This window comes from Biomphalaria glabrata, chromosome 9 (assembly GCF_947242115.1).
Source record: "Biomphalaria glabrata chromosome 9, xgBioGlab47.1, whole genome shotgun sequence".
NCBI lineage: Eukaryota > Metazoa > Mollusca > Gastropoda > Planorbidae > Biomphalaria > Biomphalaria glabrata.
The window spans coordinates 2,640,407-2,693,892 of NC_074719.1; the positions used below are offsets into that span (position 1 = coordinate 2,640,407).

The following is a 53,486-nucleotide window of genomic DNA, read 5'->3' on the forward strand; positions in this document are numbered from 1 at the left end:
ACTGTCATGATAATAATCTAGTTAAACCTTCAGTGTTCCATATAACTGTCATGATAATAATCTAGTTAAACCTTCAGTGTTCCATATAACTCATGATAATAATCTAACTCAACCTTCAGTGTTCCATATAATTATCATGGCAGTATGTAGTTCAGCCTTCAGTGTTCCATAGAACTATCATGATAATAATCTAGCTCAATATTCAGTGTTCCATGTAATTATCATAATAATCTAGGTCAACCTTCAGTGTTCCAATAATATGTCTTTTTGATATTAAAAAAAAAATGAAAATAGTTTTATGTTATAAAATATTTTATTTGATCAGTACAAAATTTATTTAGCAACTAAAAAAAATATTAAGAAAATCTGATGAAATGTCACATCATTAATACAATGTAATGTACAAAAAGCTTGTGCTTGTTACCAAATATCATAAAAGTTAAAACAAAAAACACAAATGTACCATATATTGTGTATACAACTTATAGAGCGAATTGTTTTTCTTTAAACAACTAATGAGTAAAAAATGTTTAAAAAAGAAACATTTATTTACCCCGCCTCGTCCCGTTACCATTATTTGCTGGTCCATATATTATAGGAGTATATGTAGTGACTTAATTCCTAATCACATTTAGCATTTCAATGATCTTTTATCCAAATAAATAGTCTCCTAATTAATATGTAAAAAAAAAATATGAACAGAAAAATTATTTCATTCCACTTGCACCTGAAGCTATTGTTAATGTTTGTATACAGACTAATTGAACATTTCAATGGACTTTTATCAAAATGATTAATCTCCTAGTTGATATGTTGAAAAAATATAAACAGAATAAATTAATTTTATTCCACCAGCATTTTAAGAGATATAAAGGTATTTGTACAGACAATGGAACATTAGAATGGCTTCAGACCAGAGAGAATCAACTTTGAATGAGTGAGTGAATTCTTTTTCTATATATGTAGCATTAAAATCATCTCATGTAAATCGATGGCTTGAGTACATTCTTATTGACATTTAACTTTTAAATATTGTTTTTTTACCACAATGAATCATCACATGCTTTTTTAAATCTGAGGATCGAGTGAATCTTTTTTGACATATTTTACATTCAAATGACTTCATACCAGAATGAATCATCTTATGCTTTCTTAAAGTTGAGGATTGAGTGAATCTTTTTTGACAAATTTGACATTTAAATAGCTTTTTACCAGAATGAATAAACTCATGCTGTTTTAAATCTGATGATCGAGCGAATTCTTTTTGACATATTTTACACTTAAATGGCTTTTCACCAGAATGAATCCTCTCATGCTTTTTTAAATTTGACAAATAATTGAATTCTTTTTGACAAATTTGACATTGAAATAGCTTTTTACTGCAATGAATCCTCTCATGCTGTCTTAAATTTGTGGAATAAGTGAATTCTTTTTGACAAATTTGACATTTAAATAGCTTTTTACCAGAATGAATAAGCTCATGCTGTTTTAAATCTGAGGATCGAGCGAATTCTTTTTGACATATTTTACATTGAAATGGCTTTTTACCAGAATGAACTATCGCATGGTGTTTTAAATTTGAGGGGTAAGCAAATTTTTTATGACAAATTTGGCATTGAAACGGCTTTTTACCAGAATGAATCTTTACATGCTTTTTTAAAGCTGAGGGACAAGTGAATTTTTTTTGACAAATTGTACACTGAAATGGTTTTTTATCAGAATGAGTCATCTCATGCTTTCTTAAATTTGAGGACTGATTGAATTCTTTTTGACAAATTTGACATTTAAATGGTTTTTCACCTGAATGAATCATCTCATGCTGTTTTAAATGTGAGGATCTAGTGAACTCTTTTTGACAAATTTGACATTTAATTGGATTTTTACCAGAATGTATTACTTCATGCTCTTTTAAGCCTCTTGAGCTTAAGAATTCTTTCTGACAAATGGGACATTTGAATGGTTCTCTTCCCCAGTGAAGTGTAAGATGAACTTTTAAAGAATTTTTACTCAACAATTGTTTTTGACACAAATCACACTTAAATGTTTTTCTAAAGGAATGATTAAATTCATGGTCCTTAAAAGTTGATGAACTAGTATGAATCATTTCATGCATTTTTAACGTTGAGGATCTATTGAATTCTTTATGACAAACGTGACATTGAAATGGTTTTTTGTCCAAATGAAGGACCTCGTGCTGTTTTAAATATGAGAACTGACTGAATTTTTTTTGACAAATTTCACATTTAAATGGCTTTTTATCAGAATGAGTTATCTCATGCCTTTTTAAATTTGAAGACATAAAGAATTTTTTTCGACAAATTTGACACTGAAATGTCTTTTTATTAGAATGAATCATCTCATGCTGTTTTAAAAAACAGGCATGGGTGAATCCTTTGTGACAAATTTTACAATTAAATGGCATTTTACCAGAATGAATAATCTCATGGTGTTTTAAATTTGAGGAATAAGCAAATTCTTTGTGACAAATTTGACATTGGAATTGCTTTTTGTCAGAGTGAACAATTTCATGTTGTTTTAAAGTTGAGGATTTGGTGAATTCTTTTTGACAAATTTGACACTGAAAAGGCTTTTTTTTAAAATGAATCATCTCATGGTTCTTTAAACTAGCGGCAGAACTAAATCCTTTGTGACAAATATGACATTCGAATAATTTTATTCCACAATGAAGTGCCAGGTGAACTTTCAAATTACATTTATAAAACATTTGTTTTTGACATAAGTCACACTTAAATGTTTTTCTAAAGCAATGCATTAATTCATGGTTCTTAGAGATTGATGAAGTAGAGAATGATTTTTCAGCAGTAACCGGCTGGAGCATTCTATTTACATTTGAACTATTTTGTTCTTCATCTTCCAGGTTTCCAGCATGCACATCTTTGTTAGGAGAGTTTCTAGGTTTATCTTGGTTTGAAGCCATATCTTGATTTGGATTTATTTTTTGCTGTAGAATGAAACAAATAACAAGAACATTTTAAAAATACTATTAAAAAATTTTTATACAAAGTGTAATTGTATCAATTAGTTTGGATCAGTCATGTTATTAAATTTGAAAAATATCTAGACCAACAACAATCTGTGGGACTCGAAATATTTATACTGTTTGTTGTTGCTTATTGCTATTTAATGTTTTTATTTTTTTTTTCCCGTACGCTAAGATCCCGTCACTTATCTGGACCAGTTGGGGAAAAAAAAAAGGGGAGGAATAAATAAATTTAAAAATGGGGGAACAACCTAAACTCATGGCTCAATCTTCCTCAGGCCAACATTCTAACTACTCTGCCAGTGAGCTCATTATGAAAATAGAAGATTGTATTGTTTGTTTCAAACTTACTCTAAAGCAGCTACCCATAAAGAGGACTAATTCAGCCTAAGACCACCACTTCTTTCAAGTACAATTTCTTTCCTTTTTTTAAGACATCTACTAAAATATTTAATTCCCAATAGTTAATAAACTAATTGGTTAATTTTATTTAATTGATTCCTGTGTTGTCAGGTAAATGAAATAATTGTACAAAACCTCATCTTGATTCAAGATTGCGTGTGGGACAAATAGAAGGTACAAACTTTTACTAGACAGACAGAGTGAGTTGATATAAGCTTTATAAAAAGTTGACTAAAACAATAAGTTAAATTTCTTTTATTCCTTTAAGAGAACAAAATATTTTTTCTAATTTTAAAGTACTGATACTGCTAGAAAAATATCATTGTTTAAACGTTCAATAAAAAAAAAAAGAATTTTAATAAAAAAAGATCAAGATACAAAGGGAACTCAAGTTAAAAGAAGTAAACGACTCAGGCTGTATGGTTTTCTGTGGTCATGTTTCACTCTTTTCAGTCTGTTTCTACTTCTAGAAGTTTTGCTATTAGTCCATTCTATGCTTGCATAATGTGGTCTATACAAACTCACAATTCTAGTGTCTTAATATCTAATCCTATGCTGGATATTTTTTAATTGATAGTGATTAACGCGAATCAAAGAATATTAAGCATTTGAACATCACAAGCTTAAATCCTATAAGAACACACATATTAAATCCATCCCATGGAGGGGTTTGGCCAGATCTTTCGTGAGCTTTTCATCCAAGCTTTCTTCTTCTTCTTCTAGCCAGCTTTAGTGCTGCTGAGCTGACTGTGCCAAGGAAAAAAAGTGTGCTGTTTTCTTCAGTTGTTCAGCACTGCCGTACAGGGTGTTGGTTATATTGGGCTGTAGTGGAAGTAGGGTCTGCCTAAGGTGGATTAGGGAGGGGCATTCAAAGAGGATATGGTTTACGGTTTCAAAAGGGGTGGGTGCAGTGTCTGCAAAGGGGGAGTTAAGTGGAGTTTATTTTGTTCAGGTGGTAATTTAATAGTGGTGTGTGTCCTGTTCTTAGTTGGAAAATTGTAGATTTTTCTTTGCGGGGGAGGAAGTTAATACTGTCATCCAAGCTTTAAATTGTTATAGATTTGTCTCTAAGTCATGGATCCACTGTTTAAATGCTCTGTCTTTGGTTTGTTTAACTTTTGTTTTTGCCAGTATACTGATTTTGTTCCTCTGTTCATTGACATCCTTTCAAGGTGACCACCCTAATAAAGTTTTTTATTGCAAATGCTATAAATCTTCATATCATTGGTATATCTCCTAGATAGTGCATGTCCTCAAACCAGCTTCATTCGGTATAGCACCATAGGTTTTTCTAAGAATTTTCTGTTTACAAGCGTTTAGATGATTTTACTGTTGTTGTTTTTTGTCAGTGTCCAGGTGTCATGTACATACATGGTTACTGGTTCTAATTGTGGTTTTCTAAATTTCTTTAATGTCCTTGTTTGTTTTTATTTTGCTTTTTAGAAAGTAGTAGGTGCTATAAAATGCTTAGTTGCCTCCTGCTATTCATTCTTTTATTTCTGTCAGTAGGTCAATTTATTGTACTTCCTAGATATCTGAAGATCTTTTTACTTGCAGTCAGTCAATTTAATATATTGTTCCTATTAACATATTACGCGTCATGTTTATTCATAGTTTGTTTCAATACTAAAAAGCTTAATTACTACTACTCTGAAACTATCTAAATGTTGTGCATTAAAGTTGTCCTGTTGTATTGTTAGAGAGAGATGCAATTTAAAATTAATGTCTTTTTCCTTGTAAGTAGCCTTTGACTCCAATAAAGTGTTGACCCTAAATAAAAAATTGTTAGTGGGGACTATTATGTATAGGAATGTGGGCAGGCTCTGAGTGGGAATGTGTAATCATGTGACCCTGGGTGGTGATGCTGGACAAAATAACTACTCGTTTGAACTCTTTTTTTTTTTTTTGAATCCTCATCTGGGCCTGCTCATGTTTCACCATATTTTCTTTACCTTCTTCTCTTAAGAACCTTGGTACCTTAGAGCTTCTATTATCATGTTACATGTCATATTTTTTCATAACTTGATGAGTTTTGGTTTCGAATTGAGACAGGGCAGAATCTGGTGTGGCTAATCAAGCCAATTCTGTAGCAGCAGATTTTGCCACAGTTCATGGATATGTATGCACTGTTTAAGGGCAGCTTTCTTTTTCTTTCTCTTGACCAACGCCGTTTAATTTCTTTTGCTCTGGAACATCGTAGGAGCATGCACAGTCTGTCTCAAGGCACTTCAGTCTTGACCTATTTCCTCCCATATACTTTTGTTGATGCCTGTGGTTCTCATGTCTCGCTTTCAGACATCTCTATAGGTTAGTCTTGGGCGGACATTGGGTCTGACAGCAAAAACACCTGCCCTCTTACCCTCAAAGAAAACAGCCTAACTCCTTTCACTCAAAAAAAAATCCCTGTCGTACAACATACTCGAAACATTACATTAATGTGCATACTGAAAATATTCATGCATAACATGGGAATATATAAACAAATGTATATACTCCTTCATTCCACATAAGCTACTAACAAGTGCCTAGCCTTTTTGGTTTGATTTTGGCTGACCCCCTGACTATTTTATTCCCCCTGTACTCCCACCATATCTGGAGAGCAATCCCTTATTTACCTCCAGTAAAGACGCTGATGGGAGATCAGCAACTCCATGCAAGACACATAATACACACCTATTATAAATCCATTTAAAAAATAAATTGACATAGGTCATGTTGAGATGAAGCACAATAAATGAATGACTTTTAATTTTGTTTGGTCTCTTTATATACGATCTCAAAATGCTTCTAAAATTATCTGGAAGCTTGTTATTGCGATGTTTAGTTGTTGTTTTTGTTTTTTATCTCTCTTTGAAATTTTCTCTCTTATAAGCTACAAATGTGTTGGGCATTAAATAAAGAACATTTATAGTCCACCTTGATATTTAGTTCCACTATTATTTTATCAAATAGAACTAATAGTTTATGATGACCTTTAAATTTCTTATTTACAAGCTGCAGACTTCCATTCAATTAAATAATTTAGTTCTGCAATATTGTCATAGGCAAAAGTGGTCATGAAAATAAGCACTCCACTACCAACAAAAGACTTACAATGGCATGTGTCTCAAAAAGTCAAACTCCTGGCCTTTAGGTGTGGCTCACATATTAGGTCCGAAACAAATATTATCACTAACAGGAGAAGGGAAAGGCACAGTCGCTGAGCAATAAAACGTTAGACTTCCAAACCAGGGGTCCCAGGTTCGAATCCTGGTGAAGAGACAGGGATTTCCAATTTCAAGATCTTTTAGGGAAGGAAAACCTCTACAACATTGTAGCTATACCCAAACACCTTTGGGAGTCAACCCCAATGTAAAAATCAGGAGGCAGTAAACCAAAGTCAGCTTGCAGCACACAGTGCTACACCAAGGCAGAGCCTGAAATCACAAGCTGCATCAACACTGCCATATTTTTCGATAGAGGTAGGGAGAGGAAGACAGCTATGTAGGCAACATTGTTCTGACCATAGTTAATGCCCAGGCATTCATCTCATTGCTTCTGAAATGCTCTGTAGTTACTTTGTGACTGACGGAAGCTACAATATTCAATAGTTTATTAGATCTTAACGTATACTTACTGTTAGATTTATAAAAAAAAAAGTCTCCCAGGACTTAAAACACAGTAGCATCAAGGTGTAACTTAAATAAAAGGGCTGACAAACACTCTAATAGATAGTTTACTGTTTACTCTAATGAGTGCATGAAATTAGTTGGGAAAAAGTAAAGGCGGTTGGTCGTTGTGTTGGCCACATGACACTCTCATTAACTGTAAGCCTAAGTTACAGATGACCTTTACATCAGCTGTCCTATAGACCACAAGTTCTGAAAGGGGAACTTGACTTTTTTTTGTGAGTGTTAAGTAAACAGCCCAGAAGCTACAGAAACTATTTGAGGAAGGTCCAGATTACATTTTACTCAACACCCAACCCAATACTGAGCACAGCTGCTCTTCAACCAACACTTTAAGAAACAGTCTAGTTCTACCATACCATCATGTATGTGTGGAGACTTCAATACCATTAGAAATAAGATAGTGACATGAGCTAATGTTTGTCCACCTTGTGACAAGTCAAAAACTCGCTGTCAGAGTCACTCAAATTTATCACAGCATTAATTATTATTTTTCATTATCTATTTATTTTATTTTAATTATTTCCCCATCCTACCCCCAAATTCTTCACCCGCGCCACCTTTTCCGCTCCAGGCTAGACTTAGTTGACCACATTGGAGATAGCTAGGCCACGTCTTTCGATTTATCTTCCCTTGACCGGGGCAAAGATACGCACAGACTCTTTGATCTTATCGGCAGGATGTCTGACAGCCGCAGTGGACACCGCCTTGTGTGGAATGCAAGTCACTCCTCCCCCCCCCCTTTCTCCTAAGTCTCTCTTTGATCTAAGAGATTACTCGGGTCAACACACCGCGTGATACTCCAAGGTGCGACTCTTGTCGGACTTCACCCACGTGTAAGATAATTCTATGCCTAGGACATTTCCTGCTTCCGCCCGCATTTTCCAGGCCTATATAAAGTAGATCCAAATCAAAGCCAGACTCTCTTTCATTTCTCATTCTATCGCTGAGCAATCGAGTCTGGACTACTTCATTTATTCTCCCTCCTAGAGGAATACCTGGTGGTAAGCCGAACTTAATCACAAGTTCCATTTTAATTACTTTTGTGCTATTTCCACTGGATATTATCATGTGTAGTTTATTATTTCATTTATATTTAATTAGTGCATTGTGTATTTCTCACTGTCGTAAGTAGAAATCATGAACATGGCTATGTATGTATTTATGAATTGCATTAATCTATTAATGCTACGTTGCTCAATTGATCGTTGATGCAACTATGTATATATTTGTACATCTTATTTTATTTCCTTTATCTCGGTTGGCCACCTTGATAATTTTACTAGCGCACTGATACTGCGTCTATAAGAGATATGAATTATCCCCCCCCCCCTGTAATGAATTATCTCCCCTGTAGTAATTTCACTCTAACGAGAGTTGCGCCGCTTGAACGGACACCCTCTCCATTCAAGCGCGCTCCATTGTTCTCGACCCACGGTCATATGTAAACAAACCGTCTTGGTCCCTGACCACCGCCCAATTCACCCCCCCCCTCTCTTTCTCTATCCACCTGTGTTATTTATTTGAGATTATTATTTCCCCTTTTATGTACATTTTTATATTATTACTTTCCCTTTTATGTACCTTTTTATATTGCTACTATCAGCCATCTATTTTCCGAATCCCATTTGTCATCATCTCCCCATTGTGCTCTAAAGCAATTTTACCAATCTGACGAATGCACCTCAGTCGAGGGCATCGATAAGATGCATGAGAGACATGTCCTAACTTGTCTTTATTTATCCGCAGCCTCCCTCAGGTGTCTGCCTATTTATTTATTGGATCAACGATCTATTTATCAGATTATTTACCTGCCTATTTATTTATTGGATCAACGATCTATTTACCTGCCTATTTGTTTGATATCCAGAATCACCTACTATCTTTGTGCTTAGTGCTATTCAGCACTGCACTAGCTCACTGACCTGCCTATTTATTTATTGGATCAACGATCTATTTACCTGCATCTGTGCTTAGTGCTATTCAGCACTGCACTTGCCTACTGAGATCTACTCAACTCTACCACTTGGCGCTATCGGCATTGCCCGCCTATTCGACAGCCCACCTGTCAAGATATTAGGTGCGACGTCCCTATAGATTCAGATCTGTGTGAGACGTCATAGCTACGCCAACCCTCTGCAACTCACTGGACATATCCTGTCAACTACGCTGCCCACGGCAGATCAGCTCTGCCCGCAGTAACCTTGTGCCCACGGTAGCCGGCCACCCGCCCTACTGTGCCCACTACAGATATCAGAACTTTGGACTGAAACTCCACAAGAACTGAATCACCGGCGTCCCTCTATCCGCTAGAGCGCCACCTCCAGCTGCAGATCCCCAAGCCGGAACACAGCCAGCTGTGACATCAACAGGACAACCAGCTAAGTCAGAGGACAAAGTGACATACTCTCTTATTAAATGCACGAGTGATGATTAAATCTAGTATTCACTAGAGATAGATGCAAACTCCCCCCCCCCCTTTTTCATTCTTATATGTATATTTATGTAAATAAATATTCTTTTATTTTTAACTTTTGTATCTATCTTTCATTGCTTGTCTCGTTGCGTGTCTGCTCCCGATACATATGCTGATAGGTTGGTGTGTGATAGCTTTAAAAATAATCATCCCCTAGACAATAAACGAGCCAAACACACATCACATTTCCCCACCTGTCACACACCTTAACACTGGCAGAAGACTACTTAAGCAAAGTCTTCTAAGATAAGATAAGTCACAAAGACTATTGTTAATAGCTGAAAGTTTTTGTTTACATAATTCTATTTGTAATCTAGTTTAAATGGGGATGTGTGACTGAAAGGCCAAAACTGCTTGGCCACCTAACAAGGAGGATTGAGCTTGAATCCCAGCTTGAGCAATGTTGTGTTTTCTGAGCTTCTTAAGGCAGCACAGAAACCTTCTCCCATATTTCCCTTCCCTTCCCCCACTGGACCACAAATGAGATTGGGCCATGGTGCTATGAGCATGCTACAAGCATGAGAGATGCACTTTATAAAAGCACGCTACAAGCATGAGAGATGCACTTTATAAAAGCAAAGTCTAAACGGTTTCTTTAGAGTTTTTAGACTGATTCTTCTTTCTATTCTCTACTCTACAATATTAAGCCTTGAATAGATATTTTAATTAAAGATAGTTCACTAAAAACTATTAAGTATTTTTAAAAGAGTATAAGATTTTGCAGACCTGAAACAAAGTTTATAATAGTTTGTTTCTGGCTTTTAAATAACCTGATATGAAGTTTTTAGTGAATTAATTCTAGCAAATTTGTCTTACCTCAGTCTCTTCTGATAAAATTGATTCCAAGGTTTGACCAATGAAGCTATATTCTAATGTCTCTGGATGGAAAGAAAATTCTGTCTTCTCATTTTTCATAACATTGCAGAGATTGTCGGTAAAGTCTTGTTTCAAGTCATCCATCATTGAGATTGAATGCATTTGTTCTTCAGAAGTCTTTGAGCATAGGAATTGAAGTTTTATATCAAAATCTCATAATAATGATAATGAGGGGTTATAGCTTTCAAATATGACTTATTTATTAAGATGAGATCTTGTATTATAAGATACAAAATATTAGTTCTTTTGTTATTTTTTTTTTAAAGTTTGACTCATTTAAACAAGGGTAAAATGTTTATCCATATTTTTTAAATTAAAACTAAAAAAAAAACTACAATTTTTTTAGTCTTTAGGCATTCAATAAAATTTGCCTTACCTGTGTATTTTCAGAAGTTTGATACTTGCAATTGTAGTCTCTCAACTCTGAGTGTAATAACCAATCTATCTTCTCAATTTTCACAATAGGTTTAAGCTCATTAGTAAAGTCATGTTTCATGCCCTCCATGGTAGGACCAGTTTCTCAGAGTTTTTTCTAAGAAAGATGCTTTTTCACTTTTTTTTTTTTTTTACTTTTTTAAAGACATTAGTCACATCAGTCCAGTTTTCGTCATCACATTTTCATTATTAAATGTGGTTATGCAATTATACTTATTCTGTAAAAGAAAAAAAAATCAAAGAAAATAGTTAACTTCAATAAAAATATAGAATTTATATACTAAAGTACAATGGAGGGTCTTTCTTTTCAAACCAGATACCTGGAGAATTATCTGTGAGTCTGTTGATCATGAGCTAAGCATTGATTGCTTCCCTCCACAATAATTAAATTAATAAAAAACATATAAAATGACCACACAATTATAGCAAAACTAGACAATAATAGAGACAGAAAAAAATAAAAAACACATTGAAAACAACAACAACAACATGCTAACAAACTCTAGAGATATTAGTAGTCAGTAGAAGACTGTGGACATGCTAATAAACTCTAGAGATAGTAGTAGTCAGTAGAAGACTGTGGACATGCTAACAAACTTAGAGATATTAGTAGTCAGTAGAAGACTGTGGACATGCTAATAAACTCTAGAGATATTAGTAGTCAGTAGAAGACTGTGGACATGCTAATAAACTATAGAGATAGTAGTAGTCAGTAGAAGACTGTGGACATGCTAATAAACTCTAGAGATAGTAGTAGTCAGTAGAAGACTGTGGACATGCTAATAAACTCTAGAGATATTAGTAGTCAGTAGAAGACTGTGGACATGCTAATAAACTTTAGAGATATTAGTAGTCAGTAGAAGACTGTGGACATGCTAATAAACTCTAGAGATAGTAGTAGTCAGTAGAAGACTGTGGACATGCTAATAACTCTAGAGATAGTAGTAGTCAGTAGAAGACTGTGGACATGCTAATAAACTCTAGAGATATTAGTAGTCAGTAGAAGACTGTGGACATGCTAATAAACTTTAGAGATATTAGTAGTCAGTAGAAGACTGTGGACATGCTAATAAACTCTAGAGATAGTAGTAGTCAGTAGAAGACTGTGGACATGCTAACAAACTTAGAGATATTAGTAGTCAGTAGAAGACTGTGGACATGCTAATAAACTCTAGAGATATTAGTAGTCAGTAGAAGACTGTGGACATGCTAATAAACTCTAGAGATAGTAGTAGTCAGTAGAAGACTGTGGACATGCTAACAAACTTAGAGATATTAGTAGTCAGTAGAAGACTGTGGACATGCTAATAAACTCTAGAGATATTAGTAGTCAGTAGAAGACTATGGACATGCTAATAAACTCTAGAGATAGTAGTAGTCAGTAGAAGACTGTGGACATGCTAATAAACTCTAGAGATAGTAGTAGTCAGTAGAAGACTGTGGACATGCTAATAAACTTTAGAGATATTAGTAGTCAGTAGAAGACTGTGGACATGCTAATAAACTCTAGAGATAGTAGTAGTCAGTAGAAGACTGTGGACATGCTAATAACTCTAGAGATAGTAGTAGTCAGTAGAAGACTGTGGACATGCTAATAAACTCTAGAGATATTAGTAGTTAGTAGAAGACTGTGGACATGCTAATAAACTTTAGAGATATTAGTAGTCAGTAGAAGACTGTGGACATGCTAACAAACTCTAGAGATATTAGTAGTCAGTAGAAGACTGTGGACATGCTAATAAACTCTAGAGATATTAGTAGCCAGTAGAAGACTGTGGACATGCTAACAAACTTTAGAGATATTAGTAGTCAGTAGAAGACTGTGGACATGCTAACAAACTCTAGAGATATTAGTAGCCAGTAGAAGACTGTGGACATGCTAACAAACTCTAGAGATAGTAGTAGTCAGTAGAAGACTGTGGACATGCTAACAAACTCTAGAGATATTAGTAGCCAGTAGAAGACTGTGGACATGCTAACAAACTCTAGGGATATTAGTAGTCAGTAGAAGACTGTGGACATGCTAACAAACTCTAGAGATAGTAGTAGTCAGTAGAAGACTGTGGACATGCTAACAAACTCTAGAGATAGTAGTGGTCAGTAGAAGACTGTGGACATGCTAACAAACTCTAGAGATATTAGTAGTCAGTAGAAGACTGTGGTCATGCTAATAAACTTTAGAGATATTAGTAGCCAGTAGTGAGTAGAAGACTGTGGACATGCTAACAAACTTTAGAGATATTAGTAGTCAGTAGAAGACTGTGGTCATGCTAACAAACTTTAGAGATATTAGTAGCCAGTAGAAGACTGTGGACATGCTAACAAACTCTAGAGATATTAGTAGTCAGTAGAAGACTGTGGACATGCTAACAAACTCTAGAGATAGTAGTAGTCAGTAGAAGACTGTGGACATGCTAACAAACTCTAGAGATAGTAGTGGTCAGTAGAAGACTGTGGACATGCTAACAAACTCTAGAGATATTAGTAGTCAGTAGAAGACTGTGGTCATGCTAACAAACTCTAGAGATATTAGTAGCCAGTAGAAGACTGTGGACATGCTAACAAACTCTAGAGATATTAGTAGTCAGTAGAAGACTGTGGACATGCTAACAAACTCTAGAGATATTAGTAGCCAGTAGAAGACTGTGGTCATGCTAACAAACTCTAGAGATATTAGTAGTCAGTAGAAGACTGTGGACATGCTAACAAACTCTAGAGATAGTAGTGGTCAGTAGAAGACTGGACATGCTAACAAACTCTAGAGATATTAGTAGCCAGTAGAAGACTGTGGACATGCTAACAAACTCTAGAGATATTAGTAGTCAGTAGAAGACTGTGGACATGCTAACAAACTCTAGAGATAGTAGTAGCCAGTAGAAGACTGTGGTCATGCTAACAAACTCTAGAGATATTAGTAGTCAGTAGAAGACCTAATAATGTACTACCAATGGGTTAGCTAGCAATGTGCGGGTGGTGTGGGCCACATGGGGCATCAAGTGGGGTGCATCAATCTGAGGACAAACTTTCTCAGTAAAACTACACATTGTTATAACATAAATAAAAACAATTGGAAATTTGTTATGTCCTATATTCATTCTTAAATTAAATTAAATGTCAGCTGAAGACCGGCTAGAAACAAATTTCACCAGATTTATTTAAATCTCTGAAGGTATCGCACTTTTACATTTTTTTAAAAGCCTTGCATGATGTTACTTCATTGTTCAAAGCACAGGTTATGAACAAGTTTATAATGGTGTTTTTTTCCTTAATTATTAATTAGTAATGGTGTAATCTCTTTTGTCGACAAGTGGGAGAGGTGGTGTCTGGGAGAAGGTTTTTCAACCGCTCAGCAAACACAACCCTGCTCAAGTCGGGATTCAAACTCAAGCCCCTTTGTAAGGTGTCCAAGCCAAAACTATGCGGTTGTAGCCTCTCAGCCACACATGACTTGCTGGGAGGGAACTTGAAGTTTGTCTGTGACTAGGCAACAATAATGACAGCAAGACTCTAGATTTAATAAGCAAGAGGGAAAAATGTAGAGAATCTTGGACATCATGCGTTTTCTCTTAAAGCAGAATCTGGCATTCCCTGGGCATCTCGAACGAGTTGAAGAAGAATTGGCAATACAAAATTCAAAAAATATCCTGGAGTGAAATTACTATCCAAGAACGATCTATTCCTGTGAGATTGAATACGTTACATGTCCCAACAAATGCAAAATGAATTTATTGTAATACCAGTGCTCAATAAAACAAGAAATAAAAATCATTCAGAAAGTATAAGAAGCAGATATTTCTCGATTTTTTTTCTCAGTACACCTAACATCTAAAATCTGGATAAAAATTTTATGGTACGTTGTCATGCAGAGCCTCAAAGACGTATTGGCCACAAGAAAAAAAAAGATTTTCTATCAACACACAAGAAAGAGCTTCTTATGGAAATACCTTCCTTGGACCATATTGTTCATAAAATAATAACCCATAAGAACAATGTCATGATAAATATGATTTAAGTCGCCTTATTGAATCCTTAGATGGAAATCAATCGCAATGGTTCTCCCAGCAACATGTCAAAAACGAATTTTGTCTTAAGGTAATTGTCGCAGTTTCTCCAGAAGTCTCCGAACTTCCAAAGAATCTATTGAGCTTTAGAGTTTTATTAAAAAAATGTCAATCCCCAAATATTGCTATCTTGATTTGCATATTTTTTTTTACTGATATGTGATAAGTGTGGCTACATGCAAGCAAAGTTTTTCCAAACATACTTCAATGAAGAAATACAATCAACGATGACAAAAATGACTTTGATAAAATTATCGATAGTTTGCCGGCGACAAAGCACTTGTGATTTACTTGTATTATCTTTTTTTTTTTTTTTGTAAAATCGATTCTTTGCGAAATAGCAATGCTTAACTAATGACTACACTTTATTTTGAAATTAGAAACTTTTTACTGTTTTAAAACATTTTTTTTTGGAGGGCATCATAAAGAACTGCCACACAGGACAGTAGCTACGCCACTGCGTACTACTAGAGTTAACTAGACAGATCTAGAAGATTAAAAAAAAATCTATTAACTTAAAAGACTTAGAATCTAGTTTCTAGATCAATTGTAATCAATCAACATCATCATATGATCAGTTTCCTGCTTTGACAAGCACACTTATAGTGACTTTAACTTATACTACTGTCACTAGGTGACTAGTGACACTTACTAAATCACAACTTTATTAACTTTATAGATCTATATAATATATATATATATATAATAGAGTCTAGATTCTATATACTACTTTATTTATAATTATTGTTTTTTTCTTTTATTTAAGACAATCAATGCTGTCACTGGGTCACTTGTGTTGTGACTCTCTCATTGACTCATTGTTGACTGTCAGAGTGAGTGTCATTGCGTCGGTCACGCTAGGCTGTCAACACTTTAACAATAACACTGTTGTCAACAGATGAACAGTACTAAAAGTAGTAAAAGTAATTAAATTTTATTAAAATTTACCTTTACCTAGACTAGAGCCTAAACTAGACTAGATTAATAAATCTAGATTAAAGTAGGCCTATTATAAACATCTAGATCTATATTTATACATCAATTCTAAGTACTAGATTTAGATCTAGATCTAGATCTATATAATATTATATCTAGATCTCTAGAGTAGTTTCTGTGACCAAGACCAAGTGTTGTGGATCTTCGCGTTAGATATTGTTTTTATTGAAAGAAATAATATGATTCACTAGAGTGGTCTGCACTTGGTTCATTTTTATTGTCTAACTAAAATAAGTCAATGACTCTAATGCGGCTGTGTCTCTAAATTCAAAATCGAAAACCACAGTAATAGATCATGTTTAGCATAGTCTATGATGTTTAGCAAAGTTTGCCACAGTTGACGGACGTGATTGATGGCTGCCTGGTCATGCGAAATGCACGCTGGATTGTCGTTCGGTCGTCTAGATGTTCCCGGGCTCGTGCTGCATTCACTGAATGCTGCCGTCTGCTGCAGGTCTACTATGAAGGAACATCCGAAATATGTAGGCCTACAACAGTTGACTAATAAACAAACCTGCTTAATGGCAGCTTTTTTTCATGACAATCATGAGCAGATCTGGGGATTAGCCTACTGCACACAAGAAAAAAGTGCTAGACCAAAAAGATGATTAAGATTCTATATGACACAAGAAAGAGCTTCGTATTAGGAAATTTATTTATTTTTGGACCGGACTGTTCAAGCAATAAATCACCCGATTAAAAAAAAAATATGATGTGGCAGATAATATAAAATTGTGTCACCTTCCCAACTATTTATTCGAAGTCAATCTTTCAGCTGATTTGTCATAGATCTAGTTAGACCTACTTCTGAAGACCAACTAGCAAACGAAGGCTGCTGCGATTGGAAGCATCTTGGTAATAAACTTCAGCTGCACAAGGTTTCTGTGAATCATGCTAAGTATATGACAACGTGGTTATAGATTTAGATTAGAAAAGAAAAGCTGCATTGGCGTGTAGTCCTGACAAATATTAGGCCTACACCAGGATGGCTGCCTGTTCGTGCGGTTTGCGCGCTGGAATGTCGTTCAGATTTATCGATGGTCCCGGGTTCAAACCCTGCCCGCTCCTATCCCCCGTCGTCCTGCGGGAGGTTTGGACTAGGAAGTAATTATCTTCAACTCTGAAGGAACATCCGAAACATGTAAAACATTTTACAAACAAACAAACATTTCGTGGGAGAATAGAGAAATCGTATGCGCCGATCACAGGTCAATTTTTAGGCTTGGTTGAGATGCTTGCCAAAATCAACCCAACCATGCAAAAGAATTTAGACGAATGAAGAACGCCGAAGCTCATGAGAATTACCTCGGATATAGGGTTCAAAACGAGCTTATGTGGACCTGATGGGATTAGAAGTAAAAGGGAAAATTATTGATAAAATCAAATTACTAAATATTTTTGCGTCATCCTTGACTGCACGCCTGGTGGTAGCCAAAAAGAACCGCTGTCTTCTACATTGCGTTTTATGGACGTATTTAATAGTTACTTTCCGACCCCATCGTGTTTAACAGAAATTATCATAATCTAGCTTGTTAATTTTTTTTTTATGTAAAATATATTCTGAATCATTAGTGACGCCTTATAAGTTTAATCGTTTACGCAGAACAATTACAATACTGTATGTAATGTACTAAATGTAGTCAAAGGGCCAATTTACCAACGTAAGGCAGGCCTGCTATATTTCGTAATAAAAATATTGCCAATATAGTGCTAGAGGCAAAAGAACAGTTAGGCATATCTTATCTTATATAATACAGACGCCAGTTAGCGTGATATGGTAGCCTACACTATACACTATACCCTTACGGCTCATAGGGCCCCGCATATGACACTCGACTTAGAGTTTCAAGTTTACTTTTAAGATTTAAAGTTTAATACAGCACAATATTAAAGGGTTCTTATCTTATATATACTATTTATAATTGTTTAAATGTTCCACTTGATCCGAGAATGGGTGTGAGAGAATCTACGTGTTAAAGTATCTAAAAATACGGCTTTACATATTTATCCGTATATGTAAATTCTGAAGGATTAATTTCCCTTGTTCGTATCTTATCTTATGTTATCTTATCTTATCTTATATAATACAGACGTTACTTCAAAAAAAGAAGATGATTACGTCCTACGCGTCATGCATATTAACCAATGACTTAATATTCTGCCAAGTCACTGGTTTTCCTGTCTAGTTCAGGCAACCCACTCCATGCTTTAATAGCACGAGGGAAGAAGGAGTATTTGTACAAATTTGTCCTAGCATATGGGATGAGGAATGGGCCTTTATCTTTGTTATACAACCAACAATAATAGCATGCCATGATCGCCTACTACCGGTATTACAAAGTCACAGAGGTGGCAAATATGCACATTCAAATTACTAGGCCTAGTCCATTTTTGTAAAAAGTCTATATAAAAATAATAAGTGCATCACATGGTGTGTCGAAAGTATGTGTATTCAGTTATAGGCCTATGGACAGGAAATAAAATAGGTCTATATGGAAACATGGGAAGTCCGTCTTACATAGACGTTAATATAGGCTACACATCATTATTATAGTCTGACTTCGACCTCGTCGTTTTCAGCCTCCCGGATGGAAGAGCGACGTGCTATTGAAATAGCCTACTTATAATAATAGAAGGCTTGTATTATAACTTGGTTCTGTCGACAAATAAGCGAGATATAAAAAATAAACAACCTTTGTTTTGTATTACACGCAAACACAAAAAGGCAGGCGCCCCAAAGGCAGACCACGAGTACGGTGGCTTGATGACGTAGAGGCAGATCTACAACAGCTCAAAGTCCGGGCATGGACACGTAGAGCACTGGATAAATCAGAATGGAGAGATGTGCTAAAGCAGGTCAGGACCCTCCATGGGCTGTAGCGCCAAAGGGATGCATCGGCGCCTTCGACATACAAAACCTTAGCTAGAGCTCTGACCACTGCGCAGCCTATACGTCATCACTCGTCAGAGGCCAAGGTTAAGCGCTTAGGCTAATCACGGCTAATGCGTCACTGATGATGCGTGTGTGCTGTGTTGTGTAGATAGAAATGTTTCTTTTGAAAAACATCTAAATATGCTTTATAATAGTGTTAGACTTTCTACACATTCATTATGGATTAAAACTGCAGATGTACAATGGTGAACAAATGCTGTCTTCCGTTTTTGTAAAGGAAATTATAATAAAGAGACTAAAGCACACGTTTTTCAATTCCCCAAAGAAAACATGGCTAGCAGCAATACCAAGGAAGAATTACATACCAACAGACTAGGCTTACTCAAGAGTAAGTAACTTTTAGATTTTAATTCTTCGAATTAGTAACACGATTTTAAAAATGGTTAGGGCTATGTAAATCTATTTATTAAACAATTATTCTGTCAATAATTATACTATAATTATGGTATAATTATAGCATATAAATACATTACATATATTATACTATCACTATCATTTAGTCATAGATCTAGAGTCTAGACTACTATAGACTAAGCAGTATAAGCAGTTACTAGATCTATATCATCTAGTGGATTTGAGGATCTATTATTTTGTAATTTAACAAACCTTAACCTTCACTTAGTAAATTATAAATATTACATATATTCACAAATTTACAGTTTGCATTTCTTTTCACATGGCATTAATAGCAAACATTTTTAAACTTTCAGATCTGTTATAAACATTTCAAAGAAGAAGATGTATTGTGGACAGACTCTATGTTTGATACTAAGTCTGGAAAATTACTAACAGCCCCTCGGAGTAGGCCAAGGTTGAAGTGATGCAATTCCATCAAAGTTTCCTGGATGCCCCATGCTACTACACAGCGAAGTCAACGACTACAACACGTGAGTGTCAGAGTGTAAAAAAACAGCACTTAGAGAGTGAAAGAATGGAAAGTGTGTTAAAAGAGAGTGTGAAATCTCAAGAAGAATATGAGAGAAAAAATAAAATAAATGATTTCTGTCAATGTAAAGAAAGTGTAAGAAGTATGAATGTTTCTTCATTTCGGAATGTTATTTGTCGAGAGGAGTGTATCATTTTTGTAAATTGTCAAGGTTTGGGACCAGTTGAGATAATATATTCTATTGTTCTTGGAACATCTCTTGATGTTAAAGTTTTCTTTAAACAAACATAAATATTTTGTATAGGTGATAAGCAACTACCTAAAAACATCTCCTATATTTATGAAATAACAAATTTGTTAGAACTCATCAAACAATATTCTACCACAAACTACAATACTAACAGTTTAACTATTATTAAAGAAACACTAAGTACACTCCTCAAAAATGACCATTAAATTAGCTTATTTATTCTTTCATCTTGTCCCAAATGGAACTGATAGAAAGTAAAAAAAATAAGTATAAATATAATTGTGACCTGTTTTTATTTTCTTCATTATTGTTTTTAATATCCCCGCAAGCTTATAAATATGTAAGAAACTCTGGCAATATTATTTTACCTCACCCAATCACCATTAAAAGAACTTGTAATTCTTTTAAGATTGGTCCTGAATTAGAGCAGATAGAGGACAATTTTTTATACTACATGAAACAATATGTTAGTAGTTTAAAAGAGCATGAAAAAACAGTGATTTTAATGTTAGATGAAATACATCTCAAACAATTCATGGACTATAAGGGTGACAATATAGTGGACACTGATCATTGTTCAATTAATTTGGCATCTACAGCTCATGTTTTTATGATACAGAGTCTTTTGTCAACTTATAAAGATGTTATTCATATTTTACAAGTAAGTTCAATATCTGCTGAAGAATTGCACAATATAACAAAGAAAATTATTGCTGGCTTAGACAAAATAGGACTAAATGTTATGTGTGTAGTCGCAGATAATAATGCCATCAATAGAAAGACCATGTCCCTTTTTATGAGCCCTTCTAAATTAAGCATTGTCTACCCACACCCTGTTGATAAGTCACGTCCTTTGTTCTTTGTTATTGACCCTGTACATATTTTTAAATGTCTAAGAAACAATTGGATAAATTAGAAAGATGAAAATATTTCCTTTGACTTTCCAGATTTTACTGATTCAGCAAAACATTGTAAAGCTTCTTTTCTCACACTTCGAAAATTGTATGAACCTGAAAGTGGTAAACTTTTAAAATATGGGCATGGTTTGTCAGTAAAGGCTTCATGGCCCAGTAGTATTGAAAAACAAAATGTTTGTAAAATGTTTTACATCAGTGATGCCCAAAATACGGCCCGCGGGCCAAATCCGGCCCGCGACGTGGTTCCATCCGGCCCGCCGAAATGTCGGCACAACGTATATAAAATCAGCTTACCCCCCCCCCCCCTCCTAAAGAAAAAGTTTTAAAATGTCTCTTTTCCTACGTTAGTGCCCTCAATTTTTCTCCGATGATTGGTACCATGACTAACATTTGTGCGTTTATGAGACTCTAAATGTAGAATACATCATAAACAAAAAAAAAACAACAAAAAACTTTAAAGTGTAGCTGTTTTTTTTTTAAAGAAACGCGATTATAAAACAAATTTGACGTCATTGAATAAAAAAAAATTGTTAAACTACGTCTAGAGATTGGAAGATTAATGTTAATATTTACCAAAATAAAGCTAGCTACAGTGTTGCTCATATTTTTAGTAAAGAAATGAAGCCGTTTTCTGACGCATGAGATAATTCTATCCCATTAATGAATGTAAGTGCTAGATCCAGGGGGTTTCTAATCAAATAGTTTCAGGTCAATTTCATTTCGCTTTTGTACCTTTCCTTTATGTGGCCTGCGACACCACTGTCGGAAATTAAAATGGCCCGCAGGTCGATTTATGTTGGGCATCACTGTTTTACATGTTTCGGATGTTCCTTCAGAGTTGAAGATAGTTTACTTCCTAGTCCAAACCTCCCGCAGGACGAGGGGGGATGGGAGCGGGCAGGGTTTGAACCCTCGACCGTCGATAAATCCGAACGACAGTCCAGCGCACAAACCGCACGACCAGGCAGCCATCCATGTTAAGCTAGTTCTGCAAGTTTTTTCAGAATACATTATAGAGGCATTAAAAGAACTTGGGCTAAAGTATAGTTTGTTTCATCTCCACGGCACAGCACACTTTTTAGAAATAATTTTACAATGGTGGAAAATAGTAAATGTTAACAATCCATTTGTTGGTCAGAGATGTAAAGATAAGTTAAAATATCCAATTACTAATGATGTCAATGATGCAAATATTCATTTTTTAACTAATTTTCTGAAATGGCTTGATAATTGGTGTACCTTAAGTCCAATTGTTGGATGTTTGACAAGAGAAACATTTACTGCCATCTCACATACAACTTATGCTTTACTAGAAATTTCTTCTTATTGTTTTTCTGAGTTAAAACTTAATTATGTATTGTTAGGTAAATTTCAAACAGACACTTTGGAAGCTAGATTTGGTTTATATAGACAGTTAGCTGGTGCCCAATATAACATTTCCATTAGGCATGTTTTTGAAATTGAAAAAAAAACTTAGAATGTCAAATGTCCTAAAGAATAAACTGATGAACTGCTTTTTTGATTTTTCTGTTAACTTTTTTGATTCTTCACATGTAAGCACTAGAGTGCCTAGTCAAACATTAAATAAATATATGGATTTAAACGTAGTTGAAGGTGATTTCAGTTGTTTACAAGCAGACTTACCGATTGTTACTTATGTTGCTGGTTATTGTGCTCATGTGGTTTTAAAGAAACTGAATGGATGTACTGCATGCAAAGAGTTTTTATTGTTAGAAAAGATTTTGGAACTAGATTCATCTTTTAAATTTACAATTAACTTGGATAGAGGTGGTCTGAAGCATCCACAGAAAGCTGTTGTTGATTTAGTTTTTTACAATTATTGTGTTCTAAATCAAATGGCTGCCTGGTCGTGCGGTTTGCGCGCTGGACTGTCGTTCAAATTTATCGATGGTCAAGGGTTCAAACCCTGCCTGCTCCCATCCCCCGTCGTCCTGCGGGAGGTTTGGACTAGGAAGTAATTATCTTCAACTCTGAAGGAACATCCGAAACATGTAAAACATTTTACAAACATTTTACAACTCACTAATGAAAATATGTACTCATGTTTTTGAAAGAAGAAAATCAAAGAAATGTAGCTATAGCTGTGAACAAAAGTATATTAGCTAATAATGAGCATTTTTATTTATGCAGTGACTCTTTAGAGTGTCATGATAGTCAGACAGTTGTTGACATGATTTTATTTTCATCAACCAATTGTTTATTGAATAATTTTAGCAAGAATAAAAACAACTTAGTAAAAAAATTCCAACACTATCAGAAAGTTATCTAAATTTAAAAAGAAATAAATTATATATATATACATATATATACATGGGATATATGTATTTGTAAAATAACTTTATATGAAATCATTGTATTTTTTCAAATGTGTATTGTAAATTATTGAAGTATATTTTTGTGTGTTCATTAAGCTTTTACAATAAAAACTGAACTCTTTCAAGTGGTAGATTTTGTCTGCAAATAAAATTGCTATATATAACACCACACATTTGTTTTCATGTTTCTTTTGTGATGCTGTTATCATTATTGTAATATCTCTACATTACGTTGTACAACAATTTTAAATTCTAATAACATATATAATGTAGGTGTAATACTGTTTATAGTCATAACATACATGACTACATGTTGCTGTTACAGGCTATACCACTTAGCCTAGCACTAATGTAAACATTCAGCCAGGTGTGTTACAGTTCAGTTTACAACACAAGCAAGGCAGTCTTCAATCACTTAGTGTGTATATTAAGTAAATACATAAAGTCTAGATATAGTAATTTGTCTACTTTAATAATACGTCTGTTTATAGTTATGAGGACAACAACTACACGTTGGTTGCGTTACATTTTACAACACTTCGCCTAAGCGCTAATGCTAACACACAGTCAGGCTCTGGTTACGATCAGAAACAATGGTGGCTGACCTACTACGTCACGAACCAGTCTTACGGCCTAGGGTCAAGGATGGATGGATGGGTGTATTAAACTATTTTAAGTTATTTCCATACAGTATCTTCAAATGGTATTGTCTTTAAAAATAGTGTTTTTAATGTTGTTGTTTTTTTTGTGTTGAATGGTTTATAACTAAAAATCAACAGTGAAAACAAAAATGTGAATGCACTGAAAATTCTGTTTAATTTATACATTTTTCAATGATGGACATGTCGGTAAAAAATGATATTTTCTCAAATGTAAACAAATTTACATTCTTTAAGATCAATTAAAAACAGCATTGAAACAAATTCATTAAAAATATAATGTTAAACTTGAGCACTGATTTACTTTTTCTATACTTATTTTTGTTAGGAGAGCATCTCCAATATTTTCTATGAGCAGAAGCGACTCAACTAAAATTACCACATAGCTGCAAGCCCATAGGAGGACAGAGAGGAGAACAAAGCCTTTTACAGAAGGTCAAACTAAAATGAAAGATAACGTTTAAAACTAGGCTTTAAATTTTATTGATAAAACATGACACCGAAAATACTTCAGTTATTTACTTCTATATATAATACCAATGTTCATGAAGGGATGTAGACACATGAACTAATTTTCAGTCATAAAATTGATTTCCAGTATTTACATCAATATCCAATTATAAGTGAGTTAGCGTGTTTAAAATAGAAACAATGAAAGATTTAATTAGATTGCTGGACACTTTGCTATTTCAGTAAACAGCATAAGGAATGCCAGACATCACACCTTAGTCCAATGCCTACCCCACGGAGAACATGATCCCAAACGGGAGGACATTCATTCTACAATTATTCTGGAACGCAGAAACTTTTAAGCAAGAAGGGGAAGTAATTCTAAATTTGACAAAACAAATAAAATATGACTATAAATTTTAAAATTAACTATTGCTTGCCATTCCCAGTTGACCAGCAGGAGAGCTCTGGGCTAGAATGTAATTATTTGTAAATCTGAAGGAACATCAAAAAGCATTTAACAAATACCTAAAAATAAGAATTAAAAAAAAAAGGTAGCATACAGCAATTCATTTGTATAAATATTTGGTGACATTTCAAAACATTTTATCTAGATTAATGATCTTATTGGCAATCTACATTGTTTATATTGTAGTAATAAGCTGTTTTGGCTTATAAAAAAAAATTCTTGATGAAAATCAAGTAAGTGCATCTGCACTAAAATAAATAAAACTTCAAAAACACTACAGATAAAATACATACTTTGATAACAAGAACATAACAAGTATAGCATTGAATTATTTTCATTGAGTTTGATATGAAGAATAATCAAGCAATAAATTTAGTCTTTTTTATGATTCAATGGCAGCGCCACAATATAACAAAGAATAAACTAGAGAAATTTCAAAACACTGCCTCTGCCCCAATAGACCTATAATGAAAGAGCCAGTGTCAAATCACAGTCTGTTAAGTTCTCCATAGTATATATGCTATGTCTAGTGGCCTTATGAATAGCTCTAACTTCACAGGTAAGTACTAGGATTGTTTCATGTCTTTCTTTAAGTCATACATGTAGCGTTTGAAGCTCAAACATACTTTCACGCCTTCTTTGGTCTCGTTGGTCCCGCCTTCATCTTCTTTGTTTTTGCCTTTCTTTTTCCCGCTGCTGGAATATCTTTGGTAGGTGTCGTCACTTAGACCCTCTGTGAAAAAGATTAAAAGATAACAGTGAGTTAATGGTGCTGAATATACATTTCAGCTTACTGATATCATTTACATTAGTTTCACTATAAACAAAGATAATAGTGAGTTAATGGTGCTGAATATACATTTCAGCTTACTGATATCATTTACATTAGTTTCACTATAAACAAAGATAATAGTGAGTTAATGGTGCTGAATATACATTTCAGCTTACTGATATCATTTACATTAGTTTCACTATAAACAAAGATAATAGTGAGTTAATGGTGCTGAATATACATGTCAGCTTACTGATATCATTTACATTAGTTTCACTATAAACAAAGATAATAGTGAGTTAATGGTGCTGAATATACATTTCAGCTTACTGATATCATTTACATTAGTCTCACCACTCTTTGCGCTGAAGGCACAAAAGTCTGAGATGGCTATGAACAATGTTAAAATGAACCAAATCACATATTCTCTTAATAGGCTGGGACGCCTAGATTGCAAAATTGTGCATAGAAAAAGAAATTACTACTTAATGTCAGAACACTCTATTGAAACTCACCTGGAATTCTAATTTTGACTTTTCCACTTTGACCAAAACCACCCTCAATGACACCTTTTTCCCCAGTTGACAACGTCACTTTAAAGTTGGCAAAGGCTGCTAAGTTTGTTTCTTTTTTAAACAAATTCTTGGCAATCACAGAGTACTTATCAGTTGCTCTTTCGACTAGGCCTTCTCTGGTCTTTGTCTAAATAAAATTGGCAATAAAAAAATATATATATACTTGTTCATACATTAAGTAAATTCTACTATTGATATTTTCATGGTAAAAGTGGTAAAAAAACAACAGACCTAGCAATCTAAAGGGCAGATGATGTAAAGGTCACCTGTTTCTATGGCCAAGGATAATGAAAGTTCTATGTGGCTAGCACAACAACCCACTACTTTTACTTTCTCCAACCAATTAGAGTTGGCTGGACTCGGGGATGATGTGAAGATCCCAAAAATTAAAAAAAAAGTCTTCACCAAGATTTGAACTTGAGACTCCCTAGTTAGGAACCCAAGTGCTGAACCACTTAGCAAATCCTCCAGTAAAGAAATAAATTATCTTCAAATAAATTAGAATAGTTTAACCATTCATAGTAAGGTAAGTAAAATTCCCCCTTTCAGACTTTGTGGTCTATAGGGCAGATGATGTTGGCCCAGAGTTAACCAGGGTGTCATGTGGCCAGCACAACAACCAACTGTCATTATTTTTCCGCAACTAATAACAGGTACCCATTGAAGCTTGGTGCACTCTGAGGCGCCCTAAAATGCAGAAATTTACAAAATTCCAGTCTTCACCAGGATAAACCATACATTAGAAATTAGCACTAAATATATTATTCTATTCATGCTACATAGATATATACCCACACCATACACAGAACTAAAGCTACATAATCCTAATCAACCTATCAATTTTTAACAACTGTAAGGAATTTCTTTCAAAGATACAAATTAAAATTTTGAAGTAAACTTTATGTGATCTAATTTCAGCAGGGTCAAAGCTAGCTAAAATGTCCAAGGGTGTTAATTACTACTTGAGCTGGAAAGTTTATGAGAAATGCACCCTCCCAGGAACTACCAAAGCTATCTTTGTTCATGAATATACACTTTACCCTACAAGTATCTTGATGTAAATTACCTTAAATACTTTAAGTTCTGGTAATACAGTTTCCTTATACTTAGGATCTGTCATTGCAACGAGGATTCTGCCGTAAAAGGCAATGCGACAGGAGCTAGTGTTTACATCTGCATCAAGTCTGGAGCCTATCAAAAGAGCATTAGCCGCACATGTCACAGGTTTCTCCAATTCTATCAGAGCGAATTGTAAAGTGTTCACAGTCCCGTCTACACCTTGACCTACTTTCTCTTTATCTGCAGACAACTCATCCTGGTGGACATAATCTTTAGAGAAATCAAAAGCCACATCTTGTAGATTGATGTTGTTTAAGTCTTGAAAAAGTTTATTGCTGGAGCCATTGTCAACAAGGAGACCAAACATTGAAAGACGGCCCATCACAGTCTCATGACCAAGAGTTATGTGAAATTTAGACTTTGTCGATACAGGGCCCTTGTAGTATTGAATTTTTCTTATGAAAGCAATTAGAGAATGGACAGTGACCAAAGCTCCGGGAGAACACACTAGTCCTCGTTCTAGTAATGTTGGATCAAATTGTGTAACACATATACCAGCACGGTCACCCTGAAAAACACAAATAATTACATATGAAAATTAAAAATATAGCTTTTAGATAAAATGGAATATATATAGTTCCCCTTTCAGACCTATCAGGCAGATGATGCCAGCACAACAACCAACTGAATTTACTTTTCCCCAAATAATGACAGGTACCCATTAGAACTGGGTGGGCTCAAGAGGTGCCCTGGCGATATATATATATATAATATATATATATATAATATATATAAAAATATAATAAATGCAATATTGAATATTTGTGAGAAAAAAGAAATACAGGTGTGGAGTAAAATTTATAATTAAACTGAAAATTTATCTAGTAATAAACTGAATTGAACATACTGGTTCGTGTAAAAACAAGTTTGGAAAAAAAAAAAAGCAATATTAGTATTTCTATTCTGATATCTAGATCAGTGTTTCACAAACTGTGTTCTGGGTAACCCCAGTGTTGCATGTGGCCTGAACTACTGGAATAATTAACTTGTAGGTGACCATGTGAATTACTCTCTCTAAAAAAAAAAAAAAAAAAAAAAAAAAAAAGTGTTCCGCTAAATACTCAGAATGAGCAAAGTGTTTCATTAGGGCAAAAGTTTGGGAAACACTGGCCTATATCAAAGACTTGTTAATTTCTATTTTCAGTACCTCACCTGTTTAATTTTTTCCACTGGCTTCCTAAACATCTGCATTGACTTCACTTTTTTAGACATGCCTAATGAAGGAATTTCAACAGTCTAAGGAACAAAATGTTAACAAATTTATTTGAATGTAATTCAGCAAAGCACATTTCAAATCAATTCAAGTGTGTGGCAACAATATCCTGAATGTGTGAACAAAGTCTTAAAATTACTGAAAATAATTTAATGTCGAAAGGATTCTAGAGTCACATATTTAGATCGCATTACAAATGTATAACTACTAAGCCACATTTGAATGGTGTCATTAGGTCCCATGATGACCTTCAAATCAGGGCTTGCAATGACTTTTCTATGGGCAACAGTACCAGGGAAAAGAAGGGGATGTAGACAGAGAGGACAACATCAAGGAATGGACCGGCCTGCCCATGGAAGAGATTCTAATCCTGGTGAAAGACAGAGAGGACAACATCAAGGAATGGACCGGCCTGCCCATGGAAGAGATTCTAATCCTGGTAAAAGACAGAGAGGACAACATCAAGGAATGGATCGGCCTGCCCATGGAAGAGATTCTAATCCTGGTAAAAGACAGAGAGGAATGAAGTGAGACAGTCAAAAGATCATGTGTGGTGCCCTGATGGTCCAACAGACTAAGGGTTAATTTCATGTTGCTAAAGTATACTAAAAAATTGGTAAGCTTACATTAATTAAAATACTGGCAGTAAACTTTCCCCCTTTGAAAACTTGTGTTACTTAATGCAGATGATGTATAGAGTTCATCTGATTCTAAGGCCATTTATTTATGAAGTAGTCATGTGGTCAGCATAATGATCTACCATCTTTCCCCGAATAAGAGTGACTCAATGATGTTCTAACACATGTACCGGAAGCTCAAAATTGGAACCAGTGAAATCTGCCCATGTGGAGTATCACCAGTGAATGCCGACCACGTCCTCCAAAACTGCTCTCTTTACCAAGAGGCCCGTATAAGACACTGGCCCCAAAACACCCCAATAGAAAGAAAACTATATGGAGAGCTCCCTGATTTGGAAACCACTGCGCAGTTCATCTCATGTATTGGTCTAGTCATATGAACACTCCAACATAACAATGAGAACGAAGAAGAAGAAGAATGATGTTCTAAGGAGCTCAAAATCCAGTTCAGAAGCCAAGTGCTTAACCACTCAGACACCATTTAAATTTATATAATGGATTTACTAACATAAAGGTACTGTTATTCAATCATTAAAGTTCTACACTAAAATTGAAAAACATAAAATTGTATCACATAACACATACACAGTTAATGAAGTAGCAATGCTTGGACAGTTCAACTTACATCATTGATACCAGTTCTGCCACTCAATACAGTGCCTGTCATGACAGTGCCTTGACCTCTGATCGAAAAGCAATGGTCGGCCGAAAAAATGAAAGGACCATCCTCTGACCTGACTGGTAAATAAGTACTTTCCATTAACGTAGAGATAAGTTCTGTGATACCAACTGCTTCCCTATCTGGAGCCTGGTTAAAGTTTAGACAAAAAAAAACAACTATAATCACATTTTTGCAACTAAATTATAAACTTATTATTATAAATAGATACTGATTCACTTTCACTTTTTTTTATGTATTTCTGGCTACATACTAAGATATACAGTAGAGATTTCAATAATATCATCAAGGCTAACACAATAATCACATTATTGTTGCCCTCGTAAAATAATTTCATGATGATGGTTACAAAAGGGAGAGTACTGTCAAGTCTAAACAATAAACATTAATGGGCTACAGATATGAACAGGTTTGTCTTCACTCTTATGACAGAAGATTATAGTTAATAGTTGTTGTTTTTTAATCACCACAGATCTCAACCACTAGCTTTAGTTACTTTATTAAATGATCATTAGGTTGAAGTAAAATGAAGGTACCTACCTCTGGACCACCAGGCCTGGCAGCAACTGCTACGATCGGACAATCTGCAAACTTTGTTGCCTCTAATGTTTTCAGCATGCGTTTTTTCATCTAGCACCAAATCCAAAATGTTCAAAATGTATATAAGTAAATAAAAAGTATAAACATATCAGATGTTAAGTTTTTCTCACTAGCTGAAGATAATCTGATAAATGGTTAAAGGACTCATAAAGCATCAGTTTCTAGTATGCTCTTACATTCCTCACCCATTTCTTGGTGTTTAAACTTACTCTCAGGTCTAAATAATTGGTATTTAACACTTTAGGACCTGGATAATTATTTGGTATTTTTTCTTTCTTTCTTTAATTCTATTCTATGGCCTCCTTCAGTCACAAATGACTATGGATCATCTCATGGAAATGAGATATGAGATGAATGCCTGGGCATTAGCTGTGATCGGAACGATGTCACCCAATCAGTTCCCCCTCTCCACGCAGCTGATGTACAGTATCCAAAGGAACAGCAGTGCTGATACAGTTTGGGGTCAGCATGTCGCAGGTTCTGCCAGGGTGTAGCACTGGGTGCTGCAAACTGCCTTAGGCTCGCCAGCTCCTGATTTTTTTCTCAGGGTTGACTTCCGAAGCCTTTCCCTGGATAAAAAAGGGTATAGCTGCAAGGCAACAAAGGTTAGAATTCAGAGTTTTCCTTCTCCTAGGGCTAACAAGCCCTTCCTGCCATAAGCCTACTGGTTAAGGCGCCAGTTACTTGCCTTTGCCCCTTCTCCTGTTAGTGAGAGCAGTTCTGCCGAACACAATATCTGAGCCACACGTCTTATTATATAGTCCTACTTTTACATATATACTTCTTTTTATATAGTGCTACTTTTACATATATACTTCTTATTATATAAAGCTACTTTTACATGTATACTTTGTCAACTCAGTCATTTTTTAGATTTGTTTACCTTGTCTATAGAAGCAGCCTGTTTTTCTGCTGGGATCATATCAACTTTGTTCAGAACCACAATCATTTTACTGCAAGTAATCTGACCTATAATCAGACATTCAGCTGTCTGGGTTTGCATTCCTTTAGTTATATCCACCACTAACATCATCAAATCAATGATCTGTGCTCCTATAACATAAAATAAATCATTATCATCATTCCTATATTAGCAATCATCTTTACCTTGCATACTTCAATTACAGATCAGCTTCACAAGATACGATACAGGAATGAATGTAAGCTGCTTTTGTTTTTACAGACAGTCTAAATGACATAAAAAAAAAGATCCAGCCCTGAAATTATATATGTACGTGTATGTATGAATTTGTATGTTTATTATACCTAAAATCTCATTGGCCAATAAAAATAGATGCCTTATTAAAAATGATTAAGAGACCAATTAAGAGAAAGGTCAATATGATCAAGTGCAATACTAACAACACAGAATTTTTCATGTGTTCATTAGTCATTCCTGCCAACTTTAAATCGCTTTAAACTGTTTACTTCAAATAAATTTACTAAAAAATGTTTAGATCTTAAATTCCTTCTAGTAAGTCATTTTCTTTTTACACCAGGATGGCTGCCTGGTCGTGTGGTATGCACACTGAACTGTTGTTCAGATATCTAGAGTTCATACCACACCACTGCCATTCCCCCCATCATCCTGCTGGGGTTAGGACTAGGAAGTAGATTATCTTCAACTCTTAAAGGAACATCCAAAACATGTAGTAAAACCTTTTGCAAACCTCATAAATGGAATCCTACAGGAAGGACTACTTTTCCTGTTATTAAGTCAACGGTCTTCTATTTAATGTCACTTTTCCTATGCTCTATTTCAGTTACTGACATCCTTATTAGAGACTTGTCTGATCAAAACTATAAACATCACAGCAAACACCCTATTTATAATTTAGGGAATCAATAGACAGCAAAGAAAGTAAATTACACCCTTTCCTTGCCTATGTATAAACCTAATTTATAGATATAGGTCTTGTTTAGCTAAACAAGACCTATATCTATATTTATACATCTCCTTAAATATCCTTAAGCCAGGACCTAGATCCTCTTCTTGGGTAGTTAAAAAATCAAATTTCATGTACTGGTTCCAGCAGCCTTTGCTTTGCAGAGAAAAATGATACTAAATGAAATAGAAATATAAGTGTAAAGAAATGAGGCAGTATCCTGTTTTGATGTCTTATCTAACTATCAAATAAAACATGCAGAAAAACAAATATGATGGGCTGCATGCAGCATGGTAAGCATTGCAAAACAAGAGTTCCCAGTAGATGAGTAACTATATTATCCTGGTTCAAGTGTGTATTACAGACGTTACTTCAAAAAAAAAAAAAAGATTACATCCTACATATTTCATGGGTCAATCTAATCAAACATGTGCATGTTAATCAATTACTTAAACTTTGCTAATTCATTGGTTTTCCTGGTTGACTCAGGCAACCCATTCCATTCTCTAATGGCACTAGGGAAGAAGGAGCATTTTTATGAATTTGTTCTAGCATATTAGAGATGACAAATAAAAAACATTATCTTTGAAAAACAATTTATTGTTAGTACATCATTAAAATACTTTAACAGAGCTTTCCAATGGTGTATAAATTATGACTGTATGTTTAACAGTTAGAAAGTTATGATTTTTTTGTGGCCTTTTGACCTAACAGCGGTTGTGTGGAACTAAAGAGAGGAGAGCTTGTCGCTGGCTAAGCCGGGCGAGACACGCCCCCAGGTCAAAAGTTTAAAAGTTGAAATTGAGTTTTATAAACGATAGATCTACTTATTAAATAAGAAATTTAATAATAGATCTAGTATTAGTAGTAAATTTCTATCTCACAAAGCTGATTTCATTTATATTTATGAACTTTACTAGTTAAGAATGTAAATATTGAAGGACTTAAACAAATTATCGGGTCTTGAGCTTCAAGAAATGTCAGAGAGGTGTTGTCAAAATGGCGACATTGTGATGGCCGAAAATAAAATATTTTAAAAGTGGGATCAAAATGGTCTGAAAATTTTTTTTCAAATAGGCTTTAAAATTCATCTTAATTCATGCGTATATGATTAGTACACAAAAACTATTTGAATACATGCAGAATATATTGCTTTACAAAGCCTGACATGTTTTTTTTTTGTTCAAAAAAATTTTCTGTATAGACTATCACCAAAACTGTCAAAGGCCATTATTTTCTTTGTTAAATGTAATTTACTTAAAAAAACAACTCATTAAGCATTTTAAAGGCCATTGTCTGAAGTAGTCAATAACACATCTTGAGGCCTCTTATATTTCATTAATAAAGTATTGTATTTCTAATTGCAACCTGTGTAAAAAAAAAATGCAATCTCATTTTTAGGTCATTTTCTACTCCACTTTTATGGGCTTTTTCCAATATCTAAGCATATGGAATAAGAAATGTCACTAAATGTTCTCTTACATTACTGACATTAGATATTTAAATTTAAGTTTGACTAATTTGCTGTTAGTATTGAGATCTATCCAATCTATAAATCTAAGAATAATAATCTAAGTATTATAGTGTCTGTAGTAACTACAGATCAATATCTAGATGTACTGTTTACCTCCAATAATAGTTCGTATAAGGCTGGCATGACCAGGACAGTCAACAAGTGTATATTGTATAGAGCTATAACCTTTAAAAACTTCTTTTTTTGTGCTAGGCAGATCTACAGTAAAAGATGAAAATCCAAGATCCAGTGTTATTCCTCTCTCTTTGCTTTGTGGGTTTTTATCAAAACAGGCAGTGCTGGCAACGGTACTCAAAGCCTTAGACAAACTTGTTTTGCCGCTGTCAACATGGCCCAATACACCAACATTGAAGTTAAGTACGCTGTCTGTCATATTATAAATGTATAGTCTAGATGTCGTTAAAAAATATTGGAGTCGATACTGATAAACGTAAATAGGTCTTAACTCTATAAAATACGTTTGCTTCTTTACACATAGACCTCTCTAGACTAGATTAAATGTAGATATCTTGATCTAGATGTAGGGATCTATATTTATCGAGATTTATATTTATATTTTATCAGTACTTTAGCCTTTTCGTAATTTTGTTTTTAAAAATCGTTATAGACAAAAGATATGAATTTATTGTAAATTTTAAAAAAAAATCTTTAAAAATGTGTCTTTATTAAATACAATTTAAATGTTAGTCTATATTTAATTAAGGAATAATTCATCTTTGTTTAAACTAGATCTAATCTAGATTTTACTCCTTTTCTTTTGTCATTCGGTGCAAATAGAGAAATTCACACAGACCTACATATAATCATAATAATCTCTTTCTGCTTTATCATTAGCAATTGAATATAGGTCAGTATCGATAAATTAAAATTGAGATGCTATTCATCTAGACAAGAAACTATTATAATACTTCCATGATCTAGATGTAGACTCAGGATATAGATCTAGATCTACATCTAGTCTATATTCTATACTGTAAGGAAAATACGAAAAACATGCATATATGATATATGTAACCCTGCCGGACCAAGATTAGATCTAGAGTCTAGATTTAATAGTGATAACTGATATAGAAGTGTAGATCTAGATTCTAGATCTAGATATACTTTTCATACTCAAAACATAGTTTCATTATGATTATCATTTTATGTATTCCTTCTTCCCTAGTGCTATTAGAGCATGGAATGGGTTGCCTGAGCTAGCCAGGAAAACCAGTGACTTGGCAGAATTTAAGTCATTGGTTAATATGCATGACTAAATGCATGACGCGTAGGACGTAATCATCTTCTTTTTTGAAGTAACGTCTGTATTATATAAGATAAGGAGTGTTTGTACAAATTTGTCCTAGCATATGGGATGAGGAATGTGCCTTTATCTTTGTGTCTTTCAGAGTATTTTATTAAATTTTGTATTTGAAGATTATGGTTCAGTGTTTTATGTATGATTGCTACTTTACTTTTGAGCCTTCTGTCCTGAAGGCTTTCTAAATTTAGTGATTTTACTAAAGGTGTTACTCTAGTCAAATGTGAATATTCGTTTGTTATGAATCTCACTGTTCTATTTTGTGTCTGTTCCAGTTTTTTAATGTTTTCTTGAGTTGAGGGGTCCCAAACGGAGGATGCATATTCTATTATTGGCCTAACCAAGGTTAAATAACATTTTAGTTTTATGTTCTTATTTGATTTATAATTATAGAAATTTCTTTTTAATAAATCCTAATGCTCTGTTTGATTTTTTTGTAGTTTCATCAATATGTGGATTCCATGACAGTTTTTCATTTATTATAAATGATGTGCCACGATCAGAGTGGATGTAACTGGGTGTTCCAAAGAGGAAAAATAACTGGTCGAAGCACTTTATTACTGTCTTAGATGTCATATCAGGACAGGGAAAAGCGAATGGAAACCGCGAATATTCGTCAATCATTGTTAACAAATACTTGTTGCGAGTAGCTGATGGCAAAGGACCTTTAAAGTCAACACTTATTCTTTCAAACGGCTGTGTGGCCTTGATGAGCGTACCTGCAAATTCCTTATAGAATTGCGGTTTAATTCTATTGCAGGTTCTGCATTGTTGAATGGTCTGTCTGACCTCTTCAACCGAGAAGGGTAAGTTCTTTGACCTGACATAATGTAGAAGTCTAGTGACACCTGGATGACACAGGTAGTCATGGTACGTCTTCAGGCTACTTTGTTTCGTCATGGTTGCACAGTGCCCTCTAGACAAGGTGTCTGCTGCTGTGTTGGCGTTCCCAGGTCTATACTGTATATCAAACTTGAAGCTTGCTAGTTCCAATTTCCACCTTTGTATCTTATCGTTTTTAATTTTCTTGTCATGAGTGTCTTTAAATTTGTATGAAATAGACCGCTGGTCCGTAATAAGGGTAAAATGATTGCCACACAAATAATGCTTCCATTTGCGTATGGCTTCAATTATTGCAGTGGCTTCTTTCTCTATGGCAGATTGATGCCTTTCAGTAGGTGAAAGAGTTCTAGAGAAGAATGCAATAGGTCTTCCCTCCTGATTTAAAGTGGCAGCTACTGTGATGTCAGAAGCGTCAGTTTCCACAATAAGAGGATGGTCATACTTTATGGTGAAAATTGCTGCTTTCTGCAATTCTTCTTTCAAGTCTTCCAACGCTGTTTTTACTTCTGTAGGTACAGGAAAAATTTGATTTTTCATTATAGGATACATTTTGTCGGAGAAATTTGGTATCCAGTGAGCATAATATGCCAAAAGTCCTACAATCCTTTTCTGAGACTTCAGATCTTTTGGAGGTGGCAAATCTCGCAGAGCTTGAAATCTATCAGGGTCCGGCTTCAAATGCCCTTTGGATATTTCATATCCAAGCAGCTTTACCTTCTTAGTAGCAAATACACTTTTACTTTCGTTGAAAGTTATTCCGTATTCCAGAGCTACCTTCTGAAAATGCAACAGATTTTTGTTATGGGAGTCTACATCTGTACCACATATTGTTACATTGTCGACATAGGCAAACGTGTCAGACAACTTTTCTTTTTTATAATAGTGTCTATGGTTTTCTGGAAGCAAGCTACACCGTTAGTGACCCCAAAGGGTATTCTGCAAAACTGGTAGAGTTTACCACAAGCTTCGAAGGCTGTGTATTTCTTTTCGCTCTGTTGGATAGGTATTTGGTGATAAGCACTCTCCAGATCCAATGTGCTAAAGATTTCATACCTGGAAATTTTCTCCACCATTTCATCCACTCTAGGCATGGGGTAAGCGTCCAGGTAAGTAAATCTATTTATAGTTTGGCTATAATCAACGACCATTCGCTTTTTGTGCCGCTCATTGGTCGTGACAAGGACTTGAGCTCTCCAAGGTGATTTGGAAGGTTCAATGATACCGTTTCGTATCAATTTCTCAACTTCAGCTTTAATAAATTGTGTGTCTTGGAAGGAGTAACGACGAGATTTAGTAGCAATAGGTCTGCAGTCAGGGGATAAATTTGCAAACAATTGTGGTGCCTCTACCTTAACAGCATTGAGCGAGCAGACATGAAATGCAGGTCGACCACCGTTGAATGGAATTATCAGTTCTTTGTGTAATGCGAGGAAATCTAACCCAAGCACTACATCAGTGCAAAGTTCATCTAGTAACGAAAGTTTGAATTGATTGTAAACTTCCCCTTTGTATTTTAGCGATGCAAACGTGTGGCCTCTTGTGACGCTTGACAGTTGAGATGACGCCATAGAAATTTTGTGCTTTGAACATGTCACTGACCAATCGTACTCTCTTGGTATGTTTGAAGAAATGTAGCTTTCCCCGCTACCTGTATCAATTAGGGCTTTTAGGTTCACGCCATTTACAGAGATGTGTACTGTTGATTTAGTTAAACCAGGTACAGACGAAGTAGCAATTAGTGATGTTAGATGTGTAGAGTCCTTAATGCAGCTACAATCTTTACAAGATTGTCTTTTAATCTCGTGGCTAGGAGATGTTTTGACTTTTGTTTTGGTTATAGGAGTGTTGCGAGACCTGCAAACCTTCGAAAAATGTCCATTTTTCCCGCACGAATGACACATGCAGTCTTTGGCAGGGCATTTCGCTCTGAGATGCCGACTACCTCCGCAAAAGAAACATTTAGTATTCACTGTTGCGATTGTTTCTGAGTCCACCATTTCTTCGGTTGAGATTGCCGATGACGAAAGAGATGACTCTACCAATTGAGACGGAGTACTAAACGAACTGGATTCTTTTTGGGCCATGTCGAGAGTCTTGGCAATATCTAAAGCCATTTTCAAGTCAAGGGATCTTTTCTCAAGTAGCCTCTGTCTAATTACACTCGAACGCATGCCGCTAACAAAGGCATCGCGAATGGCGTCCTCTTCATTTTTGTCAGCACTGACAATCTCTGGCCATCACTCTCAGCTTGTGTACAAATTGATCAAGACTTTGATCGACTTCTTGTTTGCAAGTTGCAAGCAAATGTCTGGCCAATGTTTCATTAGGGGCCTTCACAAATAAATTCTCAAGAATAGATTTTGCTTCTGAGTATTTAGAACAGGTAGAAATATACTGATATAAGGATGGAGACACAAAGTTGCATAGCAGGTCAAACTGTTCGCTTTCACTAGCCCCTACCTTCGTTGCGAATCTGTCAAAACAAGAAATCCAATGTTTCCATGTAACTGAAGCATTAGTTGAACTAGGATCAGCATCCAGTCTATTGGGACGCAAAAACTTGTCCATTTAAGAATGGTTGTATTGAAATAAATTGTAATATACTAAGTCAATTCATAACCTTAGAAACAAGGCTTTATTTCAATAAAACACGACTGATACACACAATAACACAGTACAGACTGGTCACGATTCACAGACTACGATAATGCGATTATCGAGTGTAGATTAAATGTAGATATCTTGATCTAGATGTAGGGATCTATATTTATCGAGATTTATATTTATATTTTATCAGTACTTTAGCCTTTTCGTAATTTTGTTTTTAAAAATCGTTATAGACAAAAGATATGAATTTATTGTAAATTTTAAAAAAAATCTTTAAAAATGTGTCTTTATTAAATACAATTTAAATGTTAGTCTATATTTAATTAAGGAATAATTCATCTTTGTTTAAACTAGATCTAATCTAGATTTTACTCCTTTTCTTTTGTCATTCAGTGCAAATAGAGAAATTCACACAGACCTACATATAATCATAATAATCTCTTTCTGCTTTATCATTAGCAATTGAATATAGGTCAGTATCGATAAATTAAAATTGAGATGCTATTCATCTAGACAAGAAACTATTATAATACTTCCATGATCTAGATGTAGACTCAGGATATAGATCTAGATCTACATCTAGTCTATATTCTATACTGTAAGGAAAATACGAAAAACATGCATATATGATATATGTAACCCTGCCGGACCAAGATTAGATCTAGAGTCTAGATTTAATAGTGATAACTGATATAGAAGTGTAGATCTAGATTCTAGATATACTTTTCATACTCAAAACATAGTTTCATTATGATTATCATTTTATGTATTCCTTCTTCCCTAGTGCTATTAGAGCATGGAATGGGTTGCCTGAGCTAGCCAGGAAAACCAGTGACTTGGCAGAATTTAAGTCATTGGTTAATATGCATGACTAAATGCATGACGCGTAGGACGTAATCATCTTCTTTTTTGAAGTAACGTCTGTATTATATAAGATAAGGAGTGTTTGTACAAATTTGTCCTAGCATATGGGACGAGGAATGTGCCTTTATCTTTGTGTCTTTCAGAGTATTTTATTAAATTTTGTATTTGAAGATTATGGTTCAGTGTTTTATGTATGATTGCTACTTTACTTTTGAGCCTTCTGTCCTGAAGGCTTTCTAAATTTAGTGATTTTACTAAAGGTGTTACTCTAGTCAAATGTGAATATTCGTTTGTTATGAATCTCACTGTTCTATTTTGTGTCTGTTCCAGTTTTTTAATGTTTTCTTGAGTTGAGGGGTCCCAAACGGAGGATGCATATTCTATTATTGGCCTAACCAAGGTTAAATAACATTTTAGTTTTATGTTCTTATTTGATTTATAATTATAGAAATTTCTTTTTAATAAATCCTAATGCTCTGTTTGATTTTTTTGTAGTTTCATCAATATGTGGATTCCATGACAGTTTTTCATTTATTATAACACCTAGGTATTTTGCGTTTTTAGTCTGTGTTACTGGTTTGCCATGAATAAGATTTATAAGTGGAATTAATTTGTTTTAGTTTTTTTGTTACTCTTAACAACTGACATTTTTCTGGGTGGAAAGACATGCTCCAATTTGATTCCCATTTCTGTAATTCATCTAATTCTCTTTGTAAAATATCTGTGTCCTGTGTTGTTTTTATTGTTCTATATTATATATTATGCAATCGTCTGCAAATAATCTGACTTTTGTTCCTGAAGTAATGCAATATTTGGTAAATCATTTATGTAAATTAAAAATAGTAGTGGACCCAATACTGTTCCTTGTGGTACACCTGAGTTTACTGTTATCGGTGTTGATTTAGAGCCATTTATTATTACAGTTTGTTCTCTCCCTATCAGAAAATCTTTAATCCACTGATGCAGTGAACCATTAATGCCAAAATATTTTAATTTTTTAAGCAAACTATGGTGGTGTACTTTGTCAAAAGCCTTAGAAAAATCTAGTAAGATAGCATCTATTTGTTCACTATTATCTAAACCTTTTGAAAAATCATCAATTAGTCCTATTAGTTGTGTTTCACATGATCTATATTTCCTAAAGCCATGTTGGTATGGTGTGAGGACATTATGTTTGTCTAAGTGGTTTATGATGTTGCTACATATTATGTGTTCTAGGATTATACTTATCTAGCCCTCTAGTCTAGTCCTCTACCCTGCCCCTAGAGTACTAGAAAAAAATAAATATTAATTGTCAAATATTGAGTTTATATAAGTGAGGTCTAAGTATATATATAAAATATATTATTTATATATATATATATATATATATATATATATATATATATATATATATATATATATATATATATATACACATACATATATATATATATTTATATACTATTAATATTAAGTCTACTTAGACTTAATTAATCTTATCTTATATAATACAGACGTTACTTCAAAAAAGAAGATGATTATGTCCTATGCGTCATGCATTCAGTCAGGCATATTAACCAATGACTTAAATTCTGCCAAGTCACTGGTTTTCCTGGCTAGCTCAGGCAACCCATTCCATGCTCTAATAGCACTAGGGAAGAAGGAGTATTTGTACAAATTTGTCCTAGCATATGGGATGAGTAATGTGCCTTTCCTTTATCTTTGTGTCTTTCTGAGTATTTTATTTAATTTTGTTTTTGAAGATTATGGTTTAGTGTTTTATGTATAATTGCTACTTTACTTTTGCGTCTTCTGTCCTGAAGGCTTTCTAAATTTAGTGATTTAACTAATGGTGTTACTCTAGTCCAGTGATGCTCAGCCTAATTTGACCTGCGGGCCATTTTAACTTTCGACATGCGTGTCACATCAATAAAAAGGTACAAAATATGAAAAAAAAATTCATCTGAAACTATTTGAAACTATTGAATATAGTACTTACATTTTTTAATGGGATGTTTAAAGGTACCCATCAAAAAATGTCTTCATTTCTGTACTTAAAATTTGAGCAACATTGTAGCTACCTTTACCACCAACTTATTTTCTCATTTTGGTAAATATTTTCATCGATCCTCCAATCTCTAGGCGTAGTTTAACCAATTTTTTATAAGCGGCTCATATCAAGAAGGCCTTGATATTTTTTTTTTAATTCCGCTGTATATGACTAATATGTTGTTGTTTTTGAAACAGCCAGACTTTCTTTACAAAACAAATATGCTGGCTTATTATCATTTTCTACAAAAAAGGTCCATTCACCTTTCCTGGAAGATTCTACATTCAGATTTCCATTTCATAAACTCATAAACGCACAATCATTAAAGGTCATGGTACCAATCCATCAGAGAAAAAGTGAGGGCCCTAACGAAAGTAAAGATACATTTTCAACCTTTTTGAAAAGGGGGAGGGAGGATATTTTACTTTTTGTGCCTATGTTTCGGTGGGCCGGATGGAACCAAGAACCGGCCCGCGGGCCGTACTTTGGGCATCACTGCTCTAGTCAAATGTGAATATTTGTTTGTTATGAATCTCACTGCTCTATTTTGTGTCTGTTCCAGTTTCTTAATGTTTTCTTGAGTTGAGGGGGTCCCAAACAGAGGATGCATTATATTCTATCATTGGCCTAACCGAGGTTAAATAACATTTTAGTTTTATGTTCTTATTTGATTTATAGAAATTTCTTTTAATAAACCCTAATGCTTTATTTATTAAGTCTACTTGTATATCACATGTTTGTAATGATTTAATTATGGGGGAGGGAAGCAATCAGCTTAGCTCATGATCAACAGACTCACATCACAGATAATTCTCCAGGTATTGGGTTTGAAAAGACAGACTCTCCTTGCTTCTTTTTGTATATAAATTCTATATTTTTATATATTTTATATATTTTCTTTGATTTTTTTTTCTTTTACAGAATGAGCATAATTGCATAAAAACTACATTTAACTATAAAAAATGCCATGAAAAATGTCTTTAAAAAAGTGAAAAAAAAAAATGTGAAAAAGCATCTTTCTTAGAAAAACTCAGAGGAACTGCTTCTACCATGGAGGGCATGAAACATGACTTTATTAATGATCTTAAACCTATTGTGAAAATTGAGAAGATAGATTGGTCATTATACTCAAAGTTGAGAGACTACAATTACAAGTATCAAACTTCTGAAAATACACAGGTAAGGCAAATTTTATTTAATGCATTAAGACTAAACAAAATTGTGTTGTTGTTGTTTTTTGTTAAATATCATTTAAAAGAACTAATATATTGTATCTTATAATATAAGATCTTATCTTAATAAATAGGATATATTTGAAAGCTATAACCCCCTCAATATCATTTTAATGACATTTTGATATAATATTTCCATTCCTATGCTCAAAGACATCCGAAGAAAAAATGCATTCAATGTCAATGATGGATGACTTGAAACAAGACTCTACCAATGATCTCTTCAATGTTATGAAAAATGAGAAGACAGAATTTTCTTTCCATCCAGACACATTAGAATATAGCTTCGTTGTTCAAACCTTGGAATCGATTTTATCAGAAGAGACAGAGGTAAGAGAAATTGGCTAGAATTAACACCCTAAAAACTTGACATCTGGCTATTTAAAAGCCAGCAACAAACTATTATAAACTTTGTTTCAGGTCTGCAAAAGCTTGAACTCTTTTAAAAATACTTAATAGTTTTTAGTGAACTATCTTTAATTAAAATATCTATTCAAGGCTTAAGATTGTAAAGTAGAGAACAGAAAGGAGAATCAGTCTGAAAACTGTAAAGAAACCATTTAGACTATGGTGGGAGTATGAAGGAAATAAAATAGCTGGGGGGGGGGGTGTCAACCAAAATCAAACCTACTTCCACAAAGGTTAGCGCACCTGTTAGTAGCTTATGTGGTGAGATTGAATTCATTTTTTCTTTGTAGTTATTAAGGAATGAAAGAGTATATACCTTTGTTTATATATTCCCATGTTTTGCATGAATATGAACAGTATGCACATTATTTGAGCAAAATGTTTCAAGTTTGTTGGGGATTTTGTTTTCAGTGAGAGGAGTTAGGCTGTTTTCTTTGATGGGAAGAGGGCAGTTAATTTTGCTGTCAGACCCGAGGGCCCCCCAAGACTTATTTACAGAGATGCTCAAGAAAGATCTGGCCAACACCCTCCATGGGTCATGCCAATGGGATATACTTAAAGTTTTTCATGTTAAATATTCAATATTCTAAAGTTGATTTGCATTAATAACTATCAATTTACAAATATTCAGCATAGGATTAGATATTCTGACACTAGAATTGTGATTTTTTTTTTATCGAGTGTTGAAACAAAGAAATTTTTCTAGCAGTATCAGAACTTATTAAAATAAGAAAAAATATTTTGTTTTCTTAAAGGAATAAAATGATTTAACTTATTCTTTTAGTCAAGTTTTTACAAAGCTTATATCAACTCCCTCTCGCTGTCTAGTAAGGGTACACGTTATTTCTCTGACACCCAATCTTGGATCAAGCTGAAGTTTTGTACAATTATTTCTTTTACCTGACAAAACAAGAATCAATTTTTAAAAAAATTAAGCAATAAGTTAATTAACTATTGGGAATTAATTTTTTTCGTAGTTATCTTGAACAAGGCAAAGAAATTGTACTTGACAGAAGTGATGGTATAAGCCTGAGGAAGCTTGAGCCATGAATTTGAATTTAGGTTGTTCCCACATTTTAAAACATTTCTTTTTTCTTCCTTCCCCCCTTTTTTTCCAACTGGTCCAGATAAGTGACAGGATCTTAGCGTACTGAAAAAAAATAAAAACATGAAACAGCACTCAACAAAAACAAACAGTATAAATATTTCGAGTCCCACAGATTGTTGTTGGTCAAGATATTTTTTCAAATTTTAATGACTGATCCAAACTAATTGATACAATTACACTTTGTATAAGCTTTTTTTTTAGTATTTTTTATGTTCTTGTTATTTGTTTTACTCTACAGCAACAAATAAATCAAAGTCAAGATATGTCTTCAAACCAAGATAAACCTAGAAACTCTCCTAACAAAGATGTGCGTGCTGGAAACCTTGAAGATGAAGAACAAAATAGTTCAAATGTAAATAGAATGCTCCAGCTGGTTTCTGCTGAAAAATCATTCTCTACTTCATCAATCTCTAAGAACCATGAATTAATGCATTGCTTTAAAAAAACATTTAAGTGTGACTTATGTCAAAAACAAATGTTTTATAAATGTAATTTGAAAGTTCACCTGGCACTTCATTGTGGAATAATATTATTCGAATGTCATATTTGTCACAAAGGATTTAGTTCTGCCACTAGTTTAAAGAACCATGAGATGATTCATTCTAAAAAAAAGCCTTTTCAGTGTCAACTTTGTCAAAAAGAATTCACCAAATCCTCAACTTTAAAACAACATGAAATTGTTCACTCTGACAAAAAGCAATTCCAATGTCAAATTTGTCACAAAGAATTTGCTTATTCCTCAAATTTAAAACACCATGAGATTATTCATTCTGGTAAAATGCCATTTAATTGTAAAATTTGTCACAAAGGATTCACTCATGCCTGTTTTTTAAAACAGCATGAGATGATTCATTCTAATAAAAAGACATTTCAGTGTAAAATTTGTCGAAAAAAATTCTTTATGTCTTCAAATTTAAAAAGGCATGAGATAACTCATTCTGATAAAAAGACATTTAAATGTGAAATTTGTCAAAAAAAATTCAGCCAGTTCTCATATTTAAAACAGCACGAGGTCCTTCATTTGGACAAAAAACCATTTCAATGTTACATTTGTCATAAAGAATTCAATAGATCCTCAGCGTTAAAAAAGCATGAAATGATTCGTACTTTTTCATTAACTTTTAAGGACCATGAATTAAATCATTCCTTTAGAAAAACATTTAAGTGTGATTTGTGTCAAAAACAATTGTTGAGTAAAAATTCTTTAAAAGTTCATCTTACACTTCACTGGGGAAGAGAACTATTCAAATGTCCCATTTGTCAGAAAGAATTCTTAAGCTCAAGAGGCTTAAAAGAGCATGAGGTAATACATTCTGGTAAAAATCCAATTAAATGTCAAATTTGTCAAAAAGAGTTCACTAGATCCTCACATTTAAAACAGCATGAGATGATTCATTCAGGTGAAAAACCATTTAAATGTCAAATTTGTCAAAAAGAATTCAATCAGTCCTCAAATTTAAGAAAGCATGAGATGACTCATTCTGATAAAAAGCCATTTCAGTGTACAATTTGTCCAAAAAAATTCACTTGTCCCTCAGATTTAAAAAAGCATGTAAGTATTCATTCTGATAAAAAGCCATTTCAATGCCAAATTTGTCATAAAAAATACTCTCAGTCCTCAAATTTAAAACACCATGAGATAATTCATTCTGGTAAAAAGCCATTTCAATGTAAAATTTGTCAAAGAAGATTCACTCATTCCAGTTATTTAAAACGGCATGAGATAATTCATTCTGGTAAAAAGCTATTTAAATGTCAAATTTGTCAAAAAGAATTCACTTATTCCACAAATTTAAGACAGCATGAGAGGATTCATTCCAGTAAAAAGTCATTTCAATGTCAAATTTGTCAAAAAGAATTCAATCATTCGACAAATTTAAAAAAGCATGAGAGGATTCATTCTGGAGAAAAGCCATTTAAGTGTAAAATATGTCAAAAAGAATTTGCTCGACCCTCAGATTTAAAACAGCATGAGTTTATTCATTCTGGTAAAAAGCTATTTAAATGTCAAATTTGTCAAAAAAGATTCACTCAATCCTCAACTTTAAGAAAGCATAAGATGATTCATTCTGGTAAAAAGTCATTTGAGTGTAAAATATGTCAAAAAAGATTTACTCGATCCTCAGATTTAAAAAAGCATGTGATGATTCATTCTTGTAAAAAAAAACATTTAAAAGTTAAATCTGTCAATAAGAATGTACTCAAGCCATCAGTTTAAAATAGCATGAGCTGATTTTAATGTTTTACCTTTACCTATCCCTTAGTCTGTTGGGGCACCAAGCAAGACTTGTTGACCATCTTTCTCCATTCCTCCCTGTCTTTTGCCTTGTTTAAAACCTCTATCAATGGTAGGTCCATTCTTTTATGTTGTCCTCCCATAGCTTTCTCTGTCTGCCTCTTCTTCTTTTTCCCGGTACTGTAGGAAGGTCTTAGCGAGCCCCGTAGATCTTGTAATATGGCCATAGATTTTAAGGTTGTGTTTTTTTACAATAGTTAGCAGGTCATCATGGCGTCCGATTGCGGCAGTAACCCTCTTATCTCTTGGTTTGTGATGCTAGTATGAAATTTTAATGTTACATATATAGAAAAAGAATTCATTCTCTCTTTAACTTTCAAAGTTGATTCTCTCTGGTCTGAAGCCGTTCTAATGTTCCATTGTCTGCTTGAATACCTTTATATCTCTCAAAGTGCTAGTGGAAAAAAAAAACATTAACAATAGCTCCAAGTGCAAGTGGAATGAAATAATTTTTCTGTTCATAATTTTGTAACATATTAATTAGGAGACTATTTATTTGGATAAAAGATCATTGAAATGCTAAATGTGATTAGGAATTAAATGTTTTTCTAAAGGAATGATTTAATTCATGGTCCTTAAAAGTTAATGAAAAAGTATACTCCTATAATATATGCACCAGCAAATAATGGTAACGGGACGAGGCGAGGTAAATAAATGTTTCTTTTTTAAACACTTTTTACTCATTAGTTGTTTAAAGAAAAACAATTCGCTCTATAAGTTGTATACACAATATATAGTACATTAGTGTTTTTTGTTTTGTTTTGTTTTTCTTTAACTTTTATGATATTTTGGTAACAATCACAAGCTTTTGATTTGTATATTACATTGTGTTAATGATGTGACATTTCATCAGATTTTCTTAATATTTTTTTTTTTTAAATTGCTAAATAAATTTTGTACTGATCAAATAAAGTATTTTATAACATAAAACTATTTTCACGTTTTTTTTTATCAATACCGGTAAGTCATATTATTGGAACACTAAAGGTTGACCTAGATTATTATCATAATAGTTACATGGAACACTGAAGGTTGAACTGTATTATTATCATAATAGTTACATGGAACACTGAAGGTTGAACTGTATTATTATCATAATAGTTACATGGAACACTGAAGGTTGAACTGTATTATTATCATAATAGTTATATGGAAGACTGGAGGTTGAACTGTATTATTATCATAATAGTTACATGGAACACTGAAGGTTGAACATTATTATTATTATAATAGTTACATGGAACACTGGAGGTTGAACTGTATTATTATCATAATAGTTATATGGAACACTGGAGGTTGAACTGTATTATTATCATAATAGTTACATGGAACACTGAAGGTTGAACTGTATTATTATGATAATAGTTATATGGAACACTGGAGGTTGAACTGTATTATTATCATAATAGTTACATGGAACACTGAAGGTTGAACTGTATTATTATCATAATAGTTATATGGAACACTGGAGGTTGAACTGTATTATTACCATAATAGTTATATGGAACACTGGAGGTTGAACTGTATTATTATCATAATAGTTATATGGAACACTGGAGGTTGAACTGTATTATTATCATGACAGTTACATGGAACACTGGAGGTTGAACTGTATTATTATCATAATAGTTATATGGAACACTGAAGGTTGAACTGTATTATTATCATAATAGTTATATGGAACACTGGAGGTTGAACTGTATTATTATCATAATAGTTATATGGAACACTGGAGGTTGAACTGTATTATTATCATAAAAGTTACATGGAACACTGAAGGTTGAACTGTATTATTATCATAATAGTTATATGGAACACTGGAGGTTGAACTGTATTATTATCATAATTATTATATGGAACACTGGAAGTTGAACTGTATTATTATCATAACAGTTATATGGAACACTGAAGGTTGAACTGTATTATTAATAGATATATGAAACACTGGAGGTTGAAATAGATTAATAACATGACAGTTATATGCCCAGAGACATCACATATTTTGATCTCATATAATAATAATGGACATGCACGAACCAAGGCAAAAAATCTGCAGAAAGGGTTTGAACCATGGCCTTTCGAGCCCACATATCACGAGACAACACCACACGACCAAACAGTTCCATATTTCACATGATGCTCATCAATATGAGTGGTATATAATTTATTGCAAGTATATGCGTGTTTGTGGTTCACCTGTCTTGGCTTGTGCATATTTATTTAGGCTAAGTGGAACATTTTTATTTTCAACACTCTTTGCTTAAGTAATTACGCTAATTTACGAACACAAAAACAAATGAAACAACGATGCCAATTTTCGTTTACAGAAAAAAAATGGTTTATTTAATTTCATCAATTTATATCCAGCTCTATATTTAAACTATGGTGAGGTCTTGTCTCCAGTTGTTTCCCTTTATTTGCGCCAAGAGTAAATCTGTCACCTAAATCAACATTAGGCTACACTATATAATTTTATCAATTAAAATCTATCTTTGAAAGTTTCTTAGTCTTTACGGACATTTAACATATTTCAATACTTTAAAAAAAATGTATTTTATAAATATAGGTCTAAATCAACGGATGTAGACCTAATCCAGTGCGCTTGGCAGAATTCGGATATAATTTGGGGGGGGGGGGGGGGGGGGGGAAGCATGATATGACCCTGGTCTCAGGTAGGACTCTGACTTAATATATATTTATGAAGTAATCAAAGCCTTTATAAAAAAAAAACAATACGGTGGATGGGGGTTGAATTCATACTACTGTGCATACAATAATATAGTTTAGTGAAATAAACTTTATTATATAAAAGCTACGTGTTTCTTAAATTATAGTCAGAAAATCTCGCGCCAAAACGTCAGTTACCGTATGGCAGAGGCTGAGACACTACCTTCCAATTGTTCTAGTTAGCGTCCGCTCAATAAGAAAAAAAAAGTAGATGTCCACTACGACCTAGATTTTAGTGTGTGTGTGGGGGGGGACTGTGTGTATGCATCAACATCTAGTACTCAATTAAAAAAAAAAAGACCTACTGGCGATCTCATTGAGACATTTTTATTGCCTCGAGACTTTGGTGTTAAGTTCCGCCTAACAGCCAAGACGGAAGTCGCAGCTGAACTCATCATTGACGTAGTGCATGGGTTTCAGACACCATCGGACGCACCCGTAGTTATACTGGGTGATTTTAAGAAATGCACCTTGTTTTGTTTGTTTGTAAAATGTTTTACATGTTTCGGATGTTCCTTCAGAGTTGAAGATAGTTTTACTTCCTAGTCCAAACCTCCCGCAGGACGACGGGGGGATGGGAGCGGGCAGGGTTTGAACCCGGGACCATCGATAAATCCAAATGACAGTCCAGCGTGCAAACCGCACGACCAGGCAGCCATCCAACCTTGGAGGTTGACATATCCTTTCTATCAACTTTCAACACATTATTATTATTATTATTATTATAGCTTTTATATAGCGCTACATTCACGCTTATAGCGTGCTCAGAGCGCTTTTGGTCCAATCTCATTTGTGGACCAGTGGGGGGAGGAGGGTATCTGGGAGTTGGTTTTCCATGCTGCCTTTAGGCGCTCAGTAAACACAACTCTGCCCGAGTCGGGTGTCGAGCCTCGAGCCCCCTTCTAGGTAGCAAAGCCAAGCCAAGTTCAAGCGCACTTGGCCTCTCGACCACGCTTCCCACATCTCATGCCGTTCAAGAGAGAACAAAATAGTTGTTACGGTAACAACAAAGGGGCATTCACATCTCGTAAAAAAAGCCACCACTAGCATCATCGGATCACAAAACAGTACAACTGCTACCGTGCGCGTGGAAGTCTTCCATAATTGTACCCATGCAAAAGGTTTCCAAACCAAAGGAAAAGAATGACTTTAGATCTGTTTCACTTACTTCCATTGTGTCTAAATGTTTAGAAAAAAAAACTGGTTAAAATGTTTCTTGTGAATGATCTTTATAGTAAGTTGGACCCTTTACAATTTGCTTACCTAGAGGGTAAAGGTATAGACGATACCATAAATGATTTACCAAATTGCATTACTTCAGGAACAAAAGTCAGATTATTTGCAGACGATTGCATAATATATAGAACAATAAAAACAACACAAGACACAGATATTTTACAAAAAGAATTAGATGAATTACAGAAATGGGAATCAAATTGGAGCATGTCTTTCCACCCAGAAAAATGTCAGTTGTTAAGAGTAACAAAAAAACTAAAACAAATTAATTCCACTTATCTTATTCATGGCAAACCAGTAACACAGACTAAAAACGCAAAATACCTAGGTGTTATAATAAATGAAAAACTGTCATGGAATCCACATATTGATGAAACTACAAAAAAATTAAACAAAGCATTAGGATTTATTAAAAGAAATTTCTATAAATCAAATAAGAACATAAAACTAAAATGTTATTTAACCTTGGTTAGGCCAATAATAGAATATGCATCCTCCGTTTGGGACCCCTCAACTCAAGAAAACATTAAGAAACTAGAACAGACACAAAATAGAGCAGTGAGATTCATAACAAACGAATATTCACATTTGATTAGAGTAACAGCTTTAGTAAAATCACTAAATTTAGAAAGTCTTCAGGACAGAAGGCTTAAAAGTAAAGTAGCAATCATACATAAAACACTGAACCATAATCTTCAAATACAAAAACAAAATTTAATAAAATACTCTGAAAGACACAAAGATAAAGGCACATTCCTCGTCCCATATGCTAGGACAAATTTGTACAAATACTCCTTCTTCCCTAGTGCTATTAGAGCATGGAATGGGTTGCTTGAGCTAGCCAGGAAAACCAGTGACTTGGCTGAATTTAAGTCATTGGTTAATATGCATGACTAAATGCATGACGCGTAGGACGTAATCATCTTCTTTTTTGAAGTAACGTCTGTAGGCTATTATATAAGATACCATCCTAAATATTTTAAATTGTGTCTACAAACATCTCGACTTACTTAACGTTAATGTAAGATTGTTCTTTATTGATTTCTCAGCAGCTTTCAATACCATGCAACTTCATTTACTTATTGAAAAAAAATGAAACCATTGAAGATTAGTCCATATTTAATACTATGGGATAATGAATATTTGATACAGAGGCCTCAGAAGTTTAGGGTAAACAATGTAATATCAAATGCACGTATAGTTAAAACAGGGGCGCCCCAGGGACTTTGACATCGCCATTTTAGTTCATTTTGAACACTTATGATTTTCATTCAGATGGTCCTTTTCGCTCCTACACAACTTGGCTGATGATGCGGTTCTTCGTACTCTGCTCTCAGAGAGCTCAGACGTAAATATGTATTTCAGACAAATAGAACACATTTTTAAATAGTAAATGTAAAAAAAAACAAACAACCAAAAGAACTGAAATAATCTATATTCGTAGGGAAAAGAAAGAAAATTATATTAATTCTATAGCTGGAAAGAACATTGAAACAGTGCACATTTTTAAAGACCTTGGTATTATCTTAGTGAATAAATTAATTTTGTCTGCAAATACTGAGTACGGTATATCGGTAGAAAAAGGGCAACAAAGATTACGCTTGCTTAGTTGTTTCCCTTTAATGTTAACGAAACATTTTTTATCACGCTCACGTCTGCAATGTTTTAAGTTTGAATATCACTGCATGGTATGCAGGGGCGGGCTGGGTGTCAAAATCGGCCCGGGCATTTCTATTCAATCAGGCCCATAAATTGCATATTATATGATGGGCATCCAATTATAGGCATGCATGTCCTCAAAATCGGTATGTTGAGTATCGATAACTGTACACATGCATAAAATGAGCTCTATATTTTTATCAGAAATACAGGCCTTATGTTGTTTTTAAATCGCTGTGTAGGCCTTAAAAACATTGTCTATGGATGTAGGCTAGTACATTATTTCGGAAAAATGTGTTAGATCAAATTAGTATTACACTGTAGAGAGATTTTTTTAAAACACGATGCCGCTTTTATAAGAGAATATTATAAAACCTTTGACAATTTAATTCATAGTGGCATCCATGCGGCTCTTTCGGTGGCCCACCGGCCCATTTAGGTATCGACCCACCGGGCATTTGCCCAAATGCCCATATAGCCAGTCTGCCACTGATGGTATGGCTATCTAAGCATTGAAAAAAAATAAACTTCATAAAATCCTAAATACTGCTGGTAAGATAATTATAAAAAAAACAACAACAAATTTGGGCAACTGTTTGAGAAAAATATTCATAAGAAAACTAAAAAGATTTTAGAAATAAAAAATCACCTTCTGGGTCAGGATTTTGTGATTTAATCATCAGAAAAGGAGATACAAGACACCGATAACAAAGACGGACAGATAGACCATCTTGTTAATTTAATAATTGAATCATTTAAATACTATTCAACTCTCGAGTTAATCTGGTTTGAATGTATATTTTGGTTTTCTATGGTTATAATGTTTTGATTGGGGTTATGCACAATTTGTAAGACAAATCGCATTATGGAAAATAAAGATGATTATTATGTTAGAAACGAACGAGTTTTCATTCTCTAGCACAGCCGGGGTCGAGCTTCGTTAAAGAGAAACAAAATTAATTGTAGTCCCTTTCTGTTCAATGAGGAATTTTCTGATGATGTGGCAGGTCTGCAGCAGTAGGCCTACCACCCTCTGACAGGCAACGAGAGTCTTCTTAGAATGTTATGGGCTTAAAAGTGTCTGTAATGTTAGTTTTCATTATCCTCTCAGTTGATATATCGGTAACAACAGGATATATTGTTATCTTAAAAGAACCTCCATAAATCTCCAAGCCTAGGTTCCCACCTTTTCTTTGTTTTTCTATTTCAGTTTTTCTTATTTTTTTTGGTCAATTGTATGACAATGTCAATAATGGTAGCGTTTTTATTTTTAAATCAATAAACAGCAGATCAGGACGATTAAAATGTACCGCTTTGTCAATC

At 34.1% G+C, this 53,486-nt stretch overlaps 3 protein-coding genes and 1 long non-coding RNA gene across 9 annotated transcripts; 2 read left to right on the forward strand and 2 right to left on the reverse strand.

Annotated features, from left to right (window-relative positions):
- Positions 1 to 341: 341 nt before the first annotated feature.
- Positions 342 to 18,734, reverse strand: LOC106079788 (zinc finger protein 99-like). Of its 5 annotated transcripts, none has more exons than XM_056040912.1 (4): positions 18,609 to 18,734; positions 10,800 to 11,076; positions 10,364 to 10,540; positions 345 to 2,962 (listed from the first exon to the last, which is right to left on the reverse strand). In XM_056040912.1, the coding sequence occupies exons 2-4, from the start codon at positions 10,926 to 10,928 to the stop codon at positions 1,019 to 1,021; spliced, it is 2,250 nt and encodes a 749-aa protein (XP_055896887.1). In that variant the 5' UTR covers positions 10,929 to 11,076; positions 18,609 to 18,734; the 3' UTR covers positions 345 to 1,018. The 5 variants fall into 5 exon arrangements, with proteins under 5 accessions (XP_055896888.1, XP_055896887.1, XP_055896886.1 ...); XM_056040911.1 differs by lacking the exon at positions 18,609 to 18,734 and adding an exon at positions 15,874 to 16,295; XM_056040910.1 differs by lacking the exon at positions 18,609 to 18,734 and adding an exon at positions 15,868 to 16,295.
- A 62-nt stretch (positions 18,735 to 18,796) lies between these two features.
- LOC129928134 (uncharacterized) lies at positions 18,797 to 23,426 on the forward strand. The gene is made up of 2 exons (XR_008779751.1): positions 18,797 to 19,196; positions 19,579 to 23,426. It is a non-coding gene; the product is annotated as an uncharacterized LOC129928134 (long non-coding RNA).
- Positions 23,427 to 24,050: 624 nt separating this feature from the next.
- On the reverse strand, positions 24,051 to 34,404 carry LOC106073729 (selenocysteine-specific elongation factor-like). Its single transcript, XM_056040916.1, has 8 exons — positions 33,945 to 34,404; positions 31,315 to 31,484; positions 30,372 to 30,461; positions 29,778 to 29,960; positions 28,454 to 28,537; positions 27,249 to 27,809; positions 26,123 to 26,309; positions 24,051 to 25,568 (listed from the first exon to the last, which is right to left on the reverse strand). The coding sequence occupies exons 1-8, from the start codon at positions 34,222 to 34,224 to the stop codon at positions 25,402 to 25,404; spliced, it is 1,722 nt and encodes a 573-aa protein (XP_055896891.1). The 5' UTR covers positions 34,225 to 34,404; the 3' UTR covers positions 24,051 to 25,401.
- A 4,717-nt stretch (positions 34,405 to 39,121) lies between these two features.
- LOC106066729 (zinc finger protein 99-like) lies at positions 39,122 to 47,466 on the forward strand. Of its 2 annotated transcripts, none has more exons than XM_056041755.1 (4): positions 39,122 to 39,199; positions 42,419 to 42,676; positions 42,883 to 43,059; positions 44,484 to 47,466. In XM_056041755.1, the coding sequence occupies exons 2-4, from the start codon at positions 42,548 to 42,550 to the stop codon at positions 46,461 to 46,463; spliced, it is 2,286 nt and encodes a 761-aa protein (XP_055897730.1). In that variant the 5' UTR covers positions 39,122 to 39,199; positions 42,419 to 42,547; the 3' UTR covers positions 46,464 to 47,466. The 2 variants fall into 2 exon arrangements, with proteins under 2 accessions (XP_055897730.1, XP_055897731.1); XM_056041756.1 differs by lacking the exon at positions 39,122 to 39,199 and adding an exon at positions 41,004 to 42,133.
- Positions 47,467 to 53,486: the final 6,020 nt, after the last annotated feature.

Excerpts from the sequence above, each read along its gene's own strand:
- LOC106079788 (XM_056040912.1), bottom strand. The coding sequence starts at position 10,928 with ATGGAGGGCATGAAACATGACTTTACTAATGAGCTTAAACCTATTGTG. Across the intron at positions 10,541-10,799 it reads AAACTTCTGAAAATACACAG|ACTTCTGAAGAACAAATGCA; the intron begins GTAAGGCAAATT and ends CTATGCTCAAAG. Across the intron at positions 2,963-10,363 it reads TTTTATCAGAAGAGACTGAG|CAAAAAATAAATCCAAATCA; the intron begins GTAAGACAAATT and ends TTCATTCTACAG.
- LOC106066729 (XM_056041755.1), top strand. The coding sequence starts at position 42,548 with ATGGAGGGCATGAAACATGACTTTATTAATGATCTTAAACCTATTGTG. Across the intron at positions 42,677-42,882 it reads AAACTTCTGAAAATACACAG|ACATCCGAAGAAAAAATGCA; the intron begins GTAAGGCAAATT and ends CTATGCTCAAAG. Across the intron at positions 43,060-44,483 it reads TTTTATCAGAAGAGACAGAG|CAACAAATAAATCAAAGTCA; the intron begins GTAAGAGAAATT and ends TTTACTCTACAG.
- LOC106073729 (XM_056040916.1), bottom strand. The coding sequence starts at position 34,224 with ATGACAGACAGCGTACTTAACTTCAATGTTGGTGTATTGGGCCATGTT. Across the intron at positions 31,485-33,944 it reads TATACGAACTATTATTGGAG|GAGCACAGATCATTGATTTG; the intron begins GTAAACAGTACA and ends TTTATGTTATAG. Across the intron at positions 27,810-28,453 it reads CAGTGGAAAAAATTAAACAG|GGTGACCGTGCTGGTATATG; the intron begins GTGAGGTACTGA and ends TGTGTTTTTCAG.